The 72,089-nt window shown below is 41.5% G+C and overlaps 1 protein-coding gene across 1 annotated transcript; it reads right to left on the bottom strand.

Annotated features, from left to right (window-relative positions):
• Positions 1 to 23,400: 23,400 nt before the first annotated feature.
• Positions 23,401 to 41,811, bottom strand: LOC107790180 (uncharacterized). Its single transcript, XM_016612080.2, has 13 exons — positions 41,558 to 41,811; positions 41,380 to 41,441; positions 40,607 to 40,675; positions 32,836 to 32,911; positions 32,628 to 32,698; positions 32,055 to 32,156; positions 28,312 to 28,401; positions 28,082 to 28,156; positions 27,877 to 27,909; positions 27,616 to 27,693; positions 24,698 to 24,739; positions 23,995 to 24,110; positions 23,401 to 23,751 (listed from the first exon to the last, which is right to left on the bottom strand). Exons 1-13 carry the CDS (start codon positions 41,610 to 41,612, stop codon positions 23,730 to 23,732), a joined length of 891 nt encoding a protein of 296 aa, XP_016467566.2. The 5' UTR covers positions 41,613 to 41,811; the 3' UTR covers positions 23,401 to 23,729.
• Between the last annotated feature and the right edge of the window lie 30,278 nt (positions 41,812 to 72,089).

The raw sequence follows: 72,089 nt of genomic DNA, 5'->3' as shown, positions 1-72,089 counted from the left end.
TCAATATTGATAAACTTCAGGTTTACACTATGACGTGTGTCATTCAATAAACTCCAAGTTTATTATGATATGGTTTTTTATATCTATAAATATTTACCTTATTGTGCCATTCTTTTATTTATGTGGTACAAATTGGAGAATAAAGTGGGTAGCTTTTCACGTATATATTATCCCGCTACAAGTTGTAGTAATAGAAGATATTAAATCTTTCCTTTATTTATAGTCTCAATATAACCAAGCGTTTTCACAAATACTTTATAAACTTGATAAGCTTCTTTGAGACTTACTATGACACAATACCTTATTGATATTCAGTTTTATTTCTCCAAAATAGTATAATTGGCTCTTCCAGAGCTCTCAATTAATTTTGTACTACCACATATTCATCAATATCCATATGGTGAATATCTCTTTCAAGGAGAAAGTTATACCATTATGGTCATGGTCAAAATTATTATAGGCAAGATATGTTGCTTATATTACTTTTGCCCAGTGATAATGCCATAAAATTTTGACATAATCACAATAGATACGTGATCAACGACCATTCATGCAATAATAATGAAATTTATTTTTTACTTCATCTCAAACCTCCTTCTAGAGTTGAGTGGTATATTCACTACCATATTGTCCGTTTATGATATTGTCATATTAACATCATGAATGGATCATAATCATCTATATGTGTCATGACCCTAAACCCGGACCCGATCGTGATGGCGCCTCTCGTGAAGACAAGGCCAGCTGACACATTACCATTTCACTTTTAAGCAATTAAGATAATAAATATTAAGTCTTAAACATGATAAGATCTCAAAGATAAGCAATCAACAGTACAATTTGCGGAAAACAAACCCAACACACCCCGATACCGGGGTGTCACTAGTCATGAGTATCTATCAATTTAATACAATCCGAAAAGTATACAAGGCTATTACAGAATCACTAATAGGGGAAAAGAAATGAGATAAAGGGGGAGAAGCACGGGGCTGCGGATGCCGAGCAGCTAGCTCGTGAACTCCAAAGTCTGTCAGGAGCTCTCAACCCTCGCAAGCAGGATCAGCAGTGCCTGAATCTGCACACGGGGTGCAAGGAGTAAAGTGAGTACTCCAACTCAGTGAGTAATAATCATAAATAAAGGCTGATAAGTAAGAAATCATGTAAGGCACATAACAGGCTACAAGGAAGTAGTAAAACCCAGTAAAACAACGTGAAACAGTAAAGATGTGTAAAGCTACTGAGTTCAATTTAAACTTCGTAAAATGACTTTTTAAGCAATTAAGCAAGTAAATGACAGGCAAATAGGAAAGATAAACACATAAAGGATCGCCCCTCGGGCACAATGTCAACAAATCCGCCCCTCAGGCAATATCTCATAAACAATACTAGCCTCTCAAGCTATATCTCACATCACAATGGGTACCCCCGCTCACTGGGGGTGTGAAGACTCCTGGAGGGTCCCCTTACGGCCCAAGCGCAATATCAAGCCATCTCGTGGCATAATCACTAGGCTCTCGGCCTCATATCAACAAGCCACCTCGTGGCGTACAAATCTAAGGACCTCGGCCTCATAATAATAATCAGGTGTTCCTCACAATATAGGCCCTCAGCCTTACACAATCAGAATCTCAAAAGCCACTTGGGAAACAGTAAAACATGTTGCTCAGCCCAAAATATCATTTTAAGTGTTAAAGTAGAGTAAACATGCCTGTGTTTTGAAAACAGTAGAATATAGCATGACTGAGTTCAAGTATAAAGTCAAAACCGTGAGGAAATATCAATAAAAATCCCCTAAGGGTTCAAATAGTTGGCATGAGGCCCAAATATAGCATTCAGCCCAAAACATGATGATAGCAAATAGTTTTCAATCAAATACACGGTAAAACAATCATTCGGGATGGACTAAGTCACAATCCCCAACAGTGCATGACCCCACGCTCGTCATCTAGTGTGTGCGTCACCTCAATATAGCACAACGATGTGCAATCCGGGGTTTCATACCCTCAGGACAACATTTACAATCATTTCTCACGTATACCCGGTCCAAATCTCTAGCTCGCGATGCCTTTTCCCCTCAAATCGGCCTCTGGATGCTCCAAATCTAACCAAAATCAGTGCAAAACCATAATATGCTAAGGGAGCAAAGCCCACTCGAAAGAAATCAAATTACAACACAACTCCCGAAATTGGCCAAACCCGACCCTCGGTCCCACATCTCGGATATCAATAAAGTTTACATCAATGGGCTCCTTATCACTCCCAGAGTTCATACATACCAAAAGCATCAAAATCCAACCACAAATGACCCCTCAAATCCCAAATTCTAGGTCTCCAATTCCAAACCCTAGTTCTTCAATTTTAGGCTTAATTTCCATAATTAATTAGGTGGAATTCACATTAGAATTGAGTATTAAGTCCATGAATCTTACCTCCAAGTGTTTCCCGTTGAATCCCTTTTCAATACTCTTCAAAAAGATCCAAAATCGCTCAAGTATGGTGGAAATAAACCCCAAAATTGCGGACAAGATGATTATTTAAACATTCTGCCCAGGCCTCAGATCCTTCATCGCGATCGCGGGACCCTCATCGCGATCGCGAAGCACAAGCTACCAGACCCTAAAATTTACTCTACATGAACGCGGATAGGCCCACGCGAATGCCATGCACAGGACCTTACACCTATGCGATCGCGAATAGAGCCACGCGAACGTGATGCACAACTTGCCCAACTCAAGTGATTGTGACTCAAGCTATGCAATCGTGAAGCACAACCGGACCTGCCCCTATCACAGCCCTACGCGATCGCGATACTCCCTAAGCGATCGTGAAGAAGAAAACCCTGCAACAGTTGAAGCTATAAATCTGCAACTTTTCCAAAACAAGAAATGGTCCGATTGACCACTCGAAACTCACCCGAGGCCCCCGGGACCTCAACCAAACATGCCATGTGACGACCCGGCCAGTCATCTCATGAGTTACCGCTCCGTTTCCCCCATTTCAGCTTCTTTATGCTTAATTTATACTTAGTCTCTTTTAAGAAGGCTTAAGTTGGAAAAGTCAACTGGATGTTGACTTATGTGTTAGAAGGCTCAAAAGTGAGTTTCGATGGTTCGGTTAACTTCAGGAGGTGATTTGTGACTTAGGAGCGCGATCGGAATGGGTTTTAGAGTTGTAGAGAAGATTTAGGCTTAAATTGGCGAAGTTGATATGTTGGCGATTTCCGCTTGATAGTCGAGATTTTGATATAGGGGTCAGAATGGAATTCCGAGAGTTGCAATAGCTTTGTTGTGTCATTTGGGATGTGTGTGCAAAATTTCAGGTCATTCGGACGAGATTTGATAGACTTTCTGATTGAAAGCATAATTTAAGAGTTCTTAGAGTTCTTAGGCTTGAATCCTATGTTAAATTGGTGATTTGATGTTTTTGTGAGCATTCCGAAGTGTTGAACAAGTTTGAACAATATCATGGGATGTGTTGGTACAATTGGTTTGAAGTTTCGGGGGTCCCGGGTAGGTTCCGGGATGTTTTAGGTCGAAAATCATAGTTGTAGCAGGTCCAGGAGGGTTGCAGACCTCAGGTATGTGCTGTGCGGACCGCACAAAATGAAGTGCAGTCGCGGTAGGTGTTGTGCGGACCGCACAAAATGCAGTGCGGCCGCGGTGGGGAGCATTTCACTGGTCCTACTTCGGAAGCTCATATCGTTTGATCTACAAGGGATTTTGAGATGCTTCAAAAACGAAAGTTGTAGCCCTTCGTGTCTAGTGTCCAGAAAGGTAAAGATATAGTAATTTGGACATCTGTAACGAAATGTATATCCAAAATACTAAAGCCTATCACTGCAGATGTAAACCTGTGTGGCCGCGGTTGTTTTTGTGCGGACCGCACTGGTTTTGTGCGGATCGCGGTCGTTTTTGTGAGGTCCGCAGAGGTGGAAATCTGTGGGGTACTCTATAAATACGAGATTTTATGTTTTATTTAATATTTTGACCTAGAGAGCTCGGATTTTGGCGATTCTTTGAAGGTTTTTCAATAAATTCATCGTGTAAGTGATTCTAACTCAGATTTGGATAGAATACATGAATCTATCATTGAATTCATCATTTAATTCGTGATTTGGGATAGAATTGGGGAAGAAAAGTTGTGGAATCTTCCAAAAATATAAAATAATAATTTGAAGGGACAAATGGTACCGGAATTGGATAATTTTGGTATGGTTAGACTCGTGAGGGTATGAGGATTCTAAAAATATAAATTTTACCCAATTCTGAGATGTGGGCCCGAAGATCGGGTTTTGGTAATTTCGGGAATTGTGCCCTTTGTTGATTGTTCTCGCTTTGGCTTTGTTCCCTTAGCATATTGTAGCATATTCATTCTGATTTTGGATAGATTCGACGTGCGTGGAAGCCGATTCGAGGGGCAAAGGCATCGCGAGCTAGAGTTCTAGCCGGTTCAAGGTGAGTAATGATTGTAAATGATGCCCTGAGGGTTTGAAACCCTGGATTTGCACATAGTAGTGCTATATTGAGGTGAGACACGCACTTGATGATGAGCGTGGGGTCGTATACTATTGGGGATTGTGACTTGGTTCGTCCCGATTGATAATTTTACCGCGTATTTGACTGAAACTTATTTGCTATCATCATGATTTGGGATGATTGCCATATTTGGGCTTCGTGCCAACTATTTGAACCCTTCGGGGATGTTTATTACTATTTCCTCACTATTTTGACGTATTACTTGAACTTAGTCCCATTATTTTCCACTGTCTTACTACTCAGCCATTTTTACTCGTTTTGAGACTTAAATAATATTTTAAATGATGTTTTGGGCTGAGAAATACTGTCTACTATTGCCTGAGGGGCTTGTGATGATTTTTAGACTGAGTAAGGTCGAGGGCCTAGTTGTGAGGATACACTGATACTGATTTGAGGCCGAGGGCCTGAGATGCATATATATGCCATGAGGTGGCTTGATTGATATGAGGCCGAGGGCCTAGATTTGATGCAACGAGATGGTTTGATATTGCCTTTGGGCCATAAGGGGCCCATCCCGGAGTTTGCACACTCCTAGTGAGGCTCACTAAGTGAGCACGGGTACCCATTGTGATGTGAGATTGAGCCCGAGGGGCAAAAATTGTTGATGTTGTGCCCGAGGGGCAAACATCTTTGTGTTTGCTTTATCATAACTGTTTGTCAATTACCTGTTTATTTATTGTAGAAGTACTTTATTTTGCTTTTCATTGGTTTACTACTTACAAATTACCTATTTAATTGCTTCATTATAGAATACCTTGTGTATACGTGTTTTCTTACTTTCAGTCATTATTTATCTTTATTACTTACTGGGTCAGAGTACTCGCATTACTCCCTGCACCTTGCGTGCAGATCCAGGTGCCCCAGAGGTCGAGCGAGAGCCTTTTACTCGTTCAGTAATTGTCGAGGATTTTGAGGTAGTTGCATGGCGTCCGCAACCCTGATTTCTCCCTTCTATTTTATTACTTTTCCGCATTTCTAGACTATCTATGTAGTAGGTTGCCCAGACTTTATTAGAGGCTCTAGACTTGTGACATCAGATCAGTGTGGGCTGTGTAGTTTTTATGTATTGTTGACTTCCGCATATCTATCTTGCTGTTTTAAACCGTGTTAGCAAATGATTTATTTAAAAATGAAAATGGGTTGTGGTTTATAATTGGTCCGGCTTGCCTAGTATTGTGATAGGCGCCATCACAACCGGTATTTGAAGACGTGACAAGTTGGTATCAGAGCCTAGGATACATAGGTCTCACAAGCCATGAGCCGGTTTAGTAGAGTCTCGCGGATCGGTACGGAGATGTCTGTATTTATCCTCGAGAGGCTGCAGAACCTTTAGGAAAAACTTCATATTCTTGAAATTCCTATCGTGCGAACTTGTTAATCCAAGTACTGAACTTCCGTTATTCTATTCTCTCACAGATGGTGAGGACACGAGCTATTGGACGGGGTGGACAACCATCAGTGCCACCAGCAGAGGCCACCAGTGGCCGTGGACGCGGTCGTGGTCGTGGCAGAGGCAGAGCAGCGAGGGAAGCACCTATAGACCCACCAGCTTCCCTAGCTCAGGATCAGGCTCTAGCTATGGATGCTCCAGCAGCACCGGTTCAGGCACCAACTGTGCCCATTGTTATTCCGGGTCTTCAGGAGGCCTTGGCACAGATCTTATCAGTTTGCACTAGCCTGGCTCAGGCAGTTTCAGCCACTACAGCAGCAGCTACTTCACAGGCCGAGGGAGGCAATCAGACCCCCGCTGCTCGCACACCTGAGCAGGAAGTGCAGGGACTTCAGACGCCGGGGGCACCTCCAGCCCAGTCGGTTGCACCAGCTCAGGAGTTTGTAGTACCTGTTATGCCGGATGATGAGCAGCGTCAACTTGAGAGGTTTGGTAGACTCTAGCCTCTGACTTTTAGCGGAGCAGAGGGCGAGGATGCCCAGGGTTTCTTGGATAAGTGTGAGCGAATGCTTCATACAGCAGGGATTCTTGAGTCTAGCAGTGTGGAATTTACCACCTTTCAGTTCTCGGGGGCTGCCTTCACTTGGTGGGAGGTGTAGGCCTGTTGGTGCAGTGCCCCTTACTTGGCAGCAGTTCTCCATTCTCTTCCTGGAGAAGTATGTACCGCAGTCCCGCAGAGAGGAGTTGCGTAGACAGTTTGAGTGGTTGCGACAGGGGGATATGACTGTGTCACAATATGAGTCGAGGTTTTCTGAGTTGGCTCGTCATGCCATCTGGATGGTTCTGACAGATCGAGAGAGGATCAGGAGGTTTGTTGATAGTCTTACTTATCAGCTCTGTATTCTTATGACTAGAGAGAGTGATGGGTGCTACCTTTGAGGAGGTTGTTGATATCGCCCGGGAGATTGAGACTGTTTGCCTTCAGGAGCGAGAGGAGAGGGAGGCCAAGAGGCCTCTAGGATCGGGCAGTTATAGTGGTGCTCCTTCGAGGGGCCAGTTTTAGCATGGTAGAGGCCGTTCATTCAGGCCTGTTCAGCCCGCCCACCCAGGTTATCGTGGGGCATCTTCAGGTCATGGTCATCATGGATCTCAGTAGGGCCAATCATCACTCAGCTCCCTCCCATCTTAGAGTTCATCTCGTGCCCCATCGGCTCAGGGTCTTCTATGCCGAGCGCATCTGCTAGTCACTCCGGTGCGAGGGGTTCCCTTCAGTCCCTTTCTCCAGCACCTGGGAGTTGTTATGAGTGTGGCGAGATAGGCCATATGTGGAGCCAGTGTCCTCGTCGTGTTGCTATTTTGTCCCAAAGAGGGGTCAGTCTTCGGCTTCAGTGCCAGTTTCTTCACCACCACCCGCTCAGCCAGCTAGGGGTGGAGGCCAGTCAACCAGGGGTCACCCCAGAGGGGGAGGTCGATCAGGGGGTGGTCAGGCCCGTTTCTATGCACTCCCAAGCGGACTCAATGCTATTGCTTCAGATGCTGTTATCACAGGTATTGTTTCAGTCTGCCACAGAGATGCCTCTGCATTATTTGATCTCGGTTCCACCTTTTCTTATGTGTCATCATATTTTGCTCATTATTTGGGTACGCCCCATAAGTTTCTTGCTTTGCTTGTTCATGTATCTACCCCAGTGGGCGGTACTATTGTTGTAGACCATGTGTACCGGTCATATGTGGTGACTATTGGGGGTTTGGAGACCCGAGTGGATCTATGACTATTGAGCATGGTGGATTTTGATGTCATTTTGGGCATGTATTGGTTATCTCTGTGTCGTGCTATTCTGGACTGTCATGCTAAGATAGTCACATTGGCTATGCCGGGTGTGCCACGGATCGAGTGGCAAGGTATGATTGATTATGTTCCTAGTAGAGTGATCTCTTTTTTGAAGGCCCGGCGTATGGTTGGGAAGGGTTGCCTTTCATATCTAGTCCCAATTATGAGGGATTTTCCCGATATATTTCCTGCATACCTGCCGGGCATGCCGTCGGACAAGGATGTTGATTTCGGTATTGACCTGGTGCCGGGCACGCAGCTCATTTCTATTCTTCCGTATAGTATGGCACCAGCGGAGTTTAAAGAATTGAAGGATCAGCTTTAGGAACTCCTAGATAAGGGGTTTATTCGGCCTAGTGTGTCACCTTGGGGTGCGTCAATTCTGTTTGTGAAGAAGAAGGATGGCACAATGAGAATGTGCATTGATTATAGGCAATTGAACAAGGTAATAATTAAGAACAAGTATCCTTTGCCTCGCATTGATGATTTATTTGACCAGCTTCAGGGGGCGAGAGTGTTCTCCAAGATTGATCTCTGTTCGGGTTATCACCAGTTGAAGATCAGGGAGTCGGATATTCTTAAGACGGCTTTCAGGACCCGATATGGTCATTATGAGTTCTTGGTGATGTCTTTTGGGCTGACCAATGCCCCAGCAGCGTTCATGCATTTGATGAACAATGCGTTCTGGCCTTATCTCGATTTGTTTGTCATAGTATTCATTGATGATTTTCTGGTGTACTCACGTAGTGAGGACGAGCACACGGAGCATTTGAGAGTTGTATTATAGAGATTGAGGGAGGAGAAGCTTTAAGCAAAATTCTCCAAGTGTGAGTTTTGGCTCGGTTCAGTGGCTTTCTTGGGGCACGTGGTATCCAGTAAGGGTATTCAGGTTGATCCGAAGAAGATAGAGGCGGTTCAGAGTTGGCCTAGACTGTCCTTCGGCCACAGAGATTCGTAGCTTTCTTGGTTTGGCAGTCTATTATCGCTGGTTTGTTCAGGGATTCTCACCCATCGCATCACCCTTGACCAAGTTGACTCAGAAGGGTGTTTCATTTGTATGGTCGAACGAGTGTGAGGAGAGCTTTCAGAAGCTCAAGACAGCTTTGACCACAGCTCCAGTGTTGGTTTTTCCATCAGCTTCAGGTTCATATACAGTGTATTGTGATGCTTCAAGAGTTGGGATTGGTTTTGTGTTAATGTAGGAGGGTAGAGTTATAGCTTATGCTTCTCGTCAGTTGAAGCCCCATGAGAAGAACTACCCCATTCATGATTTGGAGTTGGCTGTCATAGTTCACACATTGAAGATTTGGAGGCATTACCTGTATGGCGTATCTTGTGAGGTGTTCACTGATCATCGCAGTCTTCAGCATTTGTTCAAGCAAAAGGATCTTAATTTGAGGCAGCAGAGATGGTTGGAGTTGCTTAAGGATTACGATATCACTATATTGTACTATCTGGGAAAGGCCAATGTGGTGGCCGATGCTTTGAGCCAGAAGGCAGTAAGTATGGGGAGTTTGGCATATATTCCAGTTGGGGAGAGACCTCTCGCAGTTGATGTTCAGGCCTTGGACAATCGGTTTGTGAGATTAGATATTTTGGAGCCTAGTCGGGTGTTAGCTTGTGTGGTTTCTCGGTCTTCTTTATATGATCGCATCAGAGAGCACCAGTATGATGATCCGCATTTGCTTGTCCTTAAGGACAGGGTTCAGCATGATGATGCCAGGGATGTGACCATTGGTGATGATGGGGTATTGAGGATGCAGGGCCGGATTTGCGTGCTCAATGTGGATGGGCTTCGGGAGTTGATTCTGGAGGAGGACCATAGCTCGCAGTATTCCATTCATCCAGGTGTCGTGAAGTGTATCAGGATTTGAGGCAGCGCTATTGGTGGGGAAGAATGAAGAAAGATATTGTAGGATTTGTAGCTCGGTGTCTCAATTGTCAGCAGGTAAAATATGAGCATCAGAGACCATGTGGCTTGCTTCAGCAGATGGATATTCCTGAGTGGAAGTGGGAGAGGATCACTATGGACTTTGTTGTTGGACTTCCACGGACTTTGAAGAAGTTCGATGCTATTTGGGTGATTGTGGATCGGCTGACCAAGTCCGCGCACTTCATTCCTGTGTGTACTACCTATTCTTCAGAGCGGTTGGTAGGGATCTATATCCGAGAGATTATTTGTTTGCATGGTGTCCCAGTCTCCATCATTTCAGATAGAGGTACTCAGTTTACTTCGCAGTTTTGGAGGGTCGTGCAGAGAGAGTTGGGTACTCAGGTAGAGTTGAGCACAGCTTTTCATCCTCAAACGGACGGGCAATCCGAGCGTACTATTCAGATATTTGAGGACATGTTGCGTGCTTGTATCATTGATTTCGGAGGATCATGGGATGAGTTTCTACCGCTTGCAGAGTTTGCTTATAGCAACAGCTACCAGTCGAGTATTCAGATGGCTCCATATGAGGCTTTGTATGGGAGGCAGTGCAGATCTCCAGTTGGTTGGTTCGAACCCGATGAGGCTAGGCTATTGGGGACTGATTTGGTATAGGATGCTTTGGAGAAGGTAAAGGTGATTCAGGAGAGGCTTCGTACAGTGCAGTCGAGGCAAAAGAGTTATGCTGATAGGAAGGTTCGAGATGTGTCCTACATAGTTGGCGAGAAGGTTCTGTTGAAGGTTTCACCCATGAAGGGTGTTATGAGATTTGGGAAGAAAGGGAAATTGAGTCCTTGCTTTATTGGGCCTTTTGAGGTGCTTTGGTGGACTGGGGAGGTGGCTTATGAGCTTGCTTTGCCACCCAGCTTGTCGAGTGTGCATCTGGTATTTCATGTTTCTATGCTTCGGAAGTATATCGGGGATCCGTCTCATGTTTTGGACTTCAGCACAATTCAGTTGGATGATGATTTGACCTTTGATGTGGAGCCAGTAGCTATTTTCGCTCGTCAGGTTCGGAAGTTGAGGTCAAAGGATATAGCTTCAGTGAAAATGCAGTGGAGAGGTAGGCCCGTGTAGGAGGCTACCTGGGAGACCGAGCGGGAGATACGGAGCAGATATCCTCACCTATTCGAGGCTTCAGGTATGTTTCTTGACTTGTTCGAGGACGAACGTTTTTTTAAGTTGGGGAGGATGTGACGAGTCGACCAGTCGTCTCATGAGTTACCGCTTTATTTCCCCCATTTCAGCTTCTTTATGTTTCGTTATCCGTATTTTTGTGGTATCGGGTTGGGCGGATCGAGTCCGGAATGAGTTTGGTGAAGTTTGAGACACTTAGTCTCTTTTAAGAAGGCTTAAGTTGGAAAAGTCAACCGGATGTTGACTTATGTGTTAGAAGGCTCGCAAGTGAGTTACGATGGTTTGGTTAGCTTCGGGAGGTGATTTGTGACTTAGGAGCGCGATCTGAATGGGTTTTGGAGTTGTAGAGAAGATTTAGGCTTAAATTGGCGAAGTTGATATGTTGACGATTTCCGCTTGATAGTCGAGATTTTGATATATGGGTCGGAATGGAATTCCGAGAGTTGCAGTAGCTTCATTGTTTCATTTGGGATGTGTGTGCAAAATTTCAGGTCATTCGGACAGGAGCTCAATTTACAGCTAACTTCTGGAGGTCCTTCCAAAAGGGATTGGGGACTCAAGTAAGTCTTAGTACAACATTTTATCCCCAGACAGACGGACAGGCTGAGCGTACTATTCAAACATTGGAGGATATGTTGCGATCTTGTGTAATAGACTTCAAAGGTAGCTGGGATGATCATCTGCCGCTTATTGAGTTTGCATATAATAATAGCTACCATTCCAGCGTTTAGTTGCTCCATACGAAGCCCTTTGCGGACGAAAGTGTAGGTCACCTATAGGGTGGTTCGACGTTGGAGAATCTGGATTACACGGGCCAGACCTGGTTCAGCAAGCCATAGAAAAAGTAAAGCTTATCTGGGATCGACTATTGACAGCTCAGAGTCGTAAGAAGTCATATTCAGACATGAGACGTCGAGATTTAGAGTTCGGGGTTGATGACTGGGTATTCTTGAAGGTGTCGCCTATGAAGGGTGTGATGAGATTTGGAAAAAAGGGTAAACTTAGCCCACGATATATTGGGCCTTATAGGATCATTCGTAGAGTGCGCCGAGTAGCTTATGAGTTAGAATTGCCCTCGAAATTGGAGTCTGTCCATCCAGTTTTTCACGTATCTATGTTACGAAAGTTCGTTGGCAATCCTACCCGAGTAGTGCCCACGAATGATGCAGATTACAGAGGACTTGTCATACAAGGAAATTCCGGTTGCCATTCTAGACCGACAAATTCGCAAGCTGCGGAATAAGGAGGTAGCCTCCGTGAAAGTGCTTTGGAGGAACAGCAATGTAGAAGAAATGACTTGGGAGGCCGAGGAAGACATGAAGTCTAGATATCCCTACCTATTTCCTCTTCCAGAGAAGGGTCTGACTGAGACGTCATAACCTCAAGGTGCGTGTATAAATTTTTCTGTTGATTATTGTCATTGTCCTATGTGTCGTTGAATTATTAAGCTTCTACGGGGAGAGTTGGTAGTAGTGTTGTTAAAAAATGTGACCTTGCCAAAGTTATACGGATCACAGAGAGTGGAACATTCGAGGATGAATGTTTCTAAGGGGGGAAGGATGTTACATCTTGCATTTTCGTACGTTAAAAGTTTCGTATTCGGTTAACCGACGTAGACTCGAGGATGAGATCATTTTGACGTTAACGTACTTACGATATTTATAACAAGCGATAAATAAGTGTTATGAAGGATAAAGTGGTACACGGATTTAAGAAAACGAGTTGCGTTGAAAGTGGCCAATTTGGAATAAAATACGGGTCGAGTGATAATACCCGATAATTATGAACTAGTACCATGCAAGGTACCATATGACCATGGTAGTATAATATATAAAGCATTATTCAAAATAAATAGAATTTTTAAGTAATTTGTAAATTATGCGGGTAATGGATTAATTATCGGGTAACGAAACATTACCCGGTTAACTAATAAGTGGGTAAAAATTAATAAAATTAACCCCAAAAACATGGCACAAGGCCACTAATTGAGAAGGTAACTTATTAAACATGGTTATAGGTGGCCAAATTGAATTAACAAGATAAGTCTTGAAGTTTAAAAGGAATTTGATGTAATATCAAAAATCCTTTCCGAAAAGTGACTGAAGCTTGAAGCAAACTTCATAAACATGGAACAAGATTAACTTTTAACATAAGTCCTTTCTTGGTTTACAAAAACAGAAAACCAATTCAAAGTCTTTAGCAACCTTTCAATTAAAATTTCAAAACCAAAACAATTTGTCTCTGATCAAACAAGGACATGTTGGACAGAAGCAAGCAATTCTTGCAATTTCAAAGCAATCCAAACCAAAAATGTGAGAAACAGAAGTCATTTCGTCCAAAAATCCTTAGCCAAAATTTTGAAATTCCTTGAACATTGGTTTGGCTTCTTTAGAAGAATTTCGTCCATGTTTCGCAGATGCAGATTCGTTCAAATAATTCTAGGAACAAGTATGTTAACGTCCTCCCTTCTTTCTTTTGGCATGGTCCAAATTATACTGAAAAAATGAGCAAATACACAATTTCTATAAATTACTCTATTCATAGAAATAGTAGGGGTGTCTATATTCTTGATTTCCCATGAGAATTATCATTATCTTCTGTTCATTGGTCTCAGAATAATACGTAGTTGGAAAAGTTTATCCGGAAGGAGTATCGAGATTATTACGTATTTTTCATGCATTTCACTCATTTATACATGTGCATTGACCCATGATCAGATGGCGTTATATACGCGTATATATGTATGTATTCAAATGGCATTATATACGCATATATATGTATGTATATATATGTATATGGGATATGGAAAAGGTTATGGCGTTATATACGCACCACCACTTGATCAGCTGGTGTATGTTGATGATATTGCCCACAGTGGCCGAGATGATATGATGAGATGCCCTCAGTGGTTTGATGATATTATGTACATCCATACCTATGCATGGCATGGCATTTACACGCACGTGCATGATGTTATAAACGTTTCAAAATTTACAAAGTTATTTAGATTTAAAGATGTGTTTCAGTATTCCATGTTTCATCTATGTCTATTATGTACTAATTTCCATGCCTTACATACTCAGTACATTTTTCGTACTGACGCCCTATTCCACGGGGCCTGCGTTCAGGTGCAGGTAGGAAAGCTGACGGTCCTCTTTCTTAGGATCCCTGATCAGCGAGAGTTGGCATGCTCCATTTGATTCGGAGCTGCTTTTGATATTGGTACGATACGTTTGTACATATATATGTATATGAGTATGACGTGGCTCAGTCCCGTCTTTGTACAGTTATGTTTTTGTTAGAGGTCTGTAGATAGTATGTCTAGTTGGGTTGTACGTGGCCTTGTCGGCTTTTAGTTTTTATGTGTAGTCGTCTATAGTAGCCTTGCCGGCTCGCCCACTGTATTCTGCCTGTATACGTACATATGCCTTGATGGCTGGCTTCTTTCACGTATGTTAATTTTGTAATGCAGCAGATGTTATTCAGGTTCATATTTTAGACGCATGCTTAGGGGTGTTTGACAGGTAGGACTCAGGCGCCCGTCGCGGCCCATCGTTTTGGGTCGTGACAAGGCTAGTCTGAGCCCGCATCATGACGTCGACTAGCTGTCCCATCTCCATATCTTTGTAATAAATGTGTTTGTACTATGATAGGATCCCCCATTTTTTATATAAAGGGGGTCCTTACCACATTGTAAGGACTGATTGCTCCATACTAAATAAACAAAAACATTCTCTCTGCTTTCTAACATACTCTCTTGAGATTATTACTTCCATTTATTATCTCCGTTATTGTTCATCATTTATTGAGCATATCATTGGCTATAAAGAGCCTTCGTTGATTTTATTGTAACTATTAGTCATACTTCGACCACCTTCGATAGCTCCTAGCCGATCTCCGGAATCGACCTCGAGGCCCCCGAATCAACAAGCTCGAGGCCCTGATAATTAACCTATCGGTTTGGTCTCACCTTATCCTTAACTCTCATTTCGTTTCTAAGTCTCACATACATAGCATCAACTGCTTAACAACTAGCATAAAAATAGATCACGTATTTTTAGAGTCCCATAATCAAATTTAATTGTTATTACCATTTTCATGGTAAATAGTTTGGCTCCCACAGTGGGGCTAAAACCCCAATTAGCACGTCATTACTTACACTTGCGTTGTGAAGGGCAACGACATAAAGGACGACAAGATCGAGTCTGTTTTACTAAAGAAGTTCATGGAAACACTCTCAAATGGGGCCATGATGTGGTATCACAGCCTAGCTCCTAACTCCATAGACTCATTTGCCATGCTGGCAGACTCTATCATAAAGGCACATGCCGGTGCCATCAAAGTAGCAACAAGGAAATCTGACGTGTTCAAGATCATGCAGAGGGAGAACGAAATGATGTGAGAGTTTGTATCTCGTTTTCAAATGGAATGGATGGAACTACCGCCAGTCTCCGACGACTGGGCAGTGCAGGCCTTCACTCAAGGTCTGAATGAACGAAGCTCGGTGGCTTCAAAGAAGTTGAAACATAATTTGGTCGAGTATCCCGTTGTGACCTGGTCGAACGTCCACAACCAATATCAGTCGAAGATCAGGGTCGAAGATGACCAGCTAGGAGCCCCCTCGGGCTCAGTATACCCAAGCAGGCTTCTGTCGAAGGAGCCAAAGCTAAATAAAGAAAGATATCAGCCATACAACGAAGACAGAAGGAATGCCCTGAGGCGCAAACACCCGCAACGATCGAAGGATAGACCGAGGATAGAATCCTCGGGGACTCATTAACAGAGCCAGATTCGATAGGAACGCAGGGCCAACGGAGGCACCTCGCTTATCAGAATACAACTTCAACGTTGATGTATCGGACATCGTGTTCGCCATCAGTAAAATCAAAGATACCAGATGGCCCAGGCCTGTACAATCAGATCCTTCGCAAAGGAATCATAACTTAGTGTGTGAATTTCACAACACGCACGGCCACAAGACCGAGGATTGCCACCAACTCCGAGAAGAGGTAGCCCGACTACTTAACAAAGGTCACCTCCGGGAATTCCTCAGTGACTGAGCCAAAAATCAGTTCCGAGAAATAGAGGCGGCCAAGAAGAACGAAACAAATGAGCCACAGCATGTAATCCACATGATCTTGGGAGGCATCAATGACCCACAGGTACCCGTGATGAGAAGGACAAAAATATCCATCACCAGAGAAAAGCGAACCCGGGGGTATATACCTGAGGATGCCCTCACATTCAGCGAAGAGGACACCGAGACCTTGTCTCAACCCCACAATGATGCACTGCTAATCTCTTTCCTTGTAAATACATTTCAAATAAACTATGTACTCGTGGATCCAGGTAGCTCGGCCAATATTATCAGGTCCAGGGTAATAGAGCAGCTCAGACTGCTTGACCAAATCGTGCCCGCCACTCGAGTCCTCAAATGGATTCAATATGGCAAGTGAAACAACGAAAGGAGAAATCACCCTCCCAGTCAACGTGGCCAGCACAACCCAGAATGTCAAATTCCATGTCATCAAAGGAGACATGAGGTACAACGCCTTGTTCGGGAGGCCGTGGATACACTGCATGAGAGCAGTACCATCCACCCTCCACCAAATGATGAAATTCCCCACAAAGGATGGAATTAAAACCATCTGTGGGGAACAGCATGCGGTAAGAGAAATGTTCGCGGTGCACGATATGGCATCGGCACCAATACCTACACCCCAAAGGGGCCAAAGGGTAATCAAACTACACCTTCGATTAAGCCCGATTAAACAAAGCAAAGGACCGTGCCGCGTCCACGTCACAAGCGAGTAGAACATATCGGACCTCGAAATGTCATCGGCACGTCCCATACTAAGGTATAACCCTTTCCCTTTTCATTTTATATTTCATACTAACCCTAACGCAGGCGCCCGACCGAAGTAGCAAAGCGCTAACCCAGCCCGAAGACCCTAAGGTTTCAAAGCATCCATTGCACTCTTTTCCTTCGACCGAGTTTTTGTCCCCAAAAGGGTTTTACCAGCAAGGTTTTTAATGAGGCAACATCCACATGCTACCTAAGGAAGACTCAACAAGTATTCAAGGTTTCTTTTGCAATCAACCTCACACACTGGGGGGCATCCCCCCGGAAGGCCATTCACTCGGAAAAACCAAGAAACGCCAAATGGGGCCCTAATAGGAAAAAGATGTACCGGGCCAAACGGTCGAGTGAACCGCGCCCGTATAGACAGGCCCCCGACAGCAAAAACATGTATACTTGTACCAAGTATTCAAAGAATATCTTTTATCAAAGCATCTTATGCTCTAAAAGAAACTCGGCATCTTCGCAAAAACTACTCCTCCATCGAAAACGTACCGAACACACGGGGACTGGCGTCAACAATTCAACACCTGAACGACCTCTGGGTCGGGACTCCAAACTCATAAGCCCTCAACGAGGCAACATGAAAATCACGAAATGTATCCAAGGCCGAAAGTGTCCTGAACACTCAGGGACTGGCGTCAAAATCTCAAAAATCACACGACCTCAGGGTCGGAATTTCCGAAATTGTAAGCCCTCAATGAGGCAATACCAAGTTTACAAGTAACGACTCCCGAGCCAGGACACCCTCGATGACTCGGGGACTATCGCCAATAACCATTCATTAAAAACCTGAGGCCATAAGACCCCGAGCGGGCAAACTCGGTCTTGTAAGACCTACATAAGGCAGCAACAGCATCTGTAAGACCTCAAGCAAGGCATGAACCATACTTGTACCAAGTATCTAAAAACTATAAGACCTCAAAGGCATGAAAATTTTGTAAGACCTTACTAAAGGCGTAAACTCGATCTCAAAGTTAAGGCTATATATCGAACTTGTAAGACCCCTAAAAGGCATACCCTCGATATAGATGCCGAAACTACTTCACTTGAGATCAAAAATGGCTCTGGACAAGCACAAATGACTACGGTCATAATGCTTTACCAGCTAAACTAACGCGACTCGGGGACGCCCAACCGTCGCTACAAAATCACAAGCCTTCAATCACTTCGAATCTACTTCGAAAAGAACCGGTTAAACAGGCTACCCTCGACATAGGCAAAAGAGCTTTGACCATGTCAACTCCAAATCACAGGCTTTGAGATACTCAGCCTCCGAGCCAAACCTCCCGAGGTGCTCGATCATCGCCACATAACGACTCATAATCGAGGTTCTTCTCGAACCATTGAAGAGTCAGGCAAAAATTATTTCAAAAAGTCCTTAATGAGGAAGACCAAAGCCTATAAAAGGTCGCTTCAACCCAAGGCGTAAGAGCCATTGTCGCCAGCCCACACAAATTCGAAAACTTGAGGGTCGAATGAGCTCAAGTTGAAACCCAACTTGGAGACTGAACCCAAAATAGTTAACTAAATATGCATAAGGGCAAGGCATAAGAGCCACTGTCGTCAGCCCACACAAATCCAAAAACTTGAGGGTCGAATGAGCTCAAGTCGAAACCCGACTTAGAGACTGAACCCAAAATAGTTAACTAAATATGCCTAAGGGAAAGGCATAAGAGCCATTGTCACCAGCCCACATAAGAGGTCGATTCAACCCGAGGCATAAGAGTCATTGTTGCCAGCCTAATGAGCCTCAGAGCCACACGTAAAAGGTCGCATCAACTAAGTGCGTAAGAGCCTACGGGCCAGTCTAATGAGCCCCAGGGCCATATCACGAATCTAAGGATTCCTACCAACTCAAAGACCAGTTCACCTGGCCAAATTCGACATAGAAAGAGATACAGAAGAAATAACGCCGCAAGGTTTTCTTTTATACACATATGCAAAAAAACGCAATCTCCATCTACAAACATGCTTTGAAAATGCTATGTATAGATGGTGAAATCTACGCCCCCTGGGAGCTACTGCCTGCCGGCCTCATCTTTGCTTTCTTCGGTGTCGGACAGAAGTAACCGAGCATCACACTCGTCCGCCCTCGCTCGCGCCAACTCTTCCGAGAGGACGAAACCCCTAGCACGGATCTCCTCAAGGGTCTTTCTTCGAGACTTGCAACGAGCATATTATTCAATCCTCTCTTCGTGGTCGAGGATCCTTCTCAGCTCAGCTTGAGCATCGGTAGCGTCCTTTAAATAGATCGTCATCTCCTGGTCAGCCTTAGCTCGGCACATTACGGCTTCAGCCCGGGCATTAATGATCTCAGCCTTGACCTTTGAAAGCTCAAACTCGAGCTTCGTAATCATATCTGTTTGAACCGAAGCGTTATCACGAGCTAAGCGAAGTTGAGCCTCAAAAGCGGGAACTTTAGCCAGAGCACCCTTCCCTCTAAAGCCTGAGCCTCCGCCCAAGCTTTTAGCTCATCATGCTCACGCCTGGCTCGGCCAGCTTCATCCTGAAGGCGCTCCAGGGCCTCCATCTTTTTCTGCAACTGAAATAAACGAAGAGTTAGCCTCAGAAGCTAGAAGGCAAAATGCAAGCTCACCCGGGACAGAAAATTACCTGCTCCTTCAAGTAGTTCTCATAATTCAAGCTCCGGCTCACCTCATACTGCAAGTGTACCAACTTGACTTCCTTTTCATCGCAAAGGATCCTAAGGGATCTCTCCTCATCTAGAGCTTTCCGCAGCCTGGTTTCACGACAAAGCAGCCCGAACTTAAGCTTGTCGAAGGCTTGCAAAAGAAAACCCAATAAGGAAGGGAAGGCGCGAAGCTCGAAAGGCTTGTGCCGAAACTCACCACGAAGTGAAGTCGTTGGGCTTCCTCGAAGGCCGAGCGCAGATCTGCCAACCCAGTTCCTTCAGCTCTGAAAGGATCAACTCAGGTTGAGGCACGGTCACTCGGTGTATGTGATCCCGGGTTTCTAACATCCCTCGAAGTACTGTCGACGGAAAAAGAAGGTGACAGCAACGGAGAAACCATCTTTCCAGAAACAGGAACCACGGACACGGCAGGCTCGGACTACGCTTCCGCTCCGAAGCCCCGATCCTGTTTTGCCTTGCTTTGAGCGTCATCGCCCTGTAAAAGCATCTCTCGCTTATTGTTGTCGTTCTTTAGCCCGGAAGCTGGCAACCCTTCCCCCTCTCCAGAGGAGCGCGGCCTCTCCTCAGAAGGCTCTCCGATGCCTATAACAGCAAAATTAATATGCATAAAGGGAAAATGCCTCTCCAAATGAAGGATGGGAAAGGAAAAAATAGCACAACACGCACCATGATGTTTTGCTTCCCATCTGCACCGGGACAAAGCTCGCCACTTGCGCTCATCACAGGTCGAGTGGGTCGCTGACTTCCGAACCCAATCCAGCAAATCAGGAACGTCGCCCGGCGCCCATGAAACCGCTGCAGAAAAAGAAAAAAAGGCACGGTTACGAAACCAACTTTCGCCAAAGACAAAACTGAGAAGCCAGGGAATGCACCACTTACATGTATAGTTCCATTCCTCAGGGAATGGCATAAGCTCCATGGGGATAATGTCAGTGGTACGCACTTGGACAAAGAGACTCATCCACTCCCGGTCTCCATCTTCCTCATCATCAACAACGAAGGGCGTGGTCGATCGGCATCGCAAGGTTAGCAGACCTCGATGGTGAAAGGGTCGTACATCCTAATAAGATGACTGAACGTAATTTCAAGCCCCGCCTTCTCCGCGAAAAATCTCATCATCAACACTGTTCGCCAAAATGACGGGTGGATCTGCACCAGGGTAACCCGATACTTTAAACAGAAGTCGAGCACAACCCTATCAAGGGGGCCCAGTGTGAAAGGATACGTGTACACATTCAAAAAACCATCAACACGATCCGTGATGCCCTCATCCGGGGAAAATGTTTGTAACACTACTTTCTCCCCCCATCCACAGTCTTTTCTCACTAACTCAAGATGTTCTTCTCCTATCAAAGAAGTAGTCTTCAAGGTATACTCTCGTTAGTCCTGAATGCCGGAGGCGGAGCTCTCCCCTCTCTGCCAGACAGACCCCGACGTAGCAGCCATGGCTATGGCAAAATTAGAGAATTAAAGGAGGAATCTGTGCAAGTGTGTTAGTACTGAAATAATGAAAGGCTTAACGTAGATAAAGAAGGGCAACTACTTAAAATGGTGGGATCTCCAAAAGAGCAGAAACAACCCTATATATGTATATGGAAAAAACGACGACGATCTGCCTACCTCAAAGCCGATTAAAAACACTGACCGATATCACCAAATCGCCTCAACAACTTGGCAACCATATCATACATTATGCGACGCCATGAAATGTTTTAAGAACGGAAATCCACGTATCACCGCAAGTCCCATGGTGGCACCCGACCTCGAGGACCTCCAGCACAGAAAAGTTAAGCTCTAAGAAGCCAACTGCATCATCTCCAGTCCCGAGGTGGTACCCGACCTTGAAGATCTCCATCAGAAAAAAGTTAGGCTCCAGGAAGCCAATAACATTATTACAAGTCTCGAGGTGGTACGCGACCTCGAGGACCTCCGACAAAAAGGAGTTAGGTTCCAAAGAAATAAGCATTTAAACTCCACCCAGATGGGCTTGATCATGGGGTACCATCTAAATTCGGGTAAAACCTCGTTTGGGATATATCTACAATGCCTTAGGGTTATCTACGCTAAGTCCATAGCAGGTTTCCAGGTGGCCCGAGTTTGAACGAACCCTCACTCGGGGACTGCTCTCGAAAGCTCAGAGGTAGTCCCTACCTTCGGACCTCCGAGCAAATCTCCCTCAAAGATTACCGCGAGATTTAAATGATAAATCACGATCTCAAGGCTCAAAACATTACTTTCCTTCAACTCGAAGTAAGGGTCCCGGCGACCCGATTTTATCGGCCCAATCCAGGCTCGATCCAAGGGACCGCAAAGGGTTTCGTAGGAAGCTGTATTAATCAATCAAAGGTCAGGAAAAACACTCGCATCTGGATTCGATATTGGCAGTAGCCGATAGAGTCCAAATATTTCCCCGAGCTAGGAGAAATCGACCCCTTACTTCGTCGTCCGAGCCAATGACGACGACAACAACAACAACAACAAAACGGTGTAGTCTCGCTCGACAAAAGAAAGTCCGGGAGACAGGCCGTGGCATGGCTGATAGAAACGCCGTCGTATGATCTTGAGGCCATGGGCCTTAAACATGGTAAACGACAATGGAAAAAGATGGCGAGAAGAGAGGGATGGATAGATATGAGAAGACACTTGGGTGAAAGGTTGATCCTAGGAGGCTCCCATTTATAGAAAGGGAGGCAGCGTAACCGACGACGCCGTTATTGCCCTCGAAAGACGTAACGGCAGGCACATTTAATACGTCCTTGGGAGCTGAACCGGTGGCGACATTATAGCTTTGAAGAATGAGAAACTGTAATGCTTTGAATTATCCTGGAGAAGTGAAACGACGGGACATTTCGGTTATCACAGAGGCTTGCGTCATCGGTATGACATCATCGCGGGAAGTCCGAAGAGTGGGATGTCAAAATCGTTCTTATCGCTCCTCTCTAAGAAACGCGGGGACTATCTGTGTACGGTGAAATCGAAGGGTCCAATTCCTCGTCATCGAGGTACTTCAAAAGATCATCTCGAGGCTACAAGGCTATGGTCGAGTTTCCTCCGATGCCCAACCTTGGGACAATGTTGACCACGGCTATGGTAGAAATGGGGGGTTCCCAAGGTACACGGCTAGGACTGACAGAGCCTAGCGGACTACCCTAACCCTGAATCAAGGTGTCATCTAGCTATCTCATCCCCATATCTTTGTCATTAATGTATTTTGTACTATGTTGGGATTCTCCTCCTATATAAAGGGGATCCTTGTCATTTTGTAAGCATGGTTGCTTCAGTTGCTCCACACGAAATATACAAGAACATTCTCTCTGCTCTCTAACGTATTCTCTAGATATTATTGCTTCCACTTATTATCTTCATTATTGTTCATCATTTATTGTTTATCATTGGCCATAAAGAACCTTCGTTGATTTTACTATAACTGTTAGTCATACTCCAACCACCTTCGATAGCTCCAAGCGAGCTCCGGAATCGACCTCAAGGCCCCCGAATCGACAAGCTCGAGGCCCCGATTGTTAACCTATCGGTTTGGTTATCACCTTATTCTTAACTCTTATCTCGTTTCTAAGTCTCATACATAGCATCATCTGCTTAATAACTAGCATAAAAATAGATCACGTATTTTTAGAGTCCCATAATCAAATTTAATTGTTATTACCATTTTTAGGGTAAACAATAATAAACTCTAATCTCTAAAAGATAGACATTCACCATAAATAAAATACTATTTATAAAAATAGACATTTTGTTCAATAAAACAAAAATAGTGGCAAATACACTCTTTGTAACGTGATATTATCACTCACAGTAGAGACGACTATCAATTACGCAACCCCAGCTTAGGGAACCTTAACTAGCCACTGTATCTAAGGTTGCTTAACGAAAAACCTCACCAATTGCCTCCTCAACACCATGAACAACGAGCACAAGACTAAGATTTAGCATTCAGCTTTATGAGGGAGGTACATAACAAGATTGCTTTCTTGAAGACCTAATCAAGATATCTGAAAATCTTCCTAGGGTTCAACATTATACAGAAAAGAAAACACCAAGAATAATTTCTGACATCTTTTGTCAAATTAATCACCACTGTGCCTACTATCCAGTGGCACGTATTTTATTCAATCATATACAGTTGTGATTTGAGACAAAATACGTATATATGAGCGCACAGATGAAATATCAGTGGAGGTCTAAATATAGGCTCCATCATTTGATGACTCCATATGTACCATTAACTGGAACAGAAGTTGAAGAGACTGCCGTTCAACAAAAAATCTCCCCCCCCCCCCCCCCAAGAAAAAAAGAAAATAGCCCAGCAGTGCCCTGATACTCCAAGAAAAAACAGAAACAACCAAATGATATTTCCTTTCATACGGGTGAATCAGCACTTGGTAGAAGCCGTCCTGTTAGAAAGAAAAAAAAGGAGAAAATCAGGGCCATTCCAGGAGTAGAGGAAACACATGTTTGCATGGATATATAATGACTTCAACCACAAAACAATTCAAAAGGAAAAAAGAAATTCTGAACATGCAGAGTTGCTAATCAACAAAAAGTAAGGAGCACGATGACTAAATCCCAGCTAACCCACAGCCAAAATAGAGGAGAGCAAGTGAAAGAGGAAGTTTGAACATGCTAAAATAACATACCTCATTAGGCCTCTTGGTGGATCTTTTAACTTATCAGGATTATCTTGGGCAATGCCATCAGTTAAATACCTATTAGAATTTCCTTGTGGTAAAGAGTCCGCAAGTTCTTTAAGGCCCTGTAACAAAGTTATGGGACATCAGTGAAATGCCTGCAACTGTAACCGGACTGATAAAACCACCATGTCAATGATTAGACGTAAAGAAACAGACAATAAAAGCCAATAGGGAATCTGCAGTTCAGTTAACAAAGGGAGGCATCGTATGTGTGTTAATCAATCTTTTCCAATCGGAGCTCCGGAATGGTAAAACCATACTTGACCAAACAGTGTATCAGACATGCAAAAATTGCCATTGTATTCACGACCAAAGCATGTATTAGACAGTTGTTCAAAATTATTTAACAAAAATGAATCGTGTCAATTAGAAATATCAATACGGGCAGCGGCATCCCAAAGTAGTTCATATATTACAACCAATAAACAATGTCGTTTAAAACTTTAGCAATTCTTTGATTTTGACACTATTCTGGTGTTCCGAGATTTTTGACAAAAAAACTCTCCTTTATGTAGGAGCCAAAATCCAATGAGCATTTTGGAACTAAAAAGAAAATAATGCACACTATCACAGGCCAACTTCATGCATATGGCTGATATTAAGACAAAATACTTGAATAAAGACATTAAAATGAAGTTAGCAAAAGTACCATGAGACTAGGTGTTGAGTTGCCCACAATTTTAAGTTGTTCCTGCAGGCATTAAATACAGGTTAAGAGACGAGCATCTAATAAGATTAAACAAAATGGTCTGTGAAGGATAAAATACACAAAACAAGAAAAGACGATACAACAATAGTCAGCTCCAAGGTGATACTCACAAAAAAAAACACATACACACACGCCCGCATAAATTAAGCTGAATAATAATAAGAGTTAAATACATGTATTATGACCGAAAACGGAGACACCCCTATATTTTAAAACCAAGCACTTAATCCCCCTGTATTATAAAAATCCTACACAAATACTAACTCCTTTAAGAATCCATTTTCTTTTTTATTTCTTTCATATAACAACTAATACATAGACAAATTACCCTTGCTTCACATCAATTTATACTCCTGTAACAGAAATGCTTCCCAGCAAAATCCTTAGAGCATTCTTTTCCTCTTCTATTTTCATGTATTGTTATGAATGGGAAGACAAAGAAGAAATTCTAAACTTGACAGTTCTTCAGTGTATTGATCCTTTCTTCATGTCCTTTCCATTCACTCGGATTTCTTCCGTTTCATCGATTTTGTCCGGATCCCACCTTTCTTCCGAAAAAAGGGAAGGAGATCTTATCACTGCTGCTCATGTTACCATTTAAGAATATATCGATAACAGCTAATTCAATTTCCTGAATTTATTTATTCATTTATATTTTGCTCTTTCTATTAATATAATTTGTAATTGAATTGTTTATGCAGAGTCAGAAGGATGTGGAAGGATCTCTATTTGTTTTCAACAGGCGAGCATTAAAAAACTCACTTTAAGGGAATGTTTGTTTCAGTTTTGATTTTGAGTTCTGTACTTTGTGTTTTGTGATGACTAACTTTTAGCGGGTGTTACAGGAGTGCTCAACCGCGATTTCAATTTATTGTTATGAACCGCAGAAATACAGGTCAATTGCTCTGTTTCCGAATAACGATTGTAAATACAATTACTTTCCACTTGCCTTTAGTGTTTCGTTGATTTGAACGAATCTTGCTTTTTTGCTGTTGAAAAATGTTCGTAAACTTGAAGCTTATACATGATTGATTATTTGTTGTAGAGATCCCGGAATTATAATAATACAATTTATAAATGATTGACTATTTGATTCTAGTGTTATGCACTGAGCGTATTTGAGATAAACATAGGGTATCTATGGGTTAGTTTAGTCATTTTTGTATATGCACTGAGCGTATTTGAGATAAACATAGGGTATCTATGGGTTAGTTTAGTCATTTTTGTATATTGCTTTAACGACGTTAAGTAGTTTTAAGGTTTTTATAATACAGAGGTATTAAGTGTTTGGTTTCAAATAAAGGGGGTGTCTCCCATTACAAGTCATAATACAGGGGGGTCTAACGTATTTAACTCTAATAATAACTATAATTGCAGACAATTAGATGGAATGAAGTGAAATAATTATTGCTTAATGCGGCCTCTTCAGGACAGAGCCAATTGGTGATGACACAGATGCCTTCACACCTTGGCGATTGAACTGAACTGCAGCAAGGTGAAGCACTCAGCCTCTTTTGCACCTACTAGGTGCCACTTAGCTTTATCTTGTCCTATGTACTGTCCTGAAGATGATTACTGCTGAAAGTGGCTACAACCAGAGATCTTCTTTGTGTGGTAATTGCTTGCACAATCTTAAAAATAGAACACTAGAATGACTTGAAAAGTTTAATAGGTTTGGTGTTCCTTCTCCGGCTAAAGCAGATTCAAGAAAAGTATATGCCCCCCCAAATGGAAGGTCCTTTTCTTTCTATTATGCGACGAGGTTGAAATCAGACATGTTGCCTTTGCTAGGCTCTTTTATAAGTTTTAATTCGCATCATAGATCAAGAGGAATGAAAGACCGAAAATCTCCTTATACATGAATATCCATTTTGATCTATTGGAAATGGGGTAAGGTCTGCGTACACACTAACCTCCCCAGCCCCCACTAGGTGGAATTATACTGGGCATGTTGTTGTTGTTATTATTGTTATCTGCAACTTTGGCCAAATAGACTAGCGTTTTCGCCTTTTCTAGGTTAAGAACAAATACCAGTTACTGAGAGAAAAAAAAAAATCTCTGTTCCTACCTTCACCCTAGTGTGAAAATCAGATGCATATAATTCAAAACCCGTTAACTAATTGCCTTTGCTAGGCACTTATAAGTTTTAATTCGCACCTTAGATCAAGAGGAATGAAAGACCGAAAATCTCCTCATACATGAATATCCATTTTGATCTATTGGAAACAGCCTCTCTATCTCCCCAAGGTAGCGGTAAGGTCTACGTACACACTACCCTCCTCAGCCCCCACTATGTGGAATCATATTCGACATGTTGTTGTTGTTGTTGTTGTTATCTGTAACTTTGGCCAAATAGACTAGTGTTTCACCTTTTCTAGGTTAAGAACAGATACCAGTTACTGGGAGAAAACAAAATTTCTCTCTGTTCCTACCTTCACCCTAGTGTGAAAATCAGATGCATATAATCAAAACCTGTTAACTAACGCTTTGGTAGTTTTGATCATGCCAAAAATCATGTAGCGAAAGGGATTGTCCATAGAAAAACGAACCACACATCCTGTCACTTGCCTGACAAAGAATACTTTTTGATCGCTAGATTTGGTTCGTCTAAAATCGCATTGCTGTATCCATGGGGACAAAGAAAAAGATTCTTTATCCCACTTGCTTCACACGTGCGACCCAACCCCGTCCATATCACCCTTTTTAGAGGGGAACAGATGCAAAATGTTAGCGTGTGAAAGCCTAAAACTGAATAAAACACTATTCAAGTGGAAGAGGTTATCACATCGACAAGTTGTGATAACATCAATAGTTGTACATGGAGGAAAAAAAAAAAGAAAAAAAAAAGGTGTACAAACCTGAAGTGTATCAGGCATCTTCACCCTTTTTCCATTGACTATATTGCACAGGTACATGACACCAGCATTTGCGAAGTCCTGTTATTAACCATGAGAGCTATGCTTAGCACAAATTACCTTAATGGCACATTGCAAATAGGCAGAGGCTACAAACCCCAGATGAGTCGATCAGAAACATTTTTCCCCTTAGTATTTAATAGGTAAATAAACAAAATTAGTAGCTGAGAAGAAAGGCTGAAATGAATTCTTTTTTCAGTTTACCTGTTTGCCTTCTAAGGAAACTAACTTGCCATCCTGCATATCCGGATACAGTTAAAGATGAGATCAGTGTACTAAAAGTAGATACAACAAAATTGACCAAAAATGACGTAGAGCATCCAAGGTAGCTTGGCCACTGCCTGTCTGCAAAAGCATCTGAACAATAATTTCGACAAGAGAACACAAGATATAAGAAAGCATAACTTACCAGACCAGAAACCATTCTCTGTAATTCATCCAAATCACAACCAATTTGTGACAGATCACCACGCACATCATTAACCTGTTGCAAAACAGGATTTGACCTGATTATGACAGCTATACTGCAAAGTTATAGTATAACCAGGAAAGTATAAATTTAAGGATTATGACAGTGGATCAGAGAAAACAAACCCCAAACATAAATAAAGACAAAGAGGTGTTAGAATAGATTTGCACCTCATTCCTTAGTAGTTTTGACATCTCCATTTGATCATCCAATTTCCCATCGACATTCTGAATTCTCTGCGTCAAATGTTTCTTTGTTGCCTGATCAAGAGGAGAAACAGAATAATGAGGAAGGCATCATGGAGATACCAGACGTAGGTAGACATAAATAACCCCACATCACATAAAAACATCTTCATAAAGTGTCTGTTTGCGCAAATTCTTGATAGGAATCACAACAAAATTATGGTTCAAGAAAGAATCATACGGTTGTCTAATAGCAGACTTCTGACACGCAGTTTCATTTCTGTGGAGAAAAGTAATCAGGTCCTAAACAACCAACTAACAGTGACATGAAAATTTGATTTTCTTCCTCAAACTTTCCCCCTCTGCTTATGATTTGGGAAATTATGGCACTTCTTTCTCTTTTTTTCATGAGAGAAATTATGGCACACTTGTATCGTGTCTTAAAAAACTCTTTAATTTTTGATAAAAAAGATGCTATTCAAAAGAAAATGAAAAGAACCAATAGTGGTAGAGAACCCCAAATTATTGAATACTGGAAGTTTGGAATGCAACATATCCAAATGGAGCAAAGTGAATAATTAGGATTCATATGGCTAACCCCAATTAACTTGGGACCAAGGTGTAGTAGTTGTTGTTGATCATAAATTGCTAAACTCAAAGCTAATATTGCTTTAATAGTTAAAAGTAAATAACAGGAGGCTAAAATGGGTAAAAGAATAGGAAAATGCAGCATATCAGAAAGACTTTTTCAGACAATCGCTATTCAAGCTAGTTATAATACTAAACTGGGGACCTTTTGAGGTTTTATACTTTTTTCTGTAATGAGAGACCACAGTTACCACGATTTGCTAATCCCCTAGCATATCATGAATTTCATCCCATTGTTATGGGAATAATACAAAAATATTTGGTAGATCAAGTGTGGCAACACAATTTTTTTTTTTATAAGGTAAATTATATAAATCAAAAGGGAGAGAACTCCCGTATACAGGAAGTATACCAAAAAGTAGAGAATTTACATCAGAACATGATTCTCTACAAAAGACGTCCAATCTTCTATACAAGTAGGGGCTATATGAGTGCACCAAAAAGCGATCAAAGATAAAAGATTATTCTTAAGATGTGAAAAAGGATGCTCAATCCCATCAAACTATCTACATGAGAGCTAACGGGGCGAACTATCTACATGAGACTATTTCTCTCCCCCCAAACTATCTACATGAGAGCTAACGGGGCGAACTTCCACGCCTTTTGCTTTCTTCTTCTACGGAAACCAGCCCAGCTATATAACATTTCATTTACAGTGTTTGGCATCACCCATTGAACACTACAAAGATTCAGGATTGCCCTCCACAAAGCCGAAGACACAGGGCAATGCAACAAAAGATGATCAACTTCTTCCCCTGAGCTTTTACACATGTAGCACCAACTAATAAGTGTAATTCCTCTCTTTCGCAGATTTTCAGCAGTCAAAATCACTCCCCTCGCCGCTAGCCATGCAAAAAAAGCACACCTTCGTGGGTGCCTTAGGAATCCAGATCGAGGAGTATGGAAAAGTGGCCTCCTTTCTCACCAACATAGTCTAATAAAAGGACTTTATGGTGAACAAACCATCGCCAAGCAAATCCCATCTCCAAGAATCACAAGATGGCTAGGCCCTGTCTTGCTCATATAGCATTGTCAACAAATCTTGGAGCTCCGCAATCTCCCAATCTTACATGTTCCTAAACGAGAGATCTCATATTATCCCCCCCCCCCCCCTTCATGCTCCTTACGAATCTGTTGGACCATCAATTCCTTCTGGTTTGAAACTCTGAAGACGTGGGGAAGGAGACCCTCAGAGTATCTTCTCCACACCACCTATGATTCCAAAAGCTGATTCTCCTTCCATCTCCCACCTTGTAAGTGATGTTGCCACTGAAGGCTTCCCAATTCTTCATGATGCTCCTCCACATGCCACCCGAAAGGTGTTGTGATTGCCTTGGTCCTCCAACCCCCTCCTGTAGAATCGTACTTTTCTACTATGATCTCCCTCCATAAAGCATGCTCTTCTACTCCGAATCTCCACAGCCATTTCCCCAACAAAGCTCTGTGGAATACCCTAAGATCTTTTACTCCAAGTTCACCCCACTTCTTTGGGGAAGTGACTGTCTGCCAATTTACTAGAAGTCCACCCAGTAGCAACTTTTATGTCTAAAATCTAAATCCAATTCAACTGTAATTAATGTGACTTCGATAATTTTTTTACTAGCTGCTATCTTAATTCTTAAGTGTTTAGCTGACCCTGACTTGTTTGGGACCGAGGCGTAGTTGTTGTTCTTGTTGCTATCTTAAGTCTTTAAAATTCTCTTTTACTTGAGAATAAATTTTAATCAAGGATTTTCAATGTTGACATTAGGGTTGTGCACGGATCGGATTGGATCGGATTTAGCATATTTCGGATTCGGATTTCGGATTCTGAAAAGGGCAATCCGAATCCGATCCGAATTAACATTGGATTGGATCGGATTTTAAACTTTGGATCGGATAATTTTTCGGATTGTCGGATCGGATTGTCACAAAATTTTTCAACAATTTAAAGTTCATTCGGTGTCTCTATCTCATCTTCCATCTACCAAAACAAACAAAAAAATCAAAATAAAATCAAAAGTTGAAGAATAGAACATGAAATAGACATAAAAGACAGAAGAGAAGAGAAGAGAGGCGGAAGAAAGAGACATAAAATCAAAGTAAAATCGGAAGTTTGAGTCATTGAGACTCTTTTAGTCTTCACTGAAGAGAAGAGAGGTGCAAGAGAGGCGGAAAAATCTAAGTGAGTGAGGGGGTGTGTGAAAAATAAATAAGCATAACCCTAAAATTTTAGTGTGTATTTATATAGGTACATATAATTTCGGATATCGGATCGGATCGGATTAAAATCATATCAATCCGAATCCAATCCGAAAATCCGAAATTTCATAAAACACAATCCGTATCCAATCCGAAAATCCGAAATTTGAAATCCGAAAATCCGAAATAGAGTGGATCGGATCGGATTTCGGATATCCGATCCAAATGCACAGCCCTAGTTGACATCTAATCTAAAGAAGTCTTACCCCAGCGAATTATGTTTTAGGTTAGGTAATGAATAACTCATTTTTATTTCATAAACTGAACTGGACTGCAATTAGGTGCATATTGATAAACCAATTGAGTTGCTCTAGGGAGGTATGGGTTTTATTAACAGTATAAATATACATGTAAAGATATACGCTCTTACGAGACCCAACAAGAAACATATATCACACCCAAATACCCAACTCTTTCTCAGGCTGTTTAAATAACTGCTTTCTTTTTATAAAAAAAAATATTACTAAGGGGGAGGGGGAAGGGGATAATCAGAATTGAACCCACACATACCATGTTGAGACTCTCACTGGTACCACCACAGTACCAAACTATAAATCTTGGTAGTAATGTACATTCAGAGAATACAAACACATTCACCGACATGGGAAATATTTCTGGCCTATTACCAAGAGGGCTGGGGAGGTTAGGGCAAATTCATTAATAGCACACTATTATTGACACAAGCTGCAAACATCAAGCTTCACATGTTTAACAGAAACACCGCATTTATTATAAGCAAAAAATTGCATAATACTAGTGTGCTAGTTAGGCACATGGGAGTGCCAAGATTGCAGAGAAGGAATTAAGAACAGAGGTTGTTTGCAAGGGATGATACTTACAGCAAGCGCCTCAGAAACATGCTCCAAGTGCTTTGTCAAATTTGAAACGGCATTTGTCATATTCTTTTTGGTTACATACATAAGGTCAGAGAATGATAAACCCTGCAAGAATTACACGAAAAGTTGAAAATATGTTTTCCTTTTTTAAATACTAGGGATATCGATCATTGTTCACCGTAACAAGTATGCAATGGCCATCTAAAGCTAGAGGCAGAAAAGCTTGGCCTTCGGTTGAGGGCTTGTTTCTTCCCCCATTTTGTCCCCTAATATTCTGTAGAAGGGCTGGTACCTAAGACGAGGACCAACTTCAAGCTGACACGCCACCTAGACACACATGAGCATGTTACTCACTCGTTCTCACTCATCCATTTTATTTTACTTTTTTTTTTTTTTTGAGAAAGCCCTTCTCGCTCATGCATTTTAATTTCATCTGTCATGCTACACATACCTCTAGTACACCTTAGTATAATGAATCACCCAGACTTCCTTCGAGTAATCTCCACACTAATAGAAATCAGTAACAAAAGAGAGGGTATTACTTAAATAGAGAATCTAAGAAACAATTTTTTTTACCTTCCACCACATATATCCATAACCCAACGCCCCTACTGCAGCAGTTGGCACGATAAGAGATGTCAAGTTACCTGAGACACAGAGGGCGACAAAGGGTGCAACCCGTGTAAGCACACATTGGCTGATAGAAAACAACTTCTACATAATCAAAGGAAAGATAAAGCAAAACATAGCATGAAACTCTTCAGTCAAGAATGGTGGAAGATACCAGTAGAATTTCCATTAAGAACAGTAATTGATCGTGCAGAAGCCAATTGTCGAACCTCCATTGCCAGCCTACAAACCTACAAAGAGAAAGCAATAAACATAAGTTGCATTGTAACATAGAGATATTTCATAATTTAATTTATAATGAGTTGGTTGATACACAACAGAATCAGGGGTTGATAATTCTTTTATCCTGTCTAATAATAATAAAAGGGGCACTGTGAAAGACAATAAACTCAATTAGAGAGGTGGATTGGATGACGGACTAGCTCTCATTTTCTTTATTTTTCCTTTTTTTTAAATACAGAGAAATCTGCAATTCCAAATTTGAAACTTAGATAAGAAGCCTGCTCCTCAATCCTTCTCCACTTAAATTAATACCAGACTTGGTTCAAGCGTTCAACCGGCAGGACTTGTGACCAGTGTCGTACCACCTTTGCCATTGAATGAAATCCCGGGGGCATGGCGAAGCTCATTTTTTCTAAACCTCTTACACACCATCTCAAACAATAGTATTTTTTCACGTGATTTTGTTTTCTATGTCATAAATCCATGTCTAATTTAATCCCATAAATATAGTCCACATTGATTTTAATAAGTCAAATTGTTTTTTGGGTGCATTTCCATGTTGATTTGTGTGATGATGGGAAATGTTAAACCCTAACCATCTAATCATTATTTTTATTATCGAGAATTCTCCGATGGCCAGTTATGCACGAACACGGTGTATAATGGGCCCGCCCTTTAACCTTCTCGGCTTAAATATCAGCTTCTGTCCGCGGCAAGATTCGAATCCATGACTTGCGCCTAACCCACATAATATGTGTTGCGCTCTTACCACTAGACCAAAGCCTAGGGGGCCCTATGCCATCTAGGCATTTAAATTGTGAAATTACTCATATATATGCCTCTCGCAACACCCACATTTAATCTGGGAATGCCAATGGACAAATTCTTTTTGGGGGAGTGAATCCGAAAATAAAAATTAAGGTACATATTAACACAATAAATTGGAAAAGGAACGCATCGGGCCTAAGCAACAATCTGTAGACCCCACTGGCATCCACCAAAAATGAAGAAAAAGCAAAAAGAGAATGAGAGAAGGAAAGGAAAACTCTTGAGTCAATTTGATATAGCTTAATAAAATAAACTCATACAACAATGACACCATTACATCCATCGTTTAACCACTGAATCCAAGATCTATACAGACCTAAATGCCCTACAGTCATAAGATGAGAACTTTATTGAGCATTCCAACGTATTTCATGTCCTTGTTAAACTCTCCAACCACTATTATCAGGGAAGTTGGAAAAATTTCAGAGGGAATTTCTATGGGATTTTTCAAGCAGGGAAAGGAAGTTTCATTTGGTCAATTGGAAGATCGTCACAACACCAAAGTGTTGGGGTGAGCTTGGGATTAGAGATCTAAGGGTGTTTAACAAGGGATTACTTGGAAGTTGGAAGTGGTTATGGAAATTTTCAGTAGAGGAAAATGCTCTTTGGAGAGAGGTGATTGCGGAGAAATATGGGGTTCCAGAAGGGGGATGGAGGACTAAAAATATTACACTTCCCTATGACCGCGGTTTACGGAGGAATACTTTAGAAGGGTTGTAAGAGTTTATTGGGAATGTTTCACTTAATCACATGGGGTGGGTGATGTGTAAAGCCCCGATTATGGTTCCTTAAGCCTTGAGTTAACACTCATACGATGAATTTTTTTTATGGGTTCATACAATGAAATTTTTATGGTAAGATTTATTTCAAAGACTTAAGTTAGCAAAAGTGCTTAAATAGATGTTAAATTATTTGGAATCAAGTTTTGTGAGTATAATGGCCAAAAAGATGGAGGAACGTATTAGACGCCAAGTGTAGAAAACAGCTAAGTTTCGCTCCAATAAACGACCACCATGCCATCTGAATGTGGTCAAGTGTAGAAAAACAACTGAGCTATGAAGCACGTGGCCACGACGCAATCACCTGTAGATATAAATTTCAAATTTCGAGAAAGGCTCGTATTTAGGGTTTTGAGCATTAAGTCTTCTGCCGCATAGCAAGCACGAAGTTGCGCAAACTCTCACACTCAAAGGTGAGTAATTCTTGGATAAATACATAGATTTACAACATTTAATCATGCTCCTAACATTAAATCACTCGGCAAATCCCTAGATTTCAAGAAACATCTTCAAGAACTCAAGAGATGGAAAACCTAGGGTTTTCATGGGAACGTCCCTCAAGGTGAATTCTACTACTACCTAGCACTAGAGTTAGAATCGTGTGACTATATTAAGTTATAGAACACAAGAAGTGATGGAGTTGGAGGTGAAAACTAACTTTAAGCCCTAGATGGCTAAATAATACTTTGATGGAGGAATTGGGTTGAATGAATAGTTTGGGTTAATGGTTTTGACCCCTAGGTTGTAGATTTCGAAGAGTTGACTAAGCGAAGTTATTGAGAGAAAACTTGGACAATTGTTTCGAGGTAAGTGAAGTTTACATTCCCTAAATCAAGGGCCTAATAAGAAAATGTTTAATAAAAAAATTTATTTGATAAAAAGGTGACTGATTGTTCCCAAGTGTAAATGCTTTAACTTTTTGTTTGAAAACTGTTGATTGATTAAATGCTATGAAGTTATCATTAGTTCATGATATAGATTTTCTTTTCTTATAGCAATTGAATTGCCATACTTGATAACTCAGCTAGCTCAAAATTTCAGAAGCAATTGAATCTCTTGTTTGATTTGATTGTTGTTGTGCCATTGCTTGCATTTATTCATACTCATCACAGATTAAATATATGTGATCACGTGCGTTTTGGGAGAAGTAGCCAACCTCCCCAAGTGTGAGGGCCATAGTTGTCGGGGCTAGTTGTCCCACAATTGCATGTACTCCACGTCTTCAGATTTATGTGTTTGGGGGAAGTTGTCAACCTCCCCAGGTGTAAAAGCCTACCGGCGTAAGGCGCGAGCTTGATAGATAATGCTCAAAACCAACGAGCGTGATTCTGGGGAACGGTTACTAGGAATTTGTACTATAAATACTCCCACTCTATTACACTTGGATTCATTAAGATTCAGATAGAAAAAACTCTAGATAATTTACTAACCTGATGAGCTTATAAACATTGTTAACTAATCTTGCTCTACAATTCCTTTCCGTCAAGAATCATGGAATAAGAATCTCATCTACTTCATTCTTTCTTTATTGCTTTTACATTGCTTTCTTTTATAGTAATTTGTCTCATTTGTTTATTTTTTATTAACTATAGCCAATCTAATTGGATTGTGCCAGTTTCTTGCGACCTAATTTCTGTAAATTTAATTAATTACTCTAATAATCAATTTTTAGGTTAAACAGCAAGTGCCATTATTTATTCAGATTTATGTGTTTGGGAGAAGTAGTCAACCTCCCTGAGTGTAAAAGTCGCAAGGGCCGGGGATTGGCACAGCCATCCTCACACTCACAGACACCATTGTTAGATAAAATTTTCAAAATAAGAAACTTAGCTATATTTAATTATTATAACTTAATTTAAATTTCATGTAACAGTTGAGCTTTCAGATTTCATGTTACAGTTCAGCTTTCATATTTCTAATACATATTAAATTGCTTAAGTTATATTTATTGCATCTTTATTATAACTGTTTAGCCCAGAAAAGTCTTGTGCTCGCTTAGGGGGTGGTAAACAAGACTTACTAGGTACCCTCGGAGATACTTAGCCCATTAAGGCATGCCATGTCGTGTAGCAGGCGTTAAGTGTGCAGGTGATGATGAAGCTCGTGGCTAGAGGCAAGTATTCTAGATTCAATTCACAAGCTCCGTTGATTTATTCCAGTGATAACAGATCTCTTCGCAAGGTTTTATTAATATTAAACTTTTATATTATTTCATGTGGAAACCCCCATAGATCATGTATAATAAGTCCTTAAAGGCTCATGACTTTATTCAGTGAGGTTATAGTTCACAATTTAGCCACGTTAGACTCATGTACTTTTTGTTTGGCAGCTTACCAGCCTCGACTCTTGACCTAGTGTCACGTTAGACTCATGTACTTTATTATTATATAATTGATTTAGTTCAATTTCAGCTATTTCAGTTTTATTTCTCTTGACGGTATTAATGATGTTCATTTCCATGTTAAAGTACATTTAGCACAAACTAGTTCAGGGTTCACTCGACGAGTAGCTCAGGTCCCCATCATATCCTGCTCCAAAAACCCCAATTTTGGAGCATGACATAATGAGAGCAAAGTAAGCTTTCGAGAAACAAACGATGTGAAAGTAACATTTTAAGTATCAATTTTCCTAATATGCACAGGATTTCATGCCAAGAGAAGATGGCAATTCAAAGCATACGGAGGATTCAAGATAGAGACACACATTAAGGTTTGAGATTTAGAAGAAATTTAGAAGATTGGAAGATTGTTGAGTTCCAGAGTTTGATAGTTGCTCCACAAGCAGAATATTTCATGGATTAGCCATGATGTTTAGAGATTTGAGGGGGGCAGGGGGGATAGCGGTGTATTTTTCTAAAAAGTCCTACTATGGTTTATTACTAGATAGAGCTAGCCTTTCCCTATACCCCAAGTACCGAGAAAGTTGTGTTTCTTTACATGGTTAGCTATAAACGAGGTGAGTCTACCGAACAAGAATTTCAGGAAGAGGAGAGTTACATGTATCAGTTGCAGCTTCATGTATAAGCGCTCAGATGAAGAAGTAGATTACCTTCTTTTACATTGTCATATTGCATCTCGCTTGTGTGAAGTGTTGGATTGGGTTGGACTTCAGCGATGATGCCAGGCACGATTAAAGAAGTAATGTTCAGTTGGACATTCAACATTCAGGAGGAGGAGAAGATGCAAGGCTTGGGATGTCGCTCCACTTGCACTCATGTGGACCATTTATAGAGAGAGAAATAGAAGAGCTTTTGATGTAATAGAGAAGGACTTTTACATTCAAGGAGTAGCCTCTTTTCCCTTATTATGTTTTGGTGCACCCATGAGATTCCTTTAAGCACAGAAGATTGGGTGCCTTTTGTAGAGAACCATCTTTTTTTGTGAGGTTCCTCTATATTTGGGTATGCTTCTTGTATACGGGTATTTATGCCTTTCACTAATGAAATCTTATTACCTTATTCAAAAAAAAAAGGAAATTATCCATATTATGAAATACCAGTACTTCATCAATGTTAACTCTATAAGGTAGTGCTAAAAATAATGTTTTTACTACACCCAAAGGTGTGGCCTCGTGATCAATAAAGTACGTTGAGAGCAATAAAGTCTTGGGTTCAAGACCGACGGAGACAAAAACACTAGGTGATTTCTTCACATTTGTCCAAGTTTTGGTGGAAGGGATTACCAGGTACCTCTAGTGGGAGGTAGGATGTACCCACTGGAATTAGCCGAGATGTGTGCAAGCTGGCCCAAACATACGGTTATAAAAAGAATGATTTTGTTATTCTATGAAAAGGAAATTTAAAAGGCCAAATACATAGACAGCCCCTTAAATGTGTCCTGATTTTTCATGTAGACACCTAAACTAAGCATATGACTTATTGAACACTTCAACTATGCTTAAGTTGTGCCTATTAGATACTTGAGGCACAAGCAAATGAAATTTTCAAGCGCGTGGAGTTCAACTCGAGATTACGTAGCAGAAGAACCAATAAAAAAAGACACACATCAGCGAAGAGAAGCAAAAACACGTAAGGAAAAAAACTCTTCATCTCCTACTTCGAAGCTGGCCGAACTTAACGGAAAGAAGACCAGAAATGATGGAACACATCTTTTTACTTCATTAGTTGCAAAATATATATATGTAAAATGAAGAGAAAGTGGGAAACATGAATAGGAGACCACTGGAAATTTTCTTGGCAAAATACCCACCTTGTGTGGAAATGCAGAGCAGCAATATATCGTAGACCCACTTTGTTTGGAAACATAAATTGGCTGAAATGGCTTTTAAAATGGCAAAAAATGGCAGGTAAAATTTTTGTGCTATGCTCGGTGAACATCTTTCCTCTAGCGACCATAATACCCTTGCACTTCCCAGTGACAATTTGGAGTTCCGGGAAAGTTATGAAGAGCGCACGTGCAGCATGCTAGTATTCCAGAGTTTTGAGATTGGATGTTGTTAAAATTTTGAATTATTATGCATTATCGGTTTACTTTTACTTGTCCACAATAGACTTTACAGTCCCCTTAAAAAATAATAAATGAATTGGTATTGTCAAAGGCAAAAAGTGTTAAAAAGGGCTCCAGATCTATCGGGGCTTCAAGCGCAAAGTGCAATTAAAGTGTGGGCTTTAGCTAAAAATTGCACAACGAAGGAAAAAATAAAAACATATATGCAATATAAGAAAAAATTAAGAATTTCATTCATAATGATTTCCTTAATAATTGATATATTTTTTGCCAATTATAATTATTGTTTTGCACCGCTTTATTTAAGATAGAACTTATTGGCAATGAGGTGCAGGCCTTAGTGCCTTGCCTACACTGAAGTGCAACGTAAGTGACATGAACAGAGGCGGATCCAGAATTTGATAGCTACGGGTGCCACTATATTTAATGCAAATCTACCATTAGCAAAGGAAACTGAATTAGAATATACATTTAGCCGGTTTGCTCTTTCTTGAATTAATTCGGTTCGGGTCTATTTTAAATTATTTTTTCGTTCCACAAGATTTTTGGTGCATAATTAAATACACGATAACCAAATTGAAGATGTTTTTTCCTTTATTTGAAATCAATCGAAAACTAACATTAGATGATAAAAAAGAAATATGATTAAAGTCATATTCAAATAAGAATTTTTAGGTCTAGAAAAGGAAAACGAAAGCAAATATATAATTAAAAGTATAACAAAAATGGTGTTGTACAAAGAGAGGAAATACAAAGATGAAGAAAATAAAAGAAATTAAGAAAAAGAGAAGAAGTGGAAAAAATGGAAAAAGGAAAGTAGCGCCAAGAGGAAACACAAAGTTGAATGGTGTGTCCCTGACCATGGCGGGTGCGTTCATTTAGTTACTTCGGGTGCCAAGCCTTAGATACATAATATTTTCCTCAAGATAGTACTGTATACTTGAAATTTTTACCCGAGCTTGCGGGTGGCGTACCACTCCTTCTGCTCTACATAGATCCGCCCTTGGACATGAATAAGTAAAAGTGAACAGAGGGAGTAATGTATATTTCCTTGCTAGTTAAACATTGATGCATTGCTTTTGTGATGGCCATTTATTCTAGATTGTTGCTAAAACAAAATGGCAGAGTGACCGGAAAGTAACTGAAATGAGTGTTGTTCAAGAAGCAGAATTATTGGTTTGAAAATGTGGCTAAAGAAATTGCAGAAAAAACATGAATTTGGAGAAAGAAGGGAATAGAACCAAAACGACCAAATTCCTTTTCAGGTGAAGTTTTATGTTTTCCGGCAAACACTTTGTTGCAGCTTAATATATACAGTCATTCCACGCACTTAATTTTGAGTAAGAAGCACACACCTGCCATGTCAGCATTTCGTGCCTAATTGGTATAGTTTGGGCATAGTTCAAGTGTCCATGCATCATATGCTTAGTTTCGGCGTCTAGATGAAAAATCAGGACTAGTTTAAGGGGCCGTCTATGTATACGGCCTATTTATAGGACTGGAAACTTTCGCGGATAGATAAACAGGTAGATTTTGCATATAAAACCACATTGGCAGTAGATCAAAAAAATTCAATGACAAAACTGAACTTTCATATGTATACTTAAGCTACTTTTTACGATCAAGGTACCTGTGCAGCCATAACATCTGAATCTCCAACATCTGTCTCCCCTGATTTTTCATAATTTTTTATCAAGTTCTGTCAAAAAGATTGGGAAAGAATCACTTAAAGCATTCAAATACTAAATGCGGAAAACATAAAAGAAACAGGAAATTGGTTTTAAAATTTGACAACTACATCCTTCTTGTTAGTTACAGGTCATAAAAGGATCTAGCAAAAAAAATATTCAAATAAAATCATATCCTGCAAAAACCCTTTGTAAACAAGGTGAGTTGATCATGTATCATGTATATGTACACAAATAGTTCCTAAGCATTATTTTTCTGATAGGTAGTTCTTAAGCATTCTTCTCCCTGTTACATTGAAATTTCAGCATTCACGCTAAGTTACTCTCCTGTGCTAGTAATTGAAGCATTATACTAAGTCATTACAATCTAGATTACCTGTTTCGAGCAACAAACATGCATAAACAATAGTACTTTTTCCATTAACAGCATGAATTCGAAGCTAAAACTAATTCAATCAGTGACAACACAGTCATTAAGAATTATCTCATTCACTTCCAAATTTCAGCATCCACCATATATAATTCAGTGCTCGAAGTAGAAGCATTATACACCTAGGAGATACTTATTACACCTAGACTACCTAATTCAAGCTCAGTTGAGAGCATAACTAAAAAAACGTCTCTTTTAACAGAAATTCAAAAATACTAACTTAGGCACAGATAAAACTAACTCAATTTTGGCGAAAAACACTAATAAAAAGGTGAACGCAAGTACCTGAAGCTCGCCTAATACATCAGATAATTTACCGTTTTGGAACAGCACAGTACCAGTATACCCTACACATAAGGAATATATACATACGATCAGATCAAACTAGCAAAAATCGCTAAAAAGAAGATAATCGAAATTGAAATTTTACTTAGAACAACTCAAAAGGGAATAGTTTGCATACCAGCACCGACAATGAAGATGATTCTGCCTAAGCCTATTCCGGTTTGTAACGCCATAGCCGGCGATGACAAAGTGATTAGCAAACCCTAGGACTAAAAAATTATTCTGCGTCTCCGATGAGAATTTTCGGAGTTGAATTTACAGGTGGTAGTGGGAATTGAGCTAATGTTTAGTCGTTGTTCTAATTTAGTGCTGTGGTTTATTCCTACTATTAATAAACCACATTTTGAGGGAGGAGTTGGGATCAACATGTATGCTTACCTGTTAACTTAAAAGGGTTTTTTTATAATTTCAGTGTTTCGTTTCTTTCAAGCTATGCGAAAGAGTAGGGGCGCCTCATTTTACACGCCACACATTCACTGCAGCTTTTTGAAGCTGCCACAGCATCTAGGTTAATTTTTGGCAGATCAACTTCTTCTTCTTCTCCGCATCTGTCTTTTCGAGCTTCTAGGGTTAATTTTTAGCGGATCAACAAACTATTCGGCTGGCTTCGTTCTCCTCCACATTTGAATTGGTTAGTCATTAGAATTCATCTTCCTCTATTTTCCCAATGTCGTTCATATTATACTATTTGGATTTCTGCCCTTGTGATTGCATCATAGCTGTTGACGGAGGTGAGAGTTTGATTTATCCAAATACTTGTATGTCCCCTTTTATTTTACTCACTACTAGAAATCCGGTAAAAAACGACCACAAAAAGCGACCAAACATGCCTGGTCGCAATATTGCTGGTCCCTTTATTTTAGGGACCAAAGTTGGTCGCTAATTAGTGACCAACTTTGGTCTCTAAGGTAAAAGGACCAAATATTCCGGGTAAAGACTATAGCGACCAACTTTGGTCGCTTTATTATTTTAATAATATAATTTTGGCGACCAAAGTTGGTCTCTAAATGTAAAATACATTTTTTTTTATTTATTATTAATCATAAAAAAGCGACCAACTTTGGTCTCTAATCCAAATATTATATTTTAAAATTTGGAAAATAGAGACCAAGATTGGTCGCTTTTTTATTAATTTTTTTAATTTTCTGGAAATATAGCGACCACAGTTGGTCGCTAACTTCAAGAAATAATTTTTTTTTTAATTATAAGCGACCAACTTTGGTTGCTATAGTTCCAGAATTTTTTTTTTTAAATGGAATAGAGACCAAAGTTGGTCGCTTTTGAGAAATCTGGGTTAAATAGCGACCAAGGATGGTCGCTATTGCCCAGAAAATTATTTTTTTTTTAAGGGAAAAGCGACCAACTAGCGACCAAAGTTGGTCGCTTTTCTTGGTATATTTTTGGCAGAAACTGCCTGTTTTGGCAGCTAGACCACCTGCCAGCTTACCAAAAATCCTAAACAGACATTTTATGCCAACAACAACAATAAATAACAACAACAATAAAAAGCAACAAAGTATAAAGTTCAATAGAACTAACACATTAAGCTAACAAAACTAAGTTAACGTTTATTACAAGCCCATTCGAAAACTGGTTCTATTGTCTAGTTCAAAGTATATAAAGTACTCAATGAGTGTTCTTCCAGCATCCTCGTCCGAAAGTTGGATTGCCTCGCCCGACTCATTAGGTGGCTGACTGCGTATGAATTCCCCCACATCAGCTGTGAAACGAACCTATAAGAAAAATTATATTGAATTAGTATTTCAAAATTTATATAAAAGTAAATCAAAATACTTAATGAAAAGTAAAAAAACTTACATGTATAGTCGAGGCTCGACCCTCGACCCACCTTTCTGGATCAGTCTCTTTCTTCTTCTTTACAATATGAGTCTCATTGAATAGCTCATCTTGCTTCATTGGCATCATAAAGTTGTCTGGTGGCTTTGGTGATTATCCTCGTGGTACTATTACTCGGGATGAACTTGGATACAGAGAATAACTTGGATAAAGTACCCGACAGGGTGTGTCTTTGATCAATTGTTGTTCTCATTAGCGACAATAATGATGAGAAGGCAATGGCATGTGTTTCAAACAGTGATTGTATAGGTAGGAATTTAACATTTCCTAAGCAGATAAAATAAGAGGTTATAGAGGAATTCTCTACTTCATTTTTCAAGAGGAAAAGAAGTTTAATTGAAAGTGACAAGGTTCATAGTCCAATTCTTTCCATTACCATCAACCTTGTCACTCTCAATTAAACTTCTTTTCTTTTTGGAAAATGAAGTAGAGAATTCCTCTATAACCTCTTCTTTTATCTACTTAGGAAATGTTAAATTCCTACCTACACCATCACTGTTTGAAACACATGTCATTGCCTTCTCATCATCATTGTCGCTAATGAAAACAACAATTAAAGGCACACTCTGTTAGGTACTGTGTCTAAGTTATTCTTGGTTCATTGGACCCCAGCCCCAGCCGTGATGGAGCTCGCGGTTCATTGGACCATTTGAGGTACTTAAGAGGATAGGGGAGGTGGCTTATATGATGGCCTTGCCACCCACCCTGTCGAGTGTGCATCCGGTATTCCATGCGTCTATGCTCCGGAAGTATGTTGGGGATCCGTCTCATGTTTTGGACTTCAGCACGGTTCAGTTGGATGATGATTTGACCTTTGATGTGGAGCCAATAGCTATTTTGGATCGTCAGGTTCGGAAGTTGAGGTCAAAGGATATAGCTTCAGTGAAAGTGCAGTGGAGAGGTCGGCCCGTGGAGGAGGCTATCTGGGAGACCGAGCGGGATATGCGGAGCAGATATCCTCACCTATTCGAGGCTTCAGGTATGTTTCTTGACTCGTTCGAGGACGAACGTTTGATTAAGTTGGGGAGGATGTGACGACCCGGCCAGTTATATCATGAGTTACCGCTCTGGTTTCCCCATTTCAGCTTCTTTACGCTTCATCATCCGTGTTTTATGTGATTGGGTTGTTAGTTTGAGTTCGGAGAGGATTTTGGTAAGGAATGAGACACTTAGTCTCTTTTAAGAATGCTTAAGTTAGAAAAGTAAACCGGATGTTGACTTATGTGTTAGAGGGCTCGGATATGAGTTCCGATGACTCGGTTAGCTTCAGTAGGTGATTTGTGACTTAGGAGCGCGATCGGAATGGGTTTTGGAGTTGTAGAGAAGATTTAGGCTTGAATTGGCGAAATTGATATCTTGGCAAATTCCGGTTGATAGGCGAGATTTTGATATAGGGGTCGGAATGGAATTCCGAGAGTTGTAATAGCTTCGTTGTGTCATTTGGGATGTGTGTGCAAAATTTCAGGTCATTCGGACGAGATTTGACAGACCTTTTGATCGAAAGCATAATTTAAGAGTTCTTGGAGTTCTTAGGCTTGAATCCTATGTTAAATTGGTGATTTGATGTTGTTGGAAGCGTTTCGAAATGTTGAACAAGTTTGAACGATGTCATGGGATGTGTTGGTACAATTAGTTTGAAGTTTCGGGGGTCCCGGGTAGGTTCCGAGATGTTTTAGGCCGAAAATCATAGTTGTAGCAGGTCCAGGAGGGTTGCAGGCCCCGGAACTCACCCACGCGGTCCGCACAAAAATGAGTGCGCCTGCGGTGAGTGTTGTGCGGACTGCACAAAAGCGAGCGCGGCCGCAGTGAAGAACCTTCCCGCTGGTCCAACTTCGGACGCTCATATCTTTTGATTTACAAGGAATTTTGAGGTGATTCAAAAATGAAAGTTGTAGCCTTCGTGTCTAGTTTCCATAAAGGTAAAGATATTGCACAGAGGGAGGCATGTTCGGCCGTGGTCGTTTTTGCGCGGATCGCACCGGCTTGTGCGGACCGCGGTCGATTTGGTGCGGCCCGCGGTAGCTAAAATCTGAGGGGGTACCTATAAATACGAGGTTTTGGGTTTTTATTTAATATTTTGACCTAGAGAGGTCGGATTTTGGCGATTTTTTGAAGGTTTTTCAAGAAATTCATCGGGGTAAGTGATTTTAACTCAGATTTGACTAGAATACATGAATCCATCATTGAATTCATCATTTAATTCGTGATTTGGGATGGAATTTGGGAAGAAAATTGTGAAACCTTTCAAAAATGTAAAATGATGAGTTGAAGGACCAAAAGGTATCGGAATTGGATAATTTTGGTATGGTTAGACTCGTGAGGGTATGAGGATTCTGAAAATATAAAATTTACTCGATTCCGAGACGTGGGCCCGGGGCTCGGGTTTTGCTAATTTCGGGATTTTTGATATTTTTCGAATGTTTTCGCTTGGGCTATGTTTCCTTACCATATTGTGACCTATTCGTTCTGATTTTGGATAGATTTGACGTGCGTGGAGGCCAATTTGAGAGGCAAGGGCAAGCGAGCTAGAGTTTTGGCCAGTTTGAGGTGAGTAATGATTTTAAATGATGTCCTGAGGGTTTAAAACCCCGGATTTGCACAACGTAGTGCTATACTAAGTTGAGGTACACGTTGTATGACGAGCGTGAGGTTCAATGCTATGGGGATTGTGACTTGGTCCATCCCGAATGATATTTTACTACATTTTTTATAGAGACATATACTTTATCATTGTGAATTGGACTTGTTGCCATGCTTGGGGCCTTGTGCCGACCTGCAGAACCCTTAGAGGATTTTTGACTGGTTTTCCTCACTTATTTTGTTAAAGAATTTATATCCTCAGTGATGTTTCCAATTGTTTAAGAATGATATGAACCAGATTTTTGAAATGTTAATCATAAATAGAAAGAGATACGAGGGCTGAGATCCCGACCGTACATTATGCCCGAGAGGCTGTGATTTTTAAATGACTGAGAGGGGTCGAGGACCCAATAGTGAGGATATTTTATATGATATGGATCGGGCTGCACGCCACAGCAATTACTTATATGGATCGGGCTCCACGCCGCATCAATTATATAGCGCTTGGGCAGAAGGAGCCCCTCCGGAGTCTGCACACCCCCAGTGAGCGCAGTCGACTATTATTATTATGGATCGGGCTGTACGCCACAACGATATATGGATCGGGCTGCACGCCGCAGCGGTATATATATATTTATTGATTCGGTTATCGTGAGAAGTATATGAATTGAGAACTGAGGATAAGAACGAATAAATGAACTAAAATGCTTGAGGAGCTGATTTATACTGATTATATTTGTTTTACCTGGTTTAAAGAATTTCACATGATTTCCTCATTCACTGCTGCTTAAATGATTTTACTGTTTTGATATAGAACTGCTTAGTGCCTTTACGTGATTTCATACTGTCAGCCATTATTTATTGTTATTACTCACTGGGTCGGAGTACTCACATTACTCCCTGCACCATGTGTGCAGGTACAGGTATTCCTGAGGCATAGAGCGAGCTTTCCTGCCGTTCTGTTTTCATCAGAGTTATCGAGGTAGCTGCATGACATTCACAGACCCGATTTCTCCTTCTATCTCCACTTATTATTCCGCATTTTAGACATATTTCTATATTAGATTGTTGAAACCTTGTATTAGAGACTCAGACTTGTGACACCGGATCAGTGGGCTGTTTTACAGAGATTTTTCGTGATTATGGTTTCCGCACATTTCATCTGTTAAAATTCATACTTCTATTTATATTAAATTGGTATTAAATCCCGAAAATTGGTATTGAATTATAAAGAAAGAGATTGTGAGATGTTAATTGGTCGGGCTTGCCTAGCATTATGTTGGGCGCCATCACGGCCGGGGTTTGGGGTCGTGACAAATAATTATTTATATGCTTTCATACACAGATGTTTTAATTTATTGTTAATATATATACATGCATATGAGTAGGTTATAAGTCGATGAATCAATTTACAAGTGTATCAATACCTAAAAGAACCCGTCCCTGTGTTCCGAGCGCTTCATGTTCTTATATATATATATATATACACTATATACTATATTATATATTATACTATATATATCGAATATACCTTGATATATAATACACTATACTATATATATAGTATAGTGTATTATATAATACACTATACTATACACTTAGTATATATAATACACTTAGTATATATATACTATACTATACTATGCACTAAGTATTAGTGCATTAGCTAATATTATATCGAATATAGCTTATATATATATATATATATTGTATGTCTATATATATAGGTTATAAGTCGATGAATCAATTTACAAGTGTATCAATACCTAAAAGAACCCGTTCCTGTGTTCCGAGCGCTTCATGTTCTTATATATATATATATATATATATATATATACATATATTAATTGATATAAGTCGAGACGTTTTAATTTATTGTTAATATATATATATGTGTGTGTGTATATATACATGCATATGAGTAGGTTATAAGTCGATGAATCAATTTACAAGTGTATCAACACCTAAAAGAACCCGTCCCTATGTTCCGAGCGCTTCATGTTGTTAATATATATATACATGCATATGAGTAGGTTATAAGTCGATGAATCAATTTACAAGTGTATCAATACCTAAAAGAACTCGTCCCTGTGTTCCGAGCGCTTCATGTTCTTATATATATATACACACACACACTATATACTATATTATACTATATATATCGAATATACCTTGATATATAATACATTATACTATATATATAGTATATTATATATATATATATACATATATATATATATATATATATATATATATATATATATATATATATATATATATATATATATATATATATATCACACACACTATACTATACTATATATGCACTAAATATTAGTGCATTAGCTAATATTATATCGGATATAGGTCGAGACGTTTTAATTTATTGTTAATATATATACATGCATATGAGTAGGTTATAAGTCGATGAATTAATTTACAAGTGTATCAATACCTAAAAGAACTTGTCCCTATGTTCCCAGCGCTTCATGTTCTTATATATATATATAGACACACACGCACGCTTCATAGTACTGCTTAACTGCATATATAGCATGTTAGAGTATATTTTAGTCTATTCATCCTTTGTATTACAAAAGTGTTAACGGGTTACATTTATATTATTTAGATAGTAAATACAAAAGTAATTTTTAATTTTGACCATTGTTGATCTCAAAAGACCAACTTTGGTCGCTAAATATACATAAATTTAAATTAGCGACCAAAGTTAGTCGCTAAATTTAAATCAGATTTATTTATATTTTATATAATATTTAAAATAATAATATAACTGTTAAACTTTAGAACTGGGTCCCAGATTAGCGACCAAAGTTGGTCTCTATTTTTGTAAGCGACCAACTTTGGTCGCTAAATTTGAATTATATTTTTTTATAATTTTTTGTAAATAAAAATATAATTATTAAAATTTTATAACTGGGTCCCATTTTAGCGACCAAAGTTGGTCGCTATCTGCTTATCCCTGAATTAGCGACCAACTTTGGTCGCTAATTTTAAATTATATTTATTTATCTTTTATAATTTTTGTAAATAATATTATAATTATTATAATTTTATAAGTGGGTTCCACTGTAGCGACCAACGTTTGTCGCTAATCTCAGTGTACTTTTGACCAAGCAAGCCTGACCAGTCCGGTCAATATTTTGACGAATTTAGCGACCAAGTAGCGACCAACCTTGGTCGCTAATGTATATCAAATAATTATTTTATTATTTTCGCCAATTTAGCGACCAACTTTGGTCGCTTTTCTTGACAGACCAACTTTGGTCGCTAAAGTTTGGTCGCTTTTTTCCGGAATTCTAGTAGTGTTCCCTATCTTCTCCTCAATTTTTGTTGATTAACAATTCATAAAGTTCTCGTTCTTGATAAAAATTCAACCTTTTCACACTTTCTCTAAATACCTATTAAGAGTTTCAGAATTTTCAAACTAATTGGGATCAAGACTTACTTGTTTAAAACAGTCTTAAGGCTAAGCAGCGTCTTGAAATGGGTGTTTTTGATTTCGGATGCTTCGTTACAATCTCTTAAGGCTTGAGAAAATTCCTAGAGATTTAAATGGGCTTCGACGCTATTACAAAGAGTTAAACAGAGGGATTTTCTGAGAGGTTATTTTCGATTTCGGATGCTTCCTTACAATCTCTTAAGGATTGAGGAAATTTCTGGAGATTTAAATGGGCTTCGACGGATTACAAAGAGCTAAACAAACGAATTTTCTCTGTTTTGAGAGGTTATTTGAATCAAGATTTTTGTGGGTGTTTGGGTTCTATTGTTGGAACTATTTGAATGAGATGAAAATGTAATTATTGGCTCTATTTTGCCGAGAAAATATTTTTGTACAAGAAACAGGGAGATACCCTGAACAAAAACTTTGATTAGAACCATTAAGATTATAAGTTTCACAGAGCCTGGGTGTCTAATCACAAAATAAAAATTATCTATACAGATATTTAGGATTTTATCATATTCGTGTCTCTTTAAAAAGCATTTGCATATGTTGTCTTGATTTGCTGTGCTAACTGCACTTCATATTTTGTCGTAATGTTAATTTCATTATTCTTCTCTATCTTTTAAATCCAATGAATTTGTCAAGACCCAAAATCCAACTCCGGTCGTGATAGCACCTCTCGTGAAGACAAGGCCAGCCAAACAACTCAGATTTGCCTTTTCAAAAATAGTAAAACATGAATAAACAGTCTAAATATGATAAAATATTAATAATTAGTGGAAATAAAACCCAAACACAGCCCAAATCGGGGTGTCACAAGTCACGAGCATTCTATAAGAATGAAATTTCCACTTTATAGTCTAGAAATACACTGAACAAGAATAATGAACAAATATAGAAAGACAGTGGTGCTGCGAACGCTGGCAGTCACCTCGCTATAACCTCTACAACTCTGCCTCCACGCAGCCAATACCCGCTACAGGGTGAATAAATACCTGCGACTGCACGTGAGGTGCAAGGAGTAAAGTGAGTACTCCAACTCAGTGAGTAATAAAAGTAAATAACAACTGAGCGATAAGAAATCACGTATAGCAGATCATCATGCCGTATAGAAGCATAGAAAAATCCTTTTTGAGAAAAACAGTGAAGATATGAAATCTTTAAAGAAACCTTTTAGCTCAGTTTAAAGACTCTTTTAAAAAAAAAATCAATAGTTACGCAAATGAATGCAGTAGCAATAGTGTAGATAAGCACAGAAATCCGCCCCTTGGGCCCCACACTCAATGCTCAGATAATACCAGAACAACAGGTAGAGATTTTCAAGAAGTAGCACAACAACAGATAATGAATAAATGCATGAGTGCAATGCAATGCATATGTCGGTATACTCTAGTACCCGTTGCGGCATGCAGCTCGATCCATTTAACGTCGACGACGCTCACTGGGGGTGTGCAGACTCCGGGAGGGGCCCCTTGCGGCCCAAGCGCAATATCAAGCCATCTCGTGGCATCAGATCTAGGCCCTCAGCCTCATATCAATATCAGTATAACACTGCTACGGCGTGTAGCCTGATCCCATAGTATCCTCACATCTGGCCCTTGGCCGTACTCAGTCCAGAAATCATATAAGCTCATCGGGCAATAGTAAAATAGTAGTTCTCAGCCCAAAACATCATTTAGTATATCTTTTAGTTTCAAAAATCGAGTAAAAGTGGCTGAGTTGTAAGACAGTAGAAAACGGTACGATTGAGTTCAAGTAGTAAGTCAAACAGTGAGGAAATAGTAAATAAACCCCCGGAGGGTTCAAAGAATTGGCAAGAAGCCCAAATATGACAATCAGTCCAAATAATGATGATAACAAATAAGCTTTAATCAAATACACAGTAGAAGCATCACTCGGGACGGACCAAGTCACAATCCCCAATAGTAAACGACCTGCGCTCATCATCAAGCGCGTGTCTCACCTCAATATAGCACTACGATGTGCAAATCCGGGGTTTCAAACCCTCAGGATATCATTTACAAGCATTACTCACCTCGAACCGGTAAAATCTCTAGCTCGCGACGCCTTTGCCCCTCAAATCGGCCTCCACGCGCGTCGAATCTAACCAAAATCAGAGCGAATACATCACAATATGGCTTAATTTCCATGAAGTTCTAGGCCAGTTGCACAATATAATCGAGTGTTGAGACCAAGATTCTTACCTCAAGTCAATTTCTCTTGAATCCCTCTTTCATTTCCTCCAAGAATCTCCAAAAACGGGCAGTCATGGGTGAAAATAGACCCAAAAACGCGAACAAAATGACTTAAAACATTCTGCCCAGCTACAGTAAAACCTTCTATGCGATCGCGGCCCCAGGCTCGCGATCGCGATGAGTAAAATTTCCAAAGCCTCAAAAAGCACTATGCGAACGCGGTCAAGCTCATGTGAATGCGATGACCACATTCCCAGATCTATGCGATCGCGACCACACTGATGCGATCGCGAAGAACCAAACCACAGGACCTCAAAATCCTTATACGCGAACGTGGAAGACACCATGCGAACGCGATGCCTTACCCGAGAACCTTCTGCGATCGCGTTCGACTCAATGCGAACGCATTGAACAAAACTCCTGCCTCACAAACTACTTCTATGTGATCGCGACATCACCCCCGCGATCGCAATGACCAAAATCTCTGCAACAAAATGACTGGAAAATCTGCAACTTCCAAATGCCGAAATTGGTCCGATTGACCATCCGAAATCACCCCGAGGCCCCCAGGACCTCAACCAAAAGCACCAACATAACCCCAAGACATCATACAAACTTCTTCCAATCATTAAAACACCTCGACTAATTCCAAAATCATCAAATTACATTGAATTCAAGCCTAACTTCTTCAAAAACTTCCGAAACACGCATTCGATCAAAAACCCGACCAAACGACGTCCGAATGACCTGAAATTTTGCACACATATCCAAAATCACCTAACAAAGCCACATCAACTCTTGGAATTCCATTCCGACCCTCGGATCAAAATCTCACCCATCGACCGGAATTCGCCAAAATACTAACTTCGCCAATTCAAGCCTAATTCTACATCGGACCTCCAAAATCAATTCCGATCACGCTCCTAAGTCACAAATCATCCCCCGAAACTAACCGAAACACCGGAAATCACATCTAAGCCCTATAACTCATAAGTCAACCTCCGGTTGACTTCTCCAAACCAAGCCTTCCTTAAAGAGACTAAGTGTCTCATTATCTACCAAAACCAATTCAAATCAACTCTAACACGCCAAATACTGATAGTGAGACATGAAGAAGCATAAATTAGGGGAAACGGGGTGGTAACTCATGAGACGACGGGTCGGGTCGTCACATCCTCCCCAACTTAAACAAACGCTCGTACTCGAGCGTACCCAGAGTTTGTCCTAGAAGCCAACCAATAGCTGGATAACCTTACCAAGCATATACCCGGGTTGATCCCACGTCACCCTGTCTCTCATAGGTCCGATAACACCACATAGCTGAAATTTCACAATCCATCTAGTCCGTAAACCATAGAACCACATTGCACTTTCCGAAACCATACACACGATCAGGACCTCACATCTATACTCAGAATAATCCCGAACTAGCTGTAATAACCCATACCTGCAACCTCGGTGCCATTACATGATAAACCACCTAGCTCTAATGCTCGCAACCATAACCTCTATTTGCAGCAGCTGCACACAATACCTAAATACCAATAGAGAAACTCTTATCGACTGAAATCTCATTCCAACACTTTCATATACTGCTAACAATACCGAAACACACAATAAACCGAAACCATTTCTCAGGTTAACCATTCATGAGGCCACTTCCCCTCTGGCAATTACCATAGTAAATTTGAACCGAACCTCGATATTAACCCCTTAAACATGCTGAATTCGAATCAGTTTGTATTCATTGATGATCTCAACGATCCCTTCTGACCAAACACACCATCCAGGTGACATGACACATCAATAGGAGCCTAAACCACAACTTGCATAATACGCGCACCAATAAGAAATGGTTTGAACATACTCAAATCATGAAAAATGACTCAAACGAAAGAGCTGTACCTCAAGCTCATCTGTACCATCACAACACAAAGCTGAGACCCCGTCTCACATCATAGAAATAGAACACCTGAATCTACCCCGAACGGTCATATCTCCACGTGGCCTCGCCACAATGCACGATCCTATCCAAATATTGTTACACATGAAACCCACTCAAGTCACTATGCTCAAAACCGACAGCTACGCACAATTTGATGTATGGAACCAAAGCAATTCATTACACCCACGGTGAAACAAATAACATATGCCACATAACCCGATAGGTCATAACCAATACTCCATTTACCGCACAACACCCAATTACTCCTCTCGCCCGACTTTCACTATGAATCCCCCAATAGAACCGCACTACATGTGCCCATAACCAACAAATCATGACGTCTCACTACACCGAAAAGCAACTCATAGCTCTCCTCATATCACTAACAAGCTCAATAACAATCGAATCAACCTATCCCTCAACAATACAATTTGGGGCCAACTAAGCCAACTCAAGCTAAACGCGTATCCAGATCGGCCTACCAGTGAACTCATTACCAAGAAAGCCTAAAGCTTCTCCTTCCACTACTATAACTCCTGCCGGAGCTGTATGATACGATGCCCGACACCAAATAAATATCGAAATCCACAACCTCGCCCAGCGATATGCCCGGTGATTGCAGCAAATGCAACCTCACACAACGGTAGGAAGAGCGGGCGCTAAGACTTTTACCCGAATAGTGGTATCGGGGTCAATTTCCACATGGAGCTTGGAATGGAGTTGCGTATTTGTTCAGACTAGGAATGCGTGCTTGCTCCTAATTGTACTTCTAACATATTTTTGGGGTTTTTGTTTAATAACTACGATTATCAACTACAAGTTTAAGCTAATTTATGCTGAAGGGATATGTTCTAAGTTGTGATTGATATAGAGAAAGGCACTAGGGTCGTGGCATCACCTAGGTGGTTAACTAACGGGTAGAAACTACTAATAATGGATTGACATATTTGGGATCAATGTTATAACCGTTGCACCATTGTACTCACTCTCACACCTCTCGGTAGGGAGAGCGAATTTGCCCAATTGACTCTCTCGAGACCAATTGGGTAGGCCAATTAGACCAAGCAACTTGGGTTCAAGTAGGGTGATTACTCTCTCGAGGTTTAACCCGTTAATTGGGACTACCATTTCTCATGGGTCCACCCCAATTCCTTGTTGGGTCAATTTTGGGGTCATAGACTCTCTTTCTCAAGAAGAGTCAAGACCCACTAAGCTAGAATCAATGTTTGCAACCATCAATCCTTAATTAAACCATAAAATCAACCCAAATAACGAACACCCAATATCAATCTATCATTAAGAAGCAACACCCATTAATTACCCACACTAGGGTTGAGCCACAACCCCAGCTAATGGGTTTAGCTAGACATAATTAAAGAAGAAACTGAAGAAATAGAAGATGAAACAACCATATTAATTAATTACTAATGTTAAACTACAATAATCTATGATGAAACCAAGCCATAAATGCCCAAAATAGGCCAAAACATAAGTCTCACGAGTGCAACAGCTATCAGATGTACCAAACTTCCTCTAAAAATGGTAAAATGTTCTATTTATAGTGGGATAGAAAAACTGGACAAAAATGCCCCTGCAGGGTTAGTGCGCACCGCACAAAGTTGGCACGCGGCCGCACTGGGTTGCTTGACCTCTGAATCTTGCTCTCTGAAGATGGTGATGCGGACCGCACAAAGTTGGAATGCGGCCGCATGAAGACTGGCGCGGACCGCACAAAGTTGTTGTGCGGCCGCATGAATAGTTTTGGCAGCTTCTCTGAACTTCTTGAACACGGACCGTGTGACCATAGAGTGCGGTCGCATGGAGAGGGACGAGGGCCGCATGAAGTGGGACGCGACTGCGTGGTTTGCTTCTGGAATATGACACTCTCTGAACTTCTTGGACGCGGTCGCATAGTAAGATTGTGCGGCCGCATGAGTGAGTCGCGGGCCGCATGGAAAGGGCCGCGCGCCATATGATGTTTGACTTGTAGTTTCACAGTCTCTGAACTCCTATGGTGCGGTCGCATAACATGATGGTGCGGTCCGCACCAAGTTCTGAATGTCCTTACTTTAATGATCTGTGACACTTGAGCAGGTTTCACTCCGATTTGAGCCGATCTTTGAAGATTTGTCACTTTATATCTCAAACCTGGAATCAAGCGCAATCTGTAAGCATTTTGGGACTATTTTGTAGCAAATTACACTCAAAGCGCAAGCAAGTATGGGTATAAAACATGTTAAATCCTACTTATCAACTCCCCCAAACTTAAACCTTTGCTTGTCCTCAAGCAAACAAAATAAGACCCACCCCTCAAAGGCAACATCCAAGCAATTTCAGCTTATCCTAAAGTAACCTCAACAAGCATCAATTGGGACTAACAATTGCCCTCAATGCGAATGCATCATTAACACATTTAAACTTTGAAAACTTGTGGATCAAGTGTGACACAAGAGCATCAAGAGTTGACACATTTCATCAAAGAACTTTTCTCAATTACTTTGGTCATTGTGGAACCCAAACTCACACATCCTCAACTCTCCCTAAGTGAACCTCACCTTTTAGAGTATTGACACACAAACCGAGGTTGATGGATTTTCACTCATCTCTCTCAAGGAAGAGGCCACAAGTCCGGCTCTAAGTACCATATGCTTGCCCCTTATGTAAGTATCCACTAATGTAGGTTCCCTTCAACTCAAAATCATGTAGGGCTTTTGTGGAGTCATTGTGAAGGCTTTTGGGTAAGGGTAGGACATATTTTTGTTCAAGTGGGTTCAATCTTCCCTTAAGCACTTCTTTTGATTCATTTTGGCACACTTTCTTGACTCATTTGAGTATTCACTTCTTTTTCAAGGGGTTAGAGAGACACATTGTCACCCTTTCTTATGCAATTCAACACATTTCTCCTTTTTCTACTTTTTCCACACCCTTTTTCACTTTTGTTTTCTTTGAATCGCCTTTCTGACCTTATTCAATTCGTTCTTTCTTTTTGTCTTATCTTTTCTTTCTTTTTCATTACCTTTCTTTTCTTTTGCTTTTATACCTTTTACCACATTATTTCCTTTCTTGTCCCCCCTCCCCAAAACTTAAACATTTGCCATCTACTCAAGGGAAGATTTGGGTGCCAAGAGAGGGTATCATTAAGAACGGGTATAGGCTTGTAGCTTTGGTTCTTGAAAGAAGAAGGTTCAAGGCTCAAAAGGGTTAACTAGGGATCATTTCATTGGTAGGTCATGGAATTGTTCAATCTTAGCATTTTGGATCAAGGAGAGCCTACAATCACTTCTCAAGCCAAATTTCACCTAGGATTTCGCCTCAACAAACATTCGGGGCAAGTTCTAGACCATCGGCTCGGGACTTGGACTCGCAAATAGAATTCTCACCACACACACTCAAGGATTGCTAAAGATATCGAGTCGAGGGCCCACAACGACCTTAGTTATGATTCAAGCGCACAATGGTCCAATACGACCACATGATGACTGTTTGGTCAACACAAGAGTCTCAAGGCCACGACTTTCACCATCCTGAGCACCACATTATGTCTTTGACCATGGGATCAAAGACAAATGTGTTAGGCCCAAGTGAAGCTTTGCATGAGGTACCCTTGACTGCAAAACTTGAAAATAAAAAAAATAAAAAAATCAAAAACGGACTCAAACCCTTAGGAAGGTTGTCACGCCATCTATCATTGGGAAGAGCCACCCGGTTCGCACAACACTCTACCCTTGGAAAGAACCGTGACATTAAGAAAACCAAGGGCTTATTGCAAATGCCAAAACAAAACAAAAAGGCTACGAGCCTACTATGAAGCTAAAAGCGAAATTTTTTAACGAAAATAGAAAAGCCGAATGAATATGTATAATAGGTGAGTAGAATATACAATGGGGGGAATGAATATGTACATAAAGTAGAAAAGTAACTAGAATGAAAAGTTATATATAGGCCAACTATCAACTAGCAACATAAGCTAAGAGTCAAATAAATATGTACAGTCATCCCAAATGTATCAATCATCAAAATAGTAGGGCGCACCCCCACGAATAAAAGCTGGCATTGTCCCCAATGCCAACTACCAAAATAAGCATATAAACAGAGAAAGGATATAGAGTGGCTCCTCAAGCCTGATCCGTCGTCATGGGCTGATCAGTGGTCCCCTGGTCCTCTGTACTGGCGGGAACCTCAGACTGGTTTCTGGCATGTTGCTGCTCTGCTGCTGGGATAGGGGCCGGGTCATGGACCGGCTGAACATTTGGTGGAGCACTGGAAGTATCCTCCTGAACCTGTGCTACCTCTATCACAACACCCTCAGTGCTAGGAAGCTTCCTCTTCTTCCTTGGGTGCCTAGGCTCCTCCTCCTGCTGTGGCTCCGGTACAACTACTGCTGGTGGAGGTGCTGACTCATCAAAGAACAAGTCTAAAGGCAACTGGTCTGCCTTTAGCTTGTCAACCTCAGCTCGGAGCACCTTCACCTCTTCCTTAGATGCCCGGGATTTTCTCATCTTCTAGTGGTCTCTGGCAAGCTCCTTTAGAGCTTTGCCTTGTACATCACCTGCCTTTGTCAAGGCAGCCTAAGTAGCCAAAATCTCTCCTGGTTGGCCAAGAGTGTCTTCAATGTCTCCTCAATGGACTGAGGAATCTCAATGGTGGCTGGAACAGACTGGGCCGCAACTGTGGTAGCCAAAGTGGACAACTTGGATGTCGAGACTGACATCCAGTTATTCAAACTGGCTAATATCTTTGCTAATTGCTGGGCCGTGAAGGGGTTGGATTTGGAGGTGGGAACCACTGGGCCAGTTGAAGAACTGGCACCCGCAGAGGAGGATGGGATGTCCGGAACAGTAGTGGCAGCAGAAGTAGGTGGCTCAACAGAAGCCTCTACCGCAACTGGCTCCTCATATTGGCCAGTCGGGGCAGAGGTGGATGTTTTTCCCTTCTTATCCCCCTTCGGGTTGTCTGGCCCCTGAATACTAAACCATGAAAACGGAGACACCGGCCGGACTCCAACATCGAAGGGGTATTTCTTCACCTTTGTTTCAAAGTACATTGTGAGGGTGTTCGGGTAGGGGTAGTTTCTGTCCATATCAATGCCAATGGATGTGATCACACTGTACATAACATTCCCCATATTGATGGGGAAACCTGCCATAATGGACGCAATGAGAACCACTCGGGCGATTGGAATGGTCTAGTCATGGGACGAAGGGTCCAACCTGTTGCATACAAAAGTTAACCATCCTCTCGCCTCAAAATTGAGGTCCTTTTGCAGTATTTTCTTCCCCACCTGAATCCACTCCGGAACAGTGCCCGACTGAGCTAAGAACTGTTCCACCCAAGGATGAGCTTCCTCTTTCAACTCTAACTTCTCTCTGTACAGAGAGTCATCCTCGTCATTGAAACCTAAATACTCGTTCAACGCCTCTCCCGAGAACACTATCTTCTTATCCCGCACTTTGGTTGCAATTGACCCTTCTTTGGTGTGGGCCACATTGCTGTAGAATTCCTTCACCATATGAACATTTGCATCGACCAGCTCATCTTTGAAGAAATCCTACCCCACTCTAGTAATAAATTGTTCATGGACTCGGGGAAGGTAGGGTAACAAATCCCGGGTGACTACTCTTCTTTCTGGAATTACCTTCTTCTTGGGCCACACTTCCCGGAATTTATGAAAGGCCACCTCGCTGACAAATCTGTCCTGCCATACAACTGGGTTTCTAGTTCTTTCAATTCCCCCAACTCTAAGTACCCCACTGTCTGGGACCTCCTCATCACTCTTGTTTTTATCTTCTACACCCTCCCAAGATTCTGAAGCTGTGGGGGATGTGGAGTATTTGGCACTGCCTGCTTCTGAGTTCTCAAACGACTCAGGTTGTATAACAGTTGGAGCTTTAGCTGGGCCTACGGAGGCTTTCCCCAAATCAGTTGAGACATCCTGGGAGGGGATGTACTCACTCCCCAACTGTTCCTCATCACTCATCACCTGCTTTCTTGTTTTTAGCTTTGGTTGGGGAGTGAGTTTCTTCAATTTTGCTTTACCTCCCCGGGAGAGGTCACCTCCTCGTCCGGGTTGTTTAGCTCCACGTCCTAGTTGTTTAACCATTTTCTGCACACAAATAAGGTGAACACATAATTCTAACATTGTTAGTTCAGGCAATTGCAGAGTTTAAGTACAGAACAGAAACACAGACAGAGAACAGATGATAGCAGTGCAGACCGCACAAACAAGGCATGCAGACCGCACTGACCAAGTTGGGAAATGAACACCTTTTTAATTAGGAACCATGCGGACCGCATGAACAAGGGTTACGACCGTGTGGGGGCCAACGTGGTCTGCACAAACTGGTCATGCGGCCGCATTGGCCATACTATTAAAAACTGGTGCCCTCTGAACCTCACCCATACGGACCGCGCAAACATGGGATGCGGCCGCGTGGGCATGGAGCGGACCACACAAACCAGGCATGCGGCCGCGCTGGGAAGTATCAACCTTTAGGCTCAGGGCTTACGTGGACCGCGTAACAGAATGATGCGGCCGCGTAAAAGGCATGCGGACCGCATAATCAGGGAGTGCGGCTGCGCTGGGCTTTCATTACAGGGGCAATTAGGGTTTTACAAAAAAAACTCAAGTCTTTCACGTTTTAGCATCCTACTTTGTCCCTACTCATTTATAATATGCCCATCATTTCAAAGAACAACAAGAACAATATAAAACTATCCTAATCATGAAACGATGTAGAACAAAAAGAAAAACGAAGAAGTTATGACTAGGGAAACCTGTATAAAGTTTAAATTAATACTAAGTAAAGACTAATGTGAGAGATATGTTACCAGGAAAGCGAAGAAATGCTCTTGATAGTAATACTAAGAAGGGTCTCTGATGTGAACAGTAACTTTTAGGGCTCAGGGGTCAATTTTTGCGAAAAGTTCTAATGAAGACCCTAATGGACTATTTATAGGAAACACCGCGGGGCCCAACACTTACCGTCCAGTGCGGCCGCGTGAACACGACCGTGGGCCGCGCTGGGACTTTACCATTTACCTGGTGCTGAAACGAAGGCACGCGGACCGCATGAGACGGGCTGCGGCCGCATGAGAACTACGCATGCCGCACAAAGTGGGACACGACCGCGTGAACGCAGTTCAGAGACTGATCATTCTTGGCCTTTACCGGTGTAGACTGCACAAGCAAGGGTGCGGCCACACTAGCCATCATAAGAAACTTGGCAATATTTTCTTTGGTCGGTGCGGACCACACAAAGTGGGATTGCGGCCGCACAGTCACTATTCAGAGACTGTGCACTTTTTGCACAGTTGTTTTGCACTGGTTCAATCACAATTCCTGCAACATCTCACAAACCATTAGCTCAAAAATCCTAATCTACAACAGAAATCAAAAAGAAAGAAAAAGACATGGGTTGCCTCCCAAGAAGCGCCTGATTTAACGTCGCGGCACGACGCATGTTACCATCAAAGTCACTTCAAATGAATGAGTGCCACCACGTGGCTGTCATCAAACTTTCCCAATTAATGCATTGACCCGGAAAACTTCACCATTTTTGTTCTTGAGATCAATAGCACCAAATGGGGTTACACCAACAACTTCAAATGGACCACTCCACTTAGACTTAAGCTTTCCTGGGAATAACCTCAACCGGGAGTTGAACAGAAGAACCATGTCACCAACTTTGAATTCCTTCCCTCGGGCATACTTATCGTGAAGGTGCTTCATCTTGTCCTTGTACAAGGACGAGCTGGAGTAGGCATGAAATCTAAACTCGTCTAGCTCATTGAGTTGCTCAACCCGGAGATTTGCAGCGACATCCCATTCTAAGTTCAATTTTCTCAAGGCCCACATAACCTTATGCTCCAATTCCACTGGAAGATGACAAGCTTTCCTAAACACCAACCGGTACGGAGACATACCAATCGGGGTCTTGTAAGCTGTCCGATAGGCCCAAAGAGCATCATCTAATTTCTTCGACCAATCGGTCCTATTGGCATTGACAGTTTTGGAAAAAATACTCTTGATATCTCGGTTGGAAACCTCAATTTGGCCACTCGCTTGAGGATGATAAGGAGTGGTCACCTTGTGATTTACACCATACTTTGCAAGCAATGAATCAAAATTCCGGTTGCAAAAATGAGAACCACCATCACTAATAATAGCACGTGGAGTGTCAAACCTTGTGAAGATACTCTTTTTCAAGAACTCCACCACATTTCGAGCTTCGTTGCTGGGCAAAGTGACGACTTCGACCCATTTCGACACATAATCAACCGCTACAAAGATATAGGTGTTCCCATAAGAACTCACGAACGACCCCATAAAGTCGATACCCCACACATCAAAAATGTCCACCTCTAGAATTGTGTTGAGAGGCATCTTATCCTTTTTTGAAATCCCACTGGCTCGTTGGCATTCATCACATCTCTTGACAAAATCACCGACATCTTTAAACAAGGAGGGCCAATAGAAACCGCAACTAAGCACCTTAGAAGCCGTCCTCACCCCGCCATGATGGCCACCATAGGGAGAGGAATGACAAGCCTCCAAAATACTCAATTGTTCCTCCTCCAGGACACATCGACGAATCACACCATCGGTGCAAATCTTGAACAAATATTGCTCATCCCAATAATAATCCAAACTATCCCGCTTGATCTTCTTCCTTTGGTTAGAACGGAGCTCATACGGGATTATACCGGTCACAAGATAATTTGCCATATTGGCAAACCACGACATATAATGCATAGATACCGCAAGGAGTTGTTCATCCGGGAAAACATCATTGATCTCAAGGCCATCAGAAGGCCTCCCCTCTTCCTCCAAGCGGGACAAGTGGTCCGCCACTTGATTTTCACTTCCTTTCCGGTCCACAATTTCTAGATCAAACTCTTGAAGAAGTAGCACCTATCTCATCAACCTTGCTTTTGAATCTTTCTTGGCCATCAAATACCTAAGGGCGGCATGATCGGTATGGATAATCACATTTTGGCCCCTATGTTCGGAACTTTTCCATGGCAAACACAATAGCTAGCAACTCCTTCTCAGTGACTGTATAGTTTCTTTGAGCTTCATTCATCGTCTTGCTTGAGTAGTACACTGGATGGAACATCTTGTTGATCCTTTGGCCCAAGATCGCCCCTACCGCAACATCACTAGCGTCGCACATGAGCTCAAATGGCAAGCTCCAATTGGTGCGGTAATGATATGGGTAGTTGTCAACTTGTGTTTTAGAAGCTCGAACGCCTCCATGCATTTCTCATCAAAGACAAACTTGGCCTCCTTCTCTAACAACTTGCACAATGGGTTAACTACCTTAGAGGAATCTTTGATGAACCTTCGGTAGAAACCCGCGTGCCCCAAAAAACTCCTCACCCCTTTGACAGAAGTAGGGGGAGGTAACCTTGAAATGACTTCAATCTTGGCTTTGTCAACTTCAATACCTCTCTTCGAAATCTTATGACCCAATACAATACCCTCTTCTACCATAAAATGGCATTTTCCCAATTGAGAACTAGGTTTGTATCTTCACATCGGGCCAACACACGGTCCAAATTTGTCAAGCATTCTTCAAAGGAGTCCCCCACCATGCTAAAATAATCCATAAAGACCTCCAATATATCTTCCACCATGTCGGTGAAAATTGCCATCATACATCGTTGAAAGGTCGCTGGGGCATTACACAATCCAAACGGCATCCTCAAAAATACGAATGTGTCGTAGGGACAAGTAAAGGTCGTCTTTTCCCGATCTTCCGGGGCGATGAGAATCTGATTGTACCCCGAATACCCATCTAAAAAGCAATAGAACGACCGACCCGCAAGATAATCAAGCATTTGGTCAAGGAACGACAACAGGAAATGATCATTTCGAGTCACCTTGTTAAGCTTTCTATAGTCCATACAAACTCTCCATCCCGTCACCGTCTGAGTAGGAATCAACTCATTGTTAGCATTGGTTACCACAGTCATCCCGCCCTTCTTCGGTACGCATTGCACCGGAGAAGTCCATGAGCTATCAGAAATAGGATACACTACACCGGCGTCAAGCCACTTGATAACTTCCTTCTTGACCACTTCTTGCATAGCTTCGTTGAGTCTCCTTTGGTGTTCAAGTGAGGGCCTCACATCCTCCTCCAATATGATCTTATGCATGCAAAAGGCGGGGCTTATACCCCGAATATCCGCCAATGTCCATCTGATCGCCCTCTTGAGCTTTTGTAGAACCGCCAAAGTGGCATCAACCTGCACGTTAGTCAAGCAAGACGAAAGAATAACAGGCAAAGTGAAATTAGGGCACAAGTATTCATACCTGAGGTGAGGAGGAAGTGGTTTCAACTCCAACATCGGCGGCTCCTCAATAGATGGCTTGGTTGGGGAGTTTTGCGATTCTCAAGATCCAAGGATAACTTCCTAGGCTCATAAGAATACGAGCCCATACTATGCAAAGCATTTACACACTCAACTCTCCCGGCATCATCATCAACATCCATGTTCAAGAGCACGACCTCAAGTGGGTCCTCAACATTCACCATTGCACTTGTGTCATCCACTATCACCGCCGTGACAATGTCAACAAACGAGCACACCTGGTGCTATTCAGTTGCCTCATAGATTTGCACACATGGAACACCACCTTTTCATCACCAACACGGAAGGTCAACTCTCCCGCTTTGACATCTACCAAAGCCTTTCCAGTAGCTAGGAAAGGTCTTCCAAGGATAATTGGCACCTCAAAATCCACCTCACAATCCAAGATAACGAAATCGGCCGGCAATATGAACTTATCAACACGAACAAGGACATCATCAATAATCCCCAAAGGCCGCTTCATTGACCGGTCCGCCATTTGAAGCCTCATAGAAGTTGGACGAGGTTGTCCGATTCCCAAGGTCTTGAAGACCGAATATGGCATTAAATTGATACTTGCCCCCAAGTCACAAAGGGCTTTTGCAAAGTCGGCACTTCCAATGGTACATGGGATAGTGAATGCACCGGGGTCCTCAAGTTTCGGAGCCATAGAATGTACAATTGCGCTCACTTGATGGGTCATCTTGATTGCCTCACACTCCATTGATCTCTTTTTTGTAACCAAATATTTCATGAACTTTGCGTACCCCGGCATTTGCTCGAGTACCTCCACCAAAGGCACATTGATAGTCAAACTCGTCATCATCTCAATGAATTTCTTAAATTGGTTGTCACCTTTTTGCTTGGCCAACCATTGAGGATAGGGCGGAGGAGGCCGAGGTAAGGGTGTTTTGGCTTTGGGCACCACCGGCTCGGGCATATCAATCACGTGTTCCCTAGACGGGTTCACGGCCTCTTGTGTCTCCTCTTCAACCTCATGAATATCAATCCGCACATCATCTCTCACACTTGGTTCAACTACATCTTCAACCACCAAAGGCATTTCATTATCTCGTAACTCATCTTCATCCACCATAACTTGGTTTCCTCTTGAGGCATGCACATCACCGCCTCTTCCACTTCGCGTTGTCACCTTCATCACATGATTATTGTGCCCACCCTTGGGGTTTACTACCGTATCACTTGGTAGAGCACCCTTTGGGCGAGTATTTAAAGACTGAGAAATTTGGCCAAGTTGTACTTCCAAGTTACGGATAGAAGTGTTGTGGGAGGCCAATTGAGCTTCGGAGTCTTGGTTCTTCTTCATCATTTGCTCAAACATAACTTCAATTCTACCAAATTCATTTCCCGAAGAACTAGACCCTTGAGATTGAAACGGCGGCGGGTTGTTTGGTTGTTGAAACATCGGAGGCCTTTGAAAGCCTTGCCCCCGATTTCCTTGACCACCATTGTTATTCCACCCACCTTGCCCATTGTTGTTGTTCCAATTGTTGTTGTTGTTTCCGCTCCAATTCCCTTGATTACCCGAATTGTTGTTCCCCCAATTTCCTCCTTGGTTGTTGGTATTGTTCCAATTACCACCTTGTTGATTGCCCCAATTTCCTTGGGGTCTCCATTGTTGGTTCCCTTGATTACCTCTATTCCCTTGATAGTTGTTGACATATTGGACTTCCTCACTTTGATCATCATAGCATTCATTCGAATAGCCACCACCATTATCATAGTTATCAAAATTTAACCTTGAGGTTGTTGCCCTCTTTGCCTCCTTTTCATCATATTCACTCTTTCCATGGCGTTGACTTGGCGCGGGTTTTGAACTTGTTGTAACTGTGCTTTAGCCAACTGATTCATTGTTGTTGTAAGTTCAGCAATGGCTTGGCCGTGATCATGTAACTCCTTATGCAAATGTGTGACGTTAGGATCACCTTGAGGCATATTAGCCCGGCTTTGCCATGCCGACGATGTGTCGGCCATCTCATCTAACACATCACAAGCTTCATTGTAAGGAAGCTTCATAAAATTTCCTCTCGCCAGTTGGTTCACAATACATTGGTTGGTTGTGTTGATGCCCCTATAGAATGTTTGTTGGATCATCACATCAGTCATATCATTGTTAGGGCATTCTTTCACCATTGTTCTAAACCTCTCTCATATCTCGTGTAACGGTTCAGTCGGCTCTTGCTTGAAGGCTAGAATCTCGTCCCATAGAGCCTCCATGTGACCTGGAGAGAAAAACTTAGCGATGAACTTGTCCTCAAACTCATCATATGTAGTGAAGGAATGATTGGGGAGCCTCTCCAACCAATCTAACGCCTTCCCCCGAAGTGAGAACGGGAAAAGTCGAAGTCTCAATGCATCTTCCAAAACATTTGTCTGCTTGCTACCCCAACAAGTATCCACGAAGCCCTTCAAGTGTTTATAAGCATTATGATCAGCGGCCTCTGTGAAATAACCTCGTTATTCGAGCAAGGTGAGCATCACATTTGTAATCTGGAAGTTCCCCGCCCGGATTCGGGGAGCAACTATTGCACTTGCGTACCCTTGATTGGGTAGAACTCTTGGTGCCACTCTTGGTGGAGGTGGAGGAGGGTCTAGTATATTCTCATTTGCATTGGCATTTGCTTTGGCATGTCAACCTCTCCTAGGAGCTTGAGGTAATACGTCTTCTTGTTCTAGATCCTCAACCTCCTCCCCCACGACCACGTTGCCAAGAGGGTCATTTGCGTTTAAAGCCATGTGTACCTGAGTGAATTGACACAAATAAAATTAGTAAAAAGAAGGAAAGAGAAGCAAAACACAAAACTAGCTACACAAATAGTCAACACCGTAAGCTCCCCGGCAACGACGCCAAAAAGTGATCGCAACAAACTCAACCTCACACAACGGTAGAAAGAGCGGGCGCTAAGACTTTTACCCGAATAGTGGTATCGGGGACAATTTCCACAGGGAGCTTGGAATGGAGTTGCGTATTTGTTCAGACTGGGAATGCGTGCTTGCTCCTAATTGTACTTCTAACATTTTTTTGGGGTTTTATTTAATAACTACTATTATCAACTACAAGTTTAAGCTAATTTATGCTGAAGAGATATGTTCTAAGTTGTGATTGATATAGAGAAAGGCACTAGGGTCGTGGCATCACCTAGGTGGTTAACTAACGGGTAGAAACTACTAATAATAGGATTGACATATTTGGGATCAATGTTATAACCGTTGCACCATTGTACTCACTCTCACACCTCTCGGTAGGGAGAGCGAATTTGCCCAATTGACTCTCTCTCGACCAATTGGGTAGGCCAATTAGACCAAGCAACTTAGGTTCAAGTAGGGTGATTACTCTCTCGAGGTTTAACCCGTTAATTGGGAATACCATTTCTCATGGGTCCACCCCAATTCCTTGTTGGGTCAATTTTGGGGTCATAGACTCTCTTTCTCAAGAAGAGTCAAGACCCACTAAGCTAAAATCAATGTTTGCAACCATCAATCCTTAATTAAACCATAAAATCAACCCAAATAACGAACACCCAATATCAATCTATCATTAAGAAGCAACACCTATTAATTACCCACACTAGGGTTGAGCCACAACCCTAGCTAAGAGGTTTAGCTAGACATAATTAAAGAAGAAACTGAAGAAATAGAAGATGAAACAATCATATTAATTAATTACTAATGTTAAACTACAATAATCTATGATGAAACCAAGCCATAAATGCCCAAAATAGGCCAAAACATAAGTCTCACGAGTGCAACAACTATCAGATGTACCAAACTTCCTCTAAAAATGGTAAAATGTTCTATTTATAGTGGGCTGAAAAAACTGGACAAAAATGCCCCTGCGGGGTTAGTGCGCACCGCACAAAGTTGGCACGCGGCCGCACTGGGTTGCTTGACCTCTGAATCTTGCTCTCTGAAGATGGTGATGCGGACGGCACAAAGGTGGAATGCGGCCGCATGAAGACTGGCGCGGACCGCACAAAGTTGTTGTGCGGCCGCATGAATAGTTTTGGCAGCTTCTTTGAACTTCTTGGACGCGGACCGCGTGACCATAGAGTGCGGCCACATGGAGAGGGACGCGGGCCACATGAAGTGGGATGCGGCCGCGTGGTTTGCTTCTGGAATATGACACTCTCTGAACTTCTTGGACGCGGTCGCATAGTAAGATTGTGCAGCCGCATGAGTGAGACGCGGGCCGCATGGAAAGGGCTGCGGGCCGTATGATGTTTGACTTGTAGTTTCACAGTCTTTGAACTCCTATGGTGCGGTCGCATGACATGATGGTGCGGTCCGCACCAAGTTCTGAATGTCCTTACTTTAATGATCTTTGACACTTGAGCAGGTTTCACTCCGATTTGAGCCGATCTTTGACGATTTGTCACTTTATAGCTCAAACCTGCAATCAAGCGCAATCTGTAAGCATTTTGGGACTATATTGTAGCAAATTACACTCAAAGCGCAAGCAAGTATGGGTATAAAACATGTTAAAATCCTACTTATCATCCGGCCACAAGAAACGCATCCGAAAAGTCCCTTAACACCGGTACGGAACCAATGGTAAAAACCTCTGCACTGACAATCATCACGAAGGCCCCAATTAAGAAAAACAATCCTTTCTAGTCGCCCGCTGGGTCTTTGAAATATAAGCCACTCTGCTAGAACATAATCCAATGCACCTCGCCACTCAACCAGTGGCATTTCCGGCATAGCCCATAGCGCAATAGTTCAGAATCACCTAATACTCAGACAACCAGTCTGAATTTCAACATCACATCCACAATCTAACATACCAGCAAATAAAGATCTACCCGAGCCTCAAATCCCGATTACCGCTAAACGGTGCCGAATACACACGGTCCACAACCACGACATAGCCTGTACATGAGAACTCTCAGTCTCCAGCTCCATATAGCACACGAATCATCGCACCTGATCCCAATTTCGCCGTTCGAAAGCATACCACACCTTAATACCCAACAATTCCATGATAGATACTCTAAAATTTCCCCGTGTCACCAAGCCAACCCGAATATCACCAGTCGATCCAATAAGAAAGTGCCGCAATACCACCGAAGTGCCATCCATTTAATCACATTACCCTTTTTTTTTGAAATATATACTCTCGTCAAATCACTTTCCAATAGTAGTACCATTTCCTTGATTATCTGAGGCTACCTACTGCCTAAGTGTTTTATGAACTTCCTTTCTGAACTGAACTGTAGCCCAACACATGCAAGTCTCGGTCCTCCACAACATACCGCATATAACATACCATCCGAGGATACATGAAAACTTTACCTCCCTTCTGAGCCACAGACATCTATGCACTCAACTAGTCAAGAGCTTTCCATTGGTCCCATCTAGAACAAAAACCACTATACATCCCATGCTCCACATGCCCATAGAAAATATACGTCTCCAAACCACGATAAAACCCAACAATAACTCTTCCAGTTCCATTTGCACCAACTAAACTGCCAGGATTGAATCCTTATAACTAGACCAAGCTAAGCAAGCCGTCGAAACCCAAGAGCATTGCTGCAGAACACTTGCACGAACTCATTACCTCGAACACATATGAAGGACTAATCATATCCTTACCATACCGATTCGGTCTACTATCAAGTTATTCCATCTATCTAATTTCCCTTCTGATTCATCATCAATTTGATATTCCCCATTGCCGTAGCACCACAGTTCCTCAACCCAGGCTCACTACACGAGACCCACACGCAAAACCACACTGTCTCACGACCCATAAGTCGCTGAATACTCTCTCAATTATTCCTAGAAATACCACATTCCCGAATACTTTACTCTGAAGAACTTTCTGCAATCTAAATCTGTTACCCTTACATTTCCTGACACTGATATATAGAATCCCACAGTTAACATAGAAATACCACAAATCTGGACCTAATGAAAACACCATTTCTAACCACACATGCAACTGTACAATACTCAATTATTCCCTGTAGAGTCTTTATCACATTAGAGCCATCTTTGCAAGTCATTTTCTCTTATTCACTGCAATTTACCTGACCTAACGAACAGAACCACCGGTGCCTCATTGGCATTCCGATACCGCAGAATGAAATTCTTATCCCATTACGACCAAGCAACTTCCTGCTCTAAGCACCGAGCATTCTTTGCCAACAACAACTCTAGATATTCCGCAATTCTCATACCCTATGAAGCATAATATAACCCTGGTCAAAAATTTCCTTTACTCTAACCATAGCTAATTCGCTCGCAAGCCTCGAACTGGAACCAACATAACACATAACCGAACAATTAGCTAATCAATAGCAAACTCCCCAACTTGGCTCGAAGCCATAAGTCAAGATACACTCAATAACTCATAACACTTTTACTCTATTGATGCCACAATACCATAGTGAGATTAAACTCGAATCATTTATAAGTTTGCGAACTCATATTGTCTAGTAATGTAAACCTTCTGCAAATCTCGTATTCATTCCCGCAACAGTTAAACCCACTCTCTTAAGCGACCCGAAATTCCAAATTCAGTACGTACTCTTCAATTACACATGAGATCTTCTAACATACACATGAGGATCACGCCACTTCAGAACACTCCGCAGGAGATAACCCACCTGCTTCGCCTCATTACAACATTTCTGCACACCTTCCACCGACATACACATTACACAGTCACTTAGTCTTCCTGAGTCTGAACTCATACCGCAACGTGCAATCTACCTCACTCCCAACGAGGAGACTTGAAAAGATTCTTCACACGCCCATAACTCGGAGCTACACCTCCAATCACAATGGAAATCATACACTTAATAGTCCACCTCTCACCCAGCAGATCTTCCTTGACACTTCCAAGTCATATAGAAACATCACGCAGTACTAGCATACTCATCACAAGCTATCCAGCCGTCATTCCCACTATTAGGGACAATACTGAACACATAAGTTCAAAACACTTGCTCACACAATCAACACCTCGGTGCTCAAGCCATAGGCAAGGATCCGACCTCAAGTCCTCCAGACTGGCCCAACATAAACTCACGGAGATCGCATCTCGCCCCTTGATTGGGAAATCACAAGCCATCAAGGCACATCTGATACTGAGCACTTATGCACACATGCGAACGCGTGGGAGGAATTTCAAGAGTTACATTTTCAAGCTGAATCAAGGACGCACGATAAGATTTCAAGAATGTGAAGTTTTCCTAAGGGTTCTGCAGCCTCTCGAGGATAAATACAGATGTCTCCGTACTGATCCGTGAGACTCTACTAAACCTGCTCATGATTCGTGAGACCTAGTAACCTAGGCTCTGATACCAACTTGTCACGACCCAAAACCCCACTCCGGTCGTGATGGTGCCTCTCGTGAAGACAAGGCCTGCCAAACTACTCAGATTTGCCTTTTCAAAAATAGTAAAACATGAATAAACAGTCTAAATATGATTAAATATTAATAATTAGTGGAAATACAGCCCAAGCACAACCCAAATCGGGGTGTCACAAGTCACGAGCATTCTATAAGAATGAAATTTCCACTTTATAGTCTAGAAATACACTGAACAAGAATAATGAACAAATATAGGAAGACAGTGGTGCTGCGAACGCTGGCAGTCACCTCGCTATAATCTCTACAACTCTGCCTCCACGCAGCTAATACCCGCAACAGGGTGAATAAATACATGCGACTGCACGCGAGGTGCAGGGAGTAAAGTGAGTACTCCAACTCAGTGAGTAATAAAAGTAAATAACAACTGAGCGGTAGGAAATCACATATAGCAGATCATCATGCCGTATAAAAGCAGAGAAAAATCCTTTTTGAGAAAAACAGTGAAGATATGAAATCTTTAAAGAAACCTTTTAGCTCAGTTTAAAGACTCTTTTAAAAATGTCTTTTTCAATAGTTACGCAAATGAATGCAGTAGCAATAGTGCAGATAAGTACAGAAATCTGCCCCTCGGGCCCCACACTCAATGCTCAGATAATACCAGAACAGCAGTTAAAGATTTTCAAGAAGTAGCACAACAACAGATAATGAATAAAAGCATGAGTGCAATGCAATGCATATGTCGGTACACTCTAGTACCCGCTGCGGCATGCAGCCCGGTCCATTTAACGTTGACGACGCTCACTGGGGGTGTGCAGACTCCAGGAGGGGCCCCTTGCGGCCCAAGCGCAATATCAAGCCATCTCGTGGCATCAGATCTAGGCCCTCAGCCTCATATCAATATCAGTATAACACTGC

Source organism: Nicotiana tabacum, chromosome 1 (assembly GCF_000715075.1).
Source record: "Nicotiana tabacum cultivar K326 chromosome 1, ASM71507v2, whole genome shotgun sequence".
Taxonomy (NCBI): Eukaryota; Viridiplantae; Streptophyta; class Magnoliopsida; order Solanales; family Solanaceae; genus Nicotiana; species Nicotiana tabacum.
This window is presented reverse-complemented; position numbering and strand designations above follow the sequence as displayed.

Coding starts and splice junctions, on each gene's coding strand:
- LOC107790180 (XM_016612080.2), bottom strand. CDS start 41,612: ATGGCGTTACAAACCGGAATAGGCTTAGGCAGAATCATCTTCATTGTC. Junction 32,699..32,835: donor TCTTAATGGAAATTCTACTG/GTATCTTCCACC, acceptor TCTGTGTCTCAG/GTAACTTGACATCTCTTATC. Junction 23,752..23,994: donor CCACCAAGAGGCCTAATGAG/GTATGTTATTTT, acceptor TCTTTCTAACAG/GACGGCTTCTACCAAGTGCT.